General features: G+C 24.9%; 2 protein-coding genes and 1 long non-coding RNA gene across 5 annotated transcripts in view; 1 reads left to right on the top strand and 2 right to left on the bottom strand.

The window, feature by feature from the left end:
* The first annotated feature begins 11,032 nt into the window (after positions 1–11,032).
* LOC145833927 (uncharacterized) lies at positions 11,033–34,864 on the top strand. Of its 3 annotated transcripts, XM_082941203.1 has the most exons (21): positions 11,033–11,154; positions 13,279–13,377; positions 13,848–13,890; positions 14,119–14,284; positions 15,695–15,771; positions 17,574–17,613; positions 17,865–17,973; positions 22,636–22,803; positions 23,005–23,124; positions 23,496–23,659; positions 28,848–28,905; positions 29,208–29,298; positions 29,458–29,553; positions 30,427–30,503; positions 30,665–30,746; positions 30,881–30,999; positions 31,160–31,267; positions 31,481–31,527; positions 31,895–31,958; positions 32,107–32,144; positions 33,275–33,404. In XM_082941203.1, exons 1-20 carry the CDS (start codon positions 11,061–11,063, stop codon positions 32,124–32,126), a joined length of 1,842 nt encoding a protein of 613 aa, XP_082797329.1. In that variant the 5' UTR covers positions 11,033–11,060; the 3' UTR covers positions 32,127–32,144; positions 33,275–33,404. The 3 variants fall into 3 exon arrangements, with proteins under 3 accessions (XP_082797329.1, XP_082797327.1, XP_082797328.1); XM_082941201.1 differs by lacking the exon at positions 32,107–32,144 and having other exon boundaries at positions 33,275–34,864; XM_082941202.1 differs by lacking the exon at positions 32,107–32,144 and having other exon boundaries at positions 23,547–23,659; positions 33,275–34,864.
* A 15,466-nt stretch (positions 34,865–50,330) lies between these two features.
* LOC145833160 (steroid hormone receptor ERR2-like) lies at positions 50,331–57,561 on the bottom strand. Its single transcript, XM_082940361.1, has 7 exons — positions 56,919–57,561; positions 56,376–56,492; positions 56,117–56,221; positions 55,854–56,009; positions 55,519–55,603; positions 54,166–54,350; positions 50,331–51,260 (listed from the first exon to the last, which is right to left on the bottom strand). Exons 1-7 carry the CDS (start codon positions 57,538–57,540, stop codon positions 51,031–51,033), a joined length of 1,500 nt encoding a protein of 499 aa, XP_082796487.1. The 5' UTR covers positions 57,541–57,561; the 3' UTR covers positions 50,331–51,030.
* Positions 57,562–63,599: 6,038 nt separating this feature from the next.
* Positions 63,600–72,089, bottom strand: part of LOC145834814 (uncharacterized) — a 17,996-nt gene continuing 9,506 nt past the window's right edge. The window contains exons 3-4 of the long non-coding RNA XR_014369793.1: positions 69,149–69,237; positions 63,600–64,948 (exon numbers count right to left, since the gene is read on the bottom strand). This is a non-coding gene — a long non-coding RNA (uncharacterized LOC145834814). The remainder of the gene's footprint in view (positions 64,949–69,148; positions 69,238–72,089) is intronic.

Below are 72,089 nucleotides of genomic sequence, written 5' to 3' on the forward strand. Positions count from 1 at the left end.
ATTTAGTGGTTTTAAAAGCTTTTTTTTAAGAGCCTAGTTTCTATTAGTTTAAAAACAATAAAAAATATCTTTAAAATAATTTAAAATGCCTATGATGACACATGATATTTTTAAACTAACTCAGGACAGTTATTTTGACTCAAAGAGTGGCAAGGCAATCCTGATATCTTCAAAGTTGGTTGTTTTTTGAAAATTTGTTTTATAATACTAAATAAAAAGTAAAAATCTGTTTTCATTAATTTTTAGATTATTATTTTAAAAAAATATGCAAAGTAATGTTGCAAATCTAAAAATATGTCAGATAGGAAAATTATCTGAAGTTTAAAAACTTGAATTGAAAAATAGCAGACCAACACCAGATATTGCTATTACTCAAGACTGCAGTTCAAGTGGTATGAAATTTTAATTTTTGTTTATATTTCAGACTTTCTTCATTTGTTAAGATATATTTTTACAGTTTTATATTGTAATATAGCCAAAAATGTAGAAGTTAAAACAAAAAAAAAAACTAGCTCTTTAGATTTTTTCTACAAATAAATTAAAAACTTAAGACTTTTAATTTTAATACTGAAGATTTAACATTTTTATATAAAAGATAGAGATAGTATATTAAAAGCTGCAACAAACTAAAAGTATGAATTATTTTGAGTTTAATACAAGTCTATTTGTTGGTATAAAATAGATATTGAAAATTATCTAGAAAATGCACAGAGAAAATGTTTAGAGGCATTAATTGTTATACTTAGTTGACTATTTATTTGTAGTTCAAGGCCATAGGGGGGGTAAGCCATGTTTTTTAGAAGTTGATCTTATCTTATAAATTTTTTTCTAAGCAATAAGGTGCTTTTTATTGTTATAAAAAACTCGATTTATTTATTGAGATATGACTAGTCAAAGTTGGGCCGCATAATAGGTTCCCTATGGGAAGCGAAAACTAAAACAGCGAGAAAGACTATTTTGTTTAAAATCTATCTCCTCCTACATTTTTCAAGCAATCTTCTTCAAACTTTAACAGTTTAATCTTTTTACAATAATAAAATAACATTACTTGTGAATTTAAAAAAATTGTAGTAACAATGTATTTTTTATGAAAAAAAAAAAAAAATTAAAGTTTTTTTTATAAAATTTTTATTTATTTTAATTATCAAAATTCATAAATTACGTTTTTTTTTTTTGTAAAGTAAGGATCATTTTCTAAAATTTATAAAGATTGCTTGAAAAATGAAGAAGAAGATAGATTTTTAATAATCTTTTAAATTTCCCAGAAAATTGACCTCGAAGTAAGTTTACATTTGTATAAGTATAAGTAGTTCTAATAAAGTTTATACTTTTTTTAATTATTTAATTTTGTAATGAATAATTATTTTTCAAAACAGTTGCTTTGAACTTATTTTACTTAATGAATTTATTTCAATTATATTACTTATAAAAGATCCTTTTATAGCTAATTACAAAAGTTGCAACTTAGGGGATTTTTTGAGAAAAAAAATTGCGCACCCCCTGACCAAAACACCACGCTACGCCACTGTTGGGTACATGCCGTTTTTTTTTAATAAGCTGTAAAAAAAGTTACAGTTTTTACTAATGTATTCCCTGTAATTTAGTTTTATTTATAAATTGAGTAATATTTTCTTACTATCATGGAAACTAGAGTGTATGAAAAAAAGTATAACGATTTTTAGTGCAGGTATTGATGTTTTTTTTTTTCATAAAATGGTCTATGAATCTTGTAAGTGCTATATTAATACGAGTGTTTAGTTTAGAACATTTTAATGTTCATAACTTTTCTTAACAATAACTAAAATATTTGCAAACTCATTACAACAATTGCTTATTCGATACATTTTGGTTGGTTACATGACAGTTCAAATTCGGACAATTCAAATTCCGACAATTCAAACTCTTAAAAAAATTAAAACAGCAACAAATAAAAAAGTAATGTATATTTGCAAAAAATAAAATATACATATGTATATCTTATTTATATCTACAAGCTACTTTTTTCTTTTTACAAAAAATTAAATATTTTTCTAGATATTTTAAAATTACTAAAAATAACTATGTTTTTTATTATATTTAAACCATACCTCAAAAAATATTCAATTTTTTGAAAAAAGAAAAAAATAGCTTGCAGATATTAATATGACCTACATATGCAATTTTTTATTTTGACATATATACATTACTTTTTTAGTTGTGGCCCTTTCAATTTTTTATAAGAATTTGAATTGTCGGAATTTGAATTGTCCGAATTTGAATAGTCGTGCACCCATTTTGGTTTGTTCAACATCATAAGTTAGCGTTAGCACATAGTTTTAAACCGCAAAAATTAATAAGTTTTTTCACTTTTTTTAATGTCATAGCCTAAAACAGATGGTAATAACCAGTGGCGTCGCGTGGTCTTTTTGTCAGGGGGTGCTGCAGATTGACATTGTCAAATTAAAAAATCCCCTAGTAGGATGTTATAACAATAATATAAAAAATAGCATTTTTTTTAGAAACAAAAAAACTTAGAACACACTTGTTCAAATAAATCTTATATAAAATATAAAATCATGCATATATAAAAAAACATATCCTTTGTATATCATCACCCTTTCTTTACAACTATAGTTGCTTTTTAAAAACTCATATCCATGTAAGTTTCTTTATTTGCACAATTATAAATCAAATGCAAAATTAAGACTTGGCTAGCTAGTTATAAAAAAAATGTTATGCAAGTAATTAAAAAAAAAACGAGGGAGCTAAAATCTTTTATTTTAATGGATACAGCTTTATTTAACTGTTTTTTTTTTGAACATTGCAGCTTAATTTTATGTATTTATTGTTTTTTTTTTATGTTATAGCTTTATTTTATTTTTGCTTAACTTTAATAGGTTGAAATAAGTCGATAGTAGAGTCAAAATTCTTAAACATATTAAAAAATAAAAAACTTCAAATTCATTAATTAATTTTTTTATTTTATTTTTCTTCTCTTTTTGAAGTCATATATAAGATTGATTTAGTAGCTAAAATTATTGAACTGATAAATTTCGTAATTAAAAACATTTCAAATAGAAACTTTACCTTTTGACGTAGAGTTCAATATATATTTTATGTGTATATAATGTTAGATATTTATTTAATTATATAAAAACTATAATTTAAACAGCTGTTTCACACATTGAAATGTAAAATTTCATGTGATCGTCAGTAAGTTACAGTTTATTATAATAGTGAACAGAAATTTCGATTTTAGAATTTTTTATAATAATTATGACGTAGTAATGGTACAGTTTATTGTACGATTAGTTGAATTTGAAATACGCTGTGAATATTATTCTATGCTTTTTAGGAAAGTTTAAAAAGGTTATTTTGGAAGAATATTTTAAGCTATTAGAAGAAATTTTTAGGCTGTTGGGGAAAAAAAAATCCCCAATGTTTAGCTTCACTATAATTTCACAGGTTTTGAACATAAAATTTAAATAGAAGTTTAAAGTCTTAATTTTTGTTAGGTTTATGTTTATTTTAATTTGCAGTGGCATGTTAACTTGAAATTAAATAGAACACTTAAACATTTCTGCTTATATACAATATTCAAAAAACATTAATGCATTAAGTCTGTTGATTATGAATAACTTAGTTTTAATTCAAAGAAAACAAACAGTAACTTTTCAAGTTTAGCTTTTAAACAACCTAAAGTTTTGTAAAACTGTAAATACCGGATAAGAATATTTAAAAACTTATTTTTTATAATCGTTTACTATCGATGGCGAAAAAAACCTCAACTTTGTTGATGATGGCCGAAATAAACACTACCTAAAACTGATAAAAACAAGCGTAGAGACTAAAATCTCACATTAAGCTAACAATGTCTTAGACGTTGGGCTGTGAACGATTTGGCTGCGTCAATTTTTCGGTATTTACCCACAAACGGTCGTTTCAGTGCATATGCACTTAATTCCGCTTGGTTAAGACCACAACAGCAGTTTCTTGCTGCCTGATGAGTCCTAAAAAGGACTAAACCGGTCGTAGGTTGTCTCGGATGCTGCTGTTGTTGGTCGTGCGGTGAAGTTCATTGTTTATTATTTCTAATAACTACTTTTTCACTTAAAAAAAAATATTAACTATAAACCACGTTTTAACACGTTTATTATGTTAGTCTCTCTCTGTAATATTTTACACTTTTGTTCTTAATCTTACATTCATAGATTGTAAAATTTTAAAAATTAGTAAAAATTGTCAACTCATAGAACATTTGCTATGTTAGCATATATTTGATGGGGATTGTTCAGTTCCAACCCGTGCACAGTTCCCACGTGATCAGATCCCAGCCAAATAAAATCCCACCCAACCAATACCCACCCTAATCAGTTCCCACTCGAATAAATTCCCACCTAAATCAAATCCAACCAGAATCCGTTCGAACTTGAATCAATTCCTACCCGAATCAAACGAGTTCAGAAAAGTTCAAAATCAAATCACTTTAAACCTTTTTATATGTTATTAGTATACTCAAATTAATAGTTTACGAATTAATTCTAATACGTTTGATATTTTACCTGTAAAGTTTATGAGAAAAATTGATTTTAATTTTAAATCAAGTTCCATATACCAGTAACCTGCAAACTAGGTACGCGCTTCCTAAGTACAAACTGCTACTATGGTATGTCTAAACTTTTTAGTCTAAAAACGCTGTGTTCAACAGGATTATTTTTTTACCTAAAAAAGAATAGTAATACAAAAGTGTAGTCAAATTTTTGTCACACCATTTTTAATACTGTTGGTATTTTAGCTGTTTTAGAAAATCAAAACACATCGTAAATAACACAAGTTTTTTATAAGTTCTTCAGTAGTATATTTATGGTTTAATCAATTTTTAAAGAAATCATTTAAGTCCATAACTTCAACTTATTAGTATCTGTATCAGTTTTAGCTTTTGTTTCTTATTAAATTCGTTTATTTTTGAAATGTTTAATAAATTATATAATTATAAATCTGTGGTGAGTTTATCTTCAAACTACATTATTAATGTAAATAAGTTTATTGAAAATACTTTAAAACAATAATGTTTAGAAGTTCTATGGCCGTAGTTATAAAGTTATATGAATTTTTTGGGAGGCGTCTAAAATTAGTATGAAGGACAACTAAAAAATATGAATTTAAACAAAATTTAAATCTTGAGGTTTTAAGATTTTAAATTATACAGTAAGACACATAAGTAACTGTATAAGTGTAACTGTAAGATTTATTAGTTGTTCAAAATTTATTTTAAGCATTGTCTATTTCGCATAAAATATGAAACATATTGTTTTGAAAAAAAAAAACAAGCTTTATAGTTATAAAAAAATTAATGTTATACTTTGCTAACCATAGTACATATGAAACTTAGTTGGTTTTAAAGCTAAGACTTAAAGAAACGCTCCTCTGAATAACAAAAATGCTTTTATCTTGATCTGGATCAAACTTTAGTAACAAGGGTAGACTTTTAATAGTAAAAGACCAATTTTCCTATAAAAAGCTGATCACGGGCATCAATCATTTAAAATTAATGTTAAAAACAACAAAAGAAGTACTGTTCTAAACGAGAAATATGAAATAATAAGCAGTAATAAAAATTTTAGTTTACAAAACTTCCACTTAAGAAAATCATGCCATACAAAAATAATTTTAATACTTGTTACAAAAATAGATTTATTTTTACAATAAAATTTTCGATGGTATAGATTTGTGTCCGATTAAATCTATTTTTGTTTGGATAATAACAAACTTGAAATTGCTTAAAACTTAATCTGGATTTTATTTAAATAATAATTTTTCTTGAAAAAGCTGCTAGCCGACCGTAATTATTAAAGAAATAATGTAGTAATCAACAAACAAAAGTAATTTTGATCAAGAGTATAACAAAATAAGCATTAGTACCAATTTTAAATTCCTTAACTTTCATTAAAGAAAACTATGTTGTACAGTACTAAAATATTTTATTGTTTCAATGTAAAAATAACAACTCGTACAAAAGTAGATTTAATTAGACATAAATCAGTTATCGTTATAAAAAATAGTTCTGATACTAAAAAACTAAAATTTGCTTTATTAAAAATCTGGATTAAAGTTTACTAACCATAAAAGCCTTTTAAAAGTAACAGGCCAATTTTCTACTGCCCGCAATAACTATTTAAAATTACCGTGTTAGTCATTAAAGAAAATTTACATTTGACTAAAAACACGATAAAACTAAAAACAATAACAATTTATAATTCAAAGACTTTAAATTTAATTTTTTTTTTTATGAAACCAAATTTTTATTTTTAATAGATTTTAAGATGAGTTTCTTTCCTATTAAAATTTTTGACTCGTACAAGAAATAATTTAGTATTCATTCTTTTCGAATAAAATTTTAAACTTATACAAAAATTATTTAAATCTGATTTTATAATTGGTTAGGAACTTATTGTGTGGGATTTGGTCGGGTTGGAAGTAATCGGGTGGGAATTGATCTGGTGAGAATTTATTCGGGTTGGAATTGATCCAGGTAGATGGGAATTGTTAGTATACCATATTTGATAGCTCAATTCATATGTTTGAAAAATTAAAAATAATTGAACATTTTTATCAAAGATTAATCTTTTTTAAGTCATTTACAGTTTAACGTTTTACATCAATCAGCATTGTTGTCCGTTTGTTTTAAGAGTTTTGAAATTTTCTCTAATGAATAAAAATGGTGTGAGTAATATATATTTTCTAAGTTAATTTAATTGACTTTTACTTGTTGCGCTAAATGGTTTTTTAAAGTTTTAATTACTTCGGTTTTTATGTAATAACTGATTGGTATTTTAGCATTACTTTTTAAAAATATTTTAATTTACAACATCAGTAGTTGAAATAAAACATTTTGGTTTATATACAACGATTCATGATGCATAACATGTTGAAAAATTTTAGTTAATAGAAATTTATACACAAAAATAGTTTGTAATCATTTATTCAATCCGTCAACTAAATAATAAGCAACTAAATAGTCTGAATTCAATTGAATCAAATAATTAAAACTACGAGTATTTTTTAGTAGTTCTTTTACATTTAAGATGTTATAACATTAGTAATGGTTATGTGTAAATCAGGGGCAAGTCATAAGTTTTGTGTTTAAACTAGCTTCCAGACCAAAAAGATTAAAAAAAAATATTTAAAACGAGACGGGTCAAATATGCACTAATAAACTAATACACAACGGGACACTTTTGCTCGAATAAAATTCTGCACGAAAACAATTTTGCACAAATGGTCATGATTGTTTAAGAGTAAAAAAAAACCTAATAAGAAAAATCTACCAACCAAGGTTAAGGGTTATGATGGGTAACAGTGATAAAAAAAAACTAAAAAATAACAAATATAATGAAAAAAACAAGAAAAAAAATTACAAACCAAGTGTCAGGAAGGAGTATTAGTGATAGTAAAAATAACTAAAAATAAGAAAAAAAATAGTTTAAAAAAACAAAAAGAAATACTTTCAGCTCATGCAAAAGTGTCTTTATGAAAAAGTGACCATTCGTGCAAAAGTGTCCCTTCGTGCATTATTGGCACCTACCTATTCTGTCCTGGACAAGACTTTAAAAGGTATCCATGGTGTGCGACTCGATGACCGAAAGGTTCTAGGTGCGCCAACCAAGTCCTAAGACAAAATATTTTGAACGCTTTTTTTATCGCACAATAAACTGTATATAAACCCATTTAAAACAGAGTAGTATTATGTTAGATGTAGCTTTCTTAAAAAAATTTCAATTTCGATAAACGACATTTTGTTTAAAAATCGGGCACATTTTCTAGACAGCTCAGATATTTTAAGAGAAAAAACTAAACCAATGCAAAGTATTCATAAGAATGTGAGTAAAGGTTTAGATTGCCCCTATGAAAATACCCTGTTACAGAACAAGTTTAAATATAGTTTAACAAGCTAAGATAAACAATGAAATCATAACTATTGTAGTATTTTCTTATAAAATAATAGTTATCACAAAACCACATTGTACTCATTAAGAGACAATTTAAAGAAAGTTTCATGGAGGCACTTCTTGGTTTTATGTAAATTTTGTCAGTTTTTGAAAGTTTTCTTGATTTTTTTTTAATCAAGAAGTGCCTCCATAAAACTTTCTTTAAATTTTTTAAATGTGCATCATGTGTTTTTGTGATAGTTGTTACATGTAGAACATTTTCCAGGGAAAAACTCTAAGGTCACATTTTTTAGGTCCCATACAGTTTGCAATAGGCTAGTTTTCAGAAAATCAAATGGTGCCTGCATGAAAGTTTGTTCAAATCATCTAACATTTTGCACCTTTGTGGTATTTGCCAAATCTAAAAAAAAAGCTGAAAACTCAAAGTTGCTGTTTTTATAAGCACCCTAAACATTTTAAATAAAAATAATTTCCATGCTATTATGTATTTATTTCTGTCTAAGAAAGTTAAACATTTAAGTAAAACAGGGTTATCTCACATACACAACTCTTTGGAGGACAGTAAACGTGTAATGCTGAATAGTTTTTGACAAAGTTACGTATATATAATAATGAAATCTTGTTAGTGTGCTATTTAAAGTCTTTTTAAAATCCTTAAAGTAATTATGGTGTCACAATAAAACTTGATTTCCACTAAGAGTTCTAATTTTAACAAAATTATTGCAGTTATTGTTATTAAAATTTGTATATGCACTATTTATGACCTATAAAATAAATTTTTAATTTTAGCTTCTTCTATGATTTTTTTAACCTGAGAATTAGTAAAATTTTGTTTTGTTTTAGTTAACATCATTAAAACATAATGAATTGACTAAAAGTTAAAACCTTAAAAATGAAAGTTGTGCTTTTTATACAGAATTGCCTCACACACTAAAGCTACTCAGGCTAACTCACCTGGGTGAAAGTAAAAACCAGAAGAGTTTAAAAGTTCATAAAAATCTAAAGCAATTTATTACATGTCAAAATAAACTTTCTATTTTTCTACTTGTACTAATATTCAAAATCACTTTAAGATAGTTTAAGATTTAAGATACTAATAAAACTTTTCTCAATTAAAAAAATAAAGAGCTGCAAATAAACGATTCAGTGATTTTATATATTTTTTCAAAACTATAATTTGACAGTGGTATTCCTACAATTATTATTAATAATAGTTTTTAATTTGTAATATTAATATAGCCATATGTAATAATAGCAAATTATACTAAATCCATCTTTTATTTCACTGGCATATGTTTCTGTGTGTTAAACGAGTCAACACACTTCAATTGAGCTCTGTAAAAAATAAATACTGTAAGGAAAGGTAAGAAGCTAAAGTAGGTATATACGTGTGTCCATTAAAAATAACAATAATTGTTGTACATTTTTATAGGCCAATAATAGATAAAGTACTTAATGCTAAATCTGACTGTTATAAAACTGTATAATATTTGTAATTATTAAGTCTAAATTAAATAAATTAAAATAAAAATACAAAATGAAATAACAAATCATAATATAAGCTACTTACATGAAAATGAAGGAAGTACTAATTTTAACTATTTACTGGTTATTAATCATTGAAAAAATGTATCTAACAATTACGTCACAATATGTATGAACATTAGGGCTAGCTAGTTTATTTATACTAAAAAGTTGGATAATTCATTCCTTATGTTTGGAAAAAGTAGTAGAGCGCTTTAATTAAAAAAAGTAATATGTAAAATCTTATATTTTGAATAGTTATAGTTATATATGTTTTGAATATGAAGTAAAAGTTTATTGTAACTGACAAGCGCCGGTAGTAATACCTCTGCTAAACTATAGTTAAAAAAAAAAAAACTTAAAATCACTGACAATTTTGTTCTTTTATTTATTAAAATTATCTTCAAAGACTCTTGCTTTGAGTTAGTTACTTTTTCATGATGAAATATTTATTTACAGTAACCTCTCGCTTATTTACGCACATTGTGTCCACAGAAAAAGTGCGTAAAGATATGAGAGATCGTAAAGATAGAGAGGTACCAAATATACTTACTATAATGGCTGTTTTTTGATATTTCTTCTAGTTATTAACAGACTGGAGACTTCTCCACTTTTAAAATTTTGTTTACTTAATTTATAAATATGAAAATAAAAGATAAAACTATACATATACTAAAAAAAAGGACTTAAATTTATATAAAATAAAAATACTTGTTTAAAAATTTTACTAATTTTAATTTTAATAACAACAATAATAATAATAAACAACTGAGATTTTTGTTAATTGTAAGCTCTATATTTATTAAGTATCACTGCTACCTTTTGCTAGGAAGTTTCATTAGATTTCTTTTTTAGATGTTTATTCATATATAGGGCAAAAGTGCTGTATTATTTATTTGTGTTTTAAACTCTCATTATTTCATTATACTTTCATTATTTAACAAAGTCATATTTTTCTAAGAATTTTAATTTAATCTCTTGTTGTCAACAAAATTTCTGATATAATAAATGTTTATTAGTTAGTCAACGAACATAATTTTACAAAGTCTAAAGATATATAGAGGTGAGTTAGCATTTAAAAACATATTTTAAGTTAAAAATATACAATAAACCTAATTTGTGCAATATTTAAGCAAATTAGAATTTTATTTTTAGAATTTTTCTAGAATTCTAAAATGCGTAACTAAACGAGAGTGCATAAGGTCATGAGTGCGTAAAGATGCGAGAGGTTACTGTATATACAAAATTAAAATTTTATTATTTATTTGAAACTTGTCTAAAATTTTAGTTTTCTTGCAATTAGAAAATTAAAAACATAGAATAAAATATAAAACAAGAATTGTTTTAGTTTTTAATACTGGGTTACTGCGTACTCAAGCTAAACAGAATATTTGATGCTAGCTATAACTGTTAATTATTTTTTCTTAGCTCAGACTAGCTAGAATTTTATTAAAAGACTTAAGCTAATTTTGTCACTCATGTACTCTTTTTTGCATCAAATAACGGCAACCCTGTAAATAGAAAATAGTTAAAAGCTATTAAATTAAAATAACATAAAACAAACATAGTTAATTTTTTTTAGTTTTATTATTATAAATTGTTTATTTAATGGATAACCTTCAGTCTAAAGGTGAAAGTGAAGCAAGTGAAAATGATTATTACATTAGCCCATTGAATGATCAGACATCAGTCATTGTTGTTGGTTAGTTACAACTGGTATAATTTTAAAAAACTATCTTGTATAAAACTCTTGTAGTATTTGCATATTTAAAACTATAACTTAGTAAGAAAGCCAAATGTAAAAAAAAATGTATAAAGTTTAGTCTCAGATAGTATATTCAAATCTAATTTAAAATTTAACATTTTATTTACTTGTACATACAAAAGTTAAACTGTGTTATTTACAATAAAACAAAAGCAATATATTTTGTTCCTTACATTAATTTTAAAGTTCAAATGAAGTATGAAATTTTGTTTTAACTTTCTATAAGTTTTGTGTTTTTAGCTACAATTTAAAATGTTAGTTGCAATGCCTAAAATGTCAACAGGCAAAATCTGCAGTTTGCTAATACTAAGGATTACAATACAAAAACAACATATATACAAAAAAAAAAGCAAAGAGATAAAAAGCAGGAGAAAAAAAAATTTTTTTCTTCTTTTTATATTTGGTCATCTTACTTATTAAGAAGTCTCTGACTGAGTAGAAAGTAACTAGAAGCCTTTCCTAAATGTACTTTCTAGATTAGTAAATTAAAGTCATATGGGAGGATCCAACTTATTTTTTACAGAAATTCCCATTAACTTTTATTAGAAAGAAAGAGTGTATACTATAAAGTGTTTACTATGGGCCACTCATTTTCAATCTGCATATAGTTTTCAACCAATCATCTCCCATTTCTTTAATTTGAACTCACATTTCTTATTTTCTTATTCACACCCAATTTTTATTATTTTGTAGTCATTCTTAAGCTTTTTTCAATCCATTCAATTTTTATCCTAGTTGATTTTCATTTGATTATTTTCTATATAAATTATTATTCATCCAATGATTTCCCATAAGATCGATATCCTTCTAAATTCATTGTTTTTAATTCTGCATATAATGAGAATTTCTCTTTGTGTATTTAAAAAACTTTCTTTTAAGATGTATTTGTTATTAGTAGTAACTTTTCATGGAATGTCTGATCTTTGGCTAAAAACTATTGTTTTTTAAGGTTTTTGATAAGATCAACTTCTAGGCATACTAATTGATCAAATTGTTTTGTAAAAAAATTGGTAGTTTTAGCTACAGAAAAATTAATTTTTGCATATTAATATATTTTTCTATTTATTTTACTTTTAGAATTGAGTTGTTGAATAATTATCTATCAGATTTTTAATGCAGCTCAACTCCTGAATTTTCAACAACGTTTTGAATGGATGATTCATAAGTTATAAAACTATTTTTATGGCTGCCTTAGGGTTTGTGAGAAAAAAACTTCACAGCAGTAAAAAGGACTTAAGGGTAGAAAGTATTAAAAAAATGTTTCAAAAACTGGTACCAGGGTTTATTAAGATTGATTTAAGCATATATATTTTTTTATTTCTTGCGCATTAATATCCATGATAAAATATTGTTGGTAGAAAAGTGTTGAGATCTACATTAACACTGCAATTGGGAATATTTACTCTTTTATGTAGTCAAAAGCTTAACCTGATTAACCGAGTAGAGAAATAATTTTGTAGTTAATACAACTAATTTTGGTATCCTCATTCTTAACAAATCTACAGGAAAGGGTAGGGCGGTCTGATTTTTTTTTAATTTAGACTTGATTTTTACATGAAGTACAAAGCTACCAGTTGTATTTTAAAAAGCTACAGTTTACAAAAATAAAAAATTCAAAGTAACTTTTGAGATATAAGCGATCAAAAGTACAGAGTTTGACAGGTTTTTTAAAGGATCAACTTTTAGTCATACTAAAATGTTAAATTATAGGAGGCGCAAACTAAAACAACATAAATAGACTGTTTCACTAAAAATATATCTTCTTCTTCAGTTTTTAAGCAGTTGTATTAAAACTTTCTCTGACTAATCTTTAATAAATTTTAAATAATTTGTAGGAAATAATTTTCATAAAAAAAACAAAGTTTTTAATAATTCAGAAAAAAAAAGGAAAAAAAGTTATTTTTTTTACTTAACTTTGGTGGTATATTTTTTAATTATTTTTTTTACAAAATTCAGCTTCTTATAAGTTGTTTATAGTGTTAAAAAGAACGTTTCCATACAATTTGAAATTAATTGCTATTAAAGAGTTCATATATACCAAAAAAATATTTTTTTATTTAGAAACTATAGAAAATGTAGAACCATCAATTGTAATTTCTGTTGACAAAAGAGGTTCAAAACTACGAAAGAGAAAAAAGTCTAAAAGAAGAAAAAAAAGAAGTAAATACTTATTTAAATTCATATAAAAATGTGTTATTTAAAAATTGTTATAAATAATAAAAAATATTTCCTACATAACAAAAAGTTTGTAGCATAATGCACAAGTATAACTTTGATAATATTTTACCTTTAAAATACTTTTAAATACCAACTTATTAAATTTGCTTGCTAATTTAAATATTTTAACAGGTATTTAGTTCATAACAAAGTAACATTGTATTTAAACAGAAACATTCCTTCATTATATAATATTTTATTAAAACTAAATTTTAGGTCCTAAAAAAAAAGTTTTAACTGCTAATAGTTTTCCAAATTAAGTTTAAAATTCATTATCGTACTAGTAAAATTCTGTACTGGTATTATTTTCGTCTGGTAAAGTTTTATATGTTTGGTGAGTTTCAACTTTTTTAGAAAAAAAATATGTAGTCAGTTTAAGAAGTTAAATCAATAATCTATTTCTTTCTCAACAGACACTCTTGAAGGATTACCATCTAATTCTGACAATGAACTTAAGTTAGTTTTTATCAAGAATTTTTAAAATTAGTAACTAAAAATTTATTATTATCAAGAAGCTCACTATTTAAAGAAATGTAATTAAGTTTTGAAATTTTCTTTGTATTTATAAGTTAAAAAAATTTAGTTTCTAATACATAAAAATACAATAAAAGATGTTTGCATGTTTTTTTGTCATAAATTTTTATGTGTGTGTGTGTGAAGTAAATATTTACTACATTTTTACAGATCACTTTACAATGGAAGGAAGTCAGCACGCAGAGCTGTATCTTTGAATGACAAAGACTTGAAAGTAAATGTTAGCAAGTATAAGTTACAAACAAGTCGTTCACTCAAAGTTATCAAACGTCTTAATTTACTCGAGCTTGAAAACCAAAAAATAACTGAAGAAAAGGTTTGTATACAAAAAAAAATTACTTTGTAAACAGTGTGTTTTTATTTAAGAAATCAATCAGTTTTTAAGATATAAAAAAGGTGTTTAGTTTTTACTTTTAGATATTTGTGATTAATTTTACTTGGAATATTTGACATTGTACTTCAACAATTATAGAAATTTTAATTAGTAGATATTGTGTTCATACTTGTATGTACACTTTTATTATTTTATAATAAACTTTGTTACGATTAATTAAAACATTTACTAGTATAACGAAACCTTGAAGCTAGTTGTGGTTTAAAATTTACACTTAAAAAACGTTTTGTATTTAAAAATGTTATGTAATTAACATAAAAACCACAACATTATTAGTTAAGTAACACTGGTTTAAAATGCGTTGAAATATTGAACTGAATAGATAAATTCAAAACTAATTTAAATGCTTTAAATTCATATGAGTGTAGAAAATATTATTTTGCAATACTTGAAAATAATTTCTGTGATGATACTATGTAATAAAAACAGCTTTTCAAAGCCAACGTTTTCTTCTTATTTTTATTAAGTATACTTTGTATTACTTTTAACTTAAAATTTTATGTGAATACACTATACTTTTTTTTTAAATCATGTTATGTGTTTGAATTCATTAGTTTTAGTTTTCAAAATATCCAATTTTGCTTTAACCTTACAAAACTATTCAATTTAACTACATTGAACTATGCAAACTAAAAGTATAAAAATATATCTAAATCTACAAAATTTTATTTATAGTACTTACAGTTTAAATTAACTGATTTATTTGAACTCTATCTTTAAAAAAATTATAAAACATTTAAAAATAAATATACAAACAAAATTTCGTCAAATGACGTAAGTCTTGTATCCTGTAAAGTTTTAAAAGATTTTGTTTTGATAAATGATATAGTTTCTTTTTTAAAGAAAGAAAATAATTTTTTTCCAGATAACAGTTTTGTGCAATAGTAAGGTAACAAATCTAAAGTTTTGAATTTGAAGTTTACTTTTTTTTTATTGATATAGAAGTTTCAGAATAACCATATACTTATTTTTTGGACGTGTTTAAAGTATCATAATAATAACTAAATTATTCTTTTTACTTCTTGAAAACGTAGGTGAAAATATTCTGCTATAAGAAAACACGTTTTGCTCATGTTGTACCTAAAAATCATTGTACAAAAAAGTAAATTAAATTCTCTCAGACAAAATTTTACATCTTTGAAACACTTTAAAAGTTTTTTCATTTAAACTAGATTTAATAAAATAGTTAATTCTTTGCTTTTTAAGCATTTACCGTCGTACCATATTTAACTGTTTTGCGTAAGTGTATCTATAAAAGTTAATTTATTTTGTACTTTCCGTTTTTATTATCTAATATTGTTTTACAAAACACAATTTAGACTTTTGTTACAGTCTAATGAAGACTTAAGCCTTAAAGAAATAAGCGTGAACATTTCAACAAGAAAGGACAACATTGAAGATAAAGTCAAGTTTGTTTAGAAGTTTTACTTAGTGTATGACATAAATTTATTTGTATCTCTATTTATTTTAAAGATATTTTTTTAATACCCAACCAAATGAAGAGTTTTTACTAGTTGTTTACTAATTAATTTTCAATAATGCTTAACTTATAACTAAGTTTAGTAATAGATCAAAACAAGTGGTAGACAAAGTTATTAGATTTATTGAATAATAAAAAAAGTAAACATTTAGGGTTGCTAAAAAACCTAGAAACCATGAAACATTTGATTTTGACAATTTGGGCAAAAAACAAAAAAACTGGAAAAATTAGGAATTTTGATCAAAACATTTAAAACGTGGAATAAAAAAAAATCTAAATTTATTAAGTTTGGGTTAGGTATGAAATATGTATCAAACATTTTATTTGTATTGTGGGGGTATTTTTTTATTTAAAGAAGCAGTAAAGTATCTTATAAATATTATTGTACCACTTAAGACAAAACCTTTAACAAGTTTAATGTTTTACTAAAAATAAACTAACAAACATGTATTTTGAAAAACCCGGAAGAAATTTAGAAAATCTAGATTTTTTTTAATTCAATGTTTGGCAACCCTGAAACATTAAACTTATAACTCTGATAAGTAAGTATGTTTAAATAGCATGATGTAAAACTAAATTAGCTTTTAAATATTAATTTTAGACTAGTGCACTTCTTTATATTATGTGTTGAGTAAAGAATAACACATGTAAAGTTTTTTATTAAAAATCTTATAGCTTAAACTCATATGTAGCTACATTCTTCTTTCTTTTCTTTTGTTGTTCTATTAATTTTATTAATTCAATTTGTCGCTATGTTTTGTAGCCATAAACTAAAAGTTATAATGTACATCTAAAACTTCTTCAAGTTAAAAAAAATAATTTAAAAACTTATAAAGCTTCAACTTATAAAGCTTGTTAGAATTCATAGATATGATTAATATTTTAAATTTTGTTTTTAAAGTAGGAGTGTTAAGAAATATGATAAAATTTTAGAAGAATTGATATAAAAAGAACTTCACATAAATAGTTTATAAGTTTTGCAAATACCAATTTTAATTTGTTGTATTTTTTCTAGACCAATTTACGTTTAAATTGAAAAGATAAATCATAAAGTTAATGCAGATATTAAAAATCATTAAAAAAACTTAAAACATCGTTTTATATGAACTATTTAAACTTATAATTTTTGACATTTAAATAGCCTTTGTTGTTTTTTCTATAAATACTTGTATATTACTAAAAAAAAATATTTTAACCTTTGCACTTGAGCATATATTATTTATATACTATTTTAAACATGTTTTATAAACACAAACTTAAAATTAAAAAAAGTAATTAGATAAGCCAACTTTTTATCCTTTGTTAAGTCCAAAGGTTTAATAAAGTTGTTTTTGTTGACAGCTGATAAGTATACTTTTTTTTTTTTTTGAGCTATTATAAAATTTGAACTATATTGAAACTATAGCTTAAAACATTTTTAATGCTTAGAGTACTTTTATGTCCATAACCTTGTAATCAAATATAGTTAAAACTTATTAAAAAAAATGGTATAGGTTTTTTATATAATTCCATGAAATGCTACACATAATTTTTCTAATCTCAATGTTAAGCAGTCATGAAGTTAAAAATTTCGAGGGTTTATCTAACCTTTTTAAAAATTTTGCTTATGATGAAGGACTCAGTTCTTAAAAGTAGTTTTTTGGTTAATAAACTGTGATAACCACAACCTTGTATAAAATAAAGTAAATGTAAACTTTTTATGATATTCTAACATTTTATATATTTTTACAGAACAACTGAAAACACCATTAAGATTACAAAAGACAACAAGGTAGTTTTAAAATTAATTAGCTTTCAATGTTTTTTACTATGATGTTGAATATAAAACAATTAAAATTTAAATATTTCAGTCATTTGTATATAAAATTTTCATAAAATAACCTTATAAATATTCTTTTATAACGTATCATTTTAAGTATAATTGTGAAAAAATAATCTGACTTGTTAAAATAATATTTAGTTTAAATAATACCATTTTTTTATTAGTTTTATTAATATTATTTTAACTTATTTAAAATTTAGAAAACTTTTGAAGATGAAAAATTTCAAAACATGTCAAATTCTGAAATTTTGAATGGATATATATCTGAAATAGAAAACAGAATTGGATTTACTTTAAATCAATCCACTGGTTTGTATTTTACATATAAAACATTTAGTGTTACAAAAAACATAATTTACCTAATTTAAAAACCGTATAAATAATTAAGTTAAACTTGCTAGTTTGTACTTTTAAGCTTTGAAAGTTTTGCAACTAACTTCCAAATAACTTGATGTCTCCATATAGAGTTTTAATCTAGATAATTTTTCAAAGAAAAGTTTATAATTTTTTTTTGTCATATAGTATTCTCAAATATATTTTTAGATTTTTTTTGTTGATATTTAGTACTACTTAACTTAAATTATGTATTTTCAAAGGGGTTTTGTCCTGGAACTATTAATATGTTTAATATGAACTATTTAATTTAAAAATTTAAATAGTTTAATTAATTAAACTATTTAATATGAAAATTATACCTAATTCTAGTATCGTGATATTAAAATAGTATACTTGTGTTAATAACTAAGGATAAACTTTATTTTATTACCATCAGTTTTCATAAAAACTCAAAATTGTATTGTATTTTTTATCTTTATTTTTTTTGAAAAATATAAAAACTTTTACGTTAAAAATTTAAATATAATAAAAACTTAAGTTTTTCTAGTTCTTAAGTTTTAGTATTACCTTAAATGTTTTAGAACTAAGTAAAGCTCTATAAATATTTTGATTCAATTTTTTTAATGTTCTGTTTTCTACTACACTTTTTTTTGCTTAAATAATAAACTCTGTAATTGATCCGTATTTTAGTTCCCAAAAAAGACTTGTTTTAAAAATAAAAAAGAAAACATTTTACAAACATGTTTTGTTTGCTTGAGCGCAAAAGTAAAATTAGTTCAAAATGTTTTTTTAAAGAGTTACAGCTAAATTAAATCATAGTTTACGTTTACGGACTTTACTATATGTATTTCAAGAAAAACTATTTTATTACAGTCTTGAAAGTAAATTTTGTTTGATTAATTTTTTTTTTGAAAAGATTATTGTTATTTAAAGTGAAAATACTTATGTAAATTATATCTAATCGTATGTTCGAGGATTGATAACTCCGCCTCATCTGCTTTTATCTAATGAAGTAATCTTAAAAGTAGCTTTTATAAGTAATTAATAAAAAATATGTTAAAAAAAAAATCTTTATTTGTAACATATTTTTTTGTTTTTAAATCTAAACTGTAATCTATGGTTTTAATATTACAATAACTATTAGTAATTTTCTTGGTTTTACATACTTTAAATAACTTTAATTATTAATTTGTGTTGTAGTCACTAGTTGAAGTAAATATTACTGTTTAGATAGTAAAAAATAATTTCTCTCTTGTTTTCGAAGTATATTTTTATTAATAATTTTTGTTAGTTTTACAGTGTTAATTTTAATTTTTACTTAAAATTTTCTTCATTGCTGCTAGCTCTACTAAAATATAACAAAGATATTTTTCATAGGATTTTGTAAACACAAATTGTAAAAGAATATACTTACAGTCTTGCTCTTAGTTATTTAAAAGTAAAGCATAAGTATATACGAGCTAAAGGGAGTGGTTTTTAACATCTGAAAAATTTAAGCACAGTAAATCATTGATAGAAATTTTGTGCACAGTAGATGATTTTATAAATAAAAAGTAATTGTATTTATAATTAAAATCTTGTCAATAATTATGACAAATTTAGTTTATACTAAAACATTTTTTAATAAAACAGTGTTCTGTGAAAACTAAAACATGTTTTATTTTTATGCACACTAGCTGAAAGATCATTTTTTATATACTTTAAAGTAAACCTAGGATAACCCATGCTGTTTTATAGTCATTCAGGCAAATTTTTTGTCTCAAAAAGTTAAAACCTTAAGTACACGACATATTTTATCACTACGTATACAGGTTATTTACCTAGGAGTTCTCTACTCTTGAATTTCGTTAATTAGTTTTATCTCGTTTTATACAGAGAGTTTTCAACGATAATGTTTAAATGAAAATATTATAGAAATTTGTGTTACAGCTCACTAAAAAAATAGCTAAAAAATTAAGTATTAAACTTTCACAATTGTAATTTAAATATACCGTATAAGTTTTTGAATTAAATCAAAGTATGCTTACTATTTTGAACAAAATAATCAAGTTAAATCAGTAAAATAAACATTTAACGAAATCTAGTTTAATAAAAACTGTTAAGTTTAATTAAGAACAGATATTTGTTTTACGAAAATAACTTTTGATAATTTATAGCTATATTTGTTGAATTAGTTGTTATATATACTTTTATCTTTTTTTATTATTTGAAAACTTTTTTTGGTCATTTATTAAAGAATTATAGTTTAAGTAATTGAATTCCGTGTTTATGTACACTGTGTAAGGAAAATTTTCAGAACAAAAAGTAAAATATTGTCTTTTTTTGATGTGTTAAACTATCAAAAGTATTTCTTTAAATTACTCGAGACTATTCATGCATGACAAATACATTCTCTTACATCACAATTAAAACTATTGTCTGTATATAGATACTTTAACTTTTTTATCATAATCCAAACACATAATTTAAAAATACAAATTTATATAAAAAAAAGTTCCAAAATATAAAATGGTTCAAATTTTACAATGAAAATGTAAATTAAACTTTTACTAAACTGTACTAAATGTAGTAAAAACTTTAAAAATGTAGTACTCAGTTTATCATGTATATATCAAAAAATTTAAAAATAAATTAACTTTTTAGATTAAATTTATCTATCTGACCGATTCAGAGCTCATAAAATTAAGATATTTTTGTCATTGAAAACTAACTGAAATTATTAAACATTTACTTTTTTAAAATTGCTGTTGGAAATTTTTCATTTGAATATTATTTTTTTTTGCTTTATGCTTATGTTTTCTTTAATTTGATTTAATTTCCAATAAAATGCTTAACAAAATATAAAATTAATTTATAAAAGAATAAATTCTTAAAAAGTTTATAGTAGTTTAAGATTTGTATTTTGATGTGCTATTTCTATGAAATAATAGACTTAAAAATGTTTAATAAGTTTATTTGTAAGGCTACCAAGCTTTGGAAAAAAAAGTTTTTCAAATTAACTGTAGAAAACATAACAAAAAATCACTTTTATAACGATAATTAAGTATTTAAGTCCAATTAAGTATTTATTTAATAGTAAAACTTACTAATATAAAGGCAAAAAATATCGTTATTTATTAAGGTTTAACAAAAAAATTCTCAAACTGAAATAAAGAATTAGAATTGAATTACTTAAAAACGTTTCCTACCAAAGGATACTACTTAAACAGAATGCCTTGGTAATCTAATCATGAGGATTGAACCTTCACTAAGGAATTCAAATAGCATTTTTATTAGAGTATTTTGCCACCAGCAACAAAAATTCTGTCTTTCCTTGTTACAAAAGGGGTGTGTTGGGTCATAAGTATCTAAAATGCTTTTGTAGACTCGTAGCCTTTTCTATTTTCCATTACATATTTTTGCCGGTAGAGCTCTACACGCAGTAGTAATCATTCATTATTTCTTAGTTGATGTTTTCAATCATTTTTTTTGCCCTAATTTACATATTCAGGGTTGCCACAAAGTCAGGAAAATCAGAAAAAATCAAGAAACACGAAAAAATCAAAAGTCAGGAAAATTTGGTTTTTTCAAAAAGTCAGAAAATTTTATAAAAACATGCTCTTAATAATAAAGTTCATAATCACTAAAATCTGCTTTTTCTGTTGTTATTTTCAAAAAAGATTTGCTTTTGCAATTCATCTCTTTTTCACGGTCTTATTGAATTTTTAGAATGAATTAAAATCTTTCAGGTCTTTGGTTAACTATTTTTGAATCGGTTTTAGTTAAGAAATAGATTTTGAAAAGTAAGGAATTTTTTTTCTACTTAATCTTCTCAATCAAGCTATTCTATATATCCCAAATAACCGTGTTATATATATCTAGCAGTCTCTCAAGTTATCAGAAAACCTCTGTTTGGTAACAAAAAGTAGTCTTATATTTTTCTGTGACTTGGAATTCACTGATTTTTTTTTTCTCTGTGACCTTAAGTAAAATGGAAATCCTTTAAAAACAGTCACTGCTAGTATATATTTTTTACAATTAAGGTCCTTATTTAAAAAAAAATGGGCTAGTAGATACCAAGCCAATCTCAGACCAGTTTAAAGTCTTTTGCAAAACTCAGGCTTAAAACTTGTATATTTTTTCTTCTTAAAATTAAGCTTGATTAATAGTAAATTTTTAGTTTTGTACTGTTAATTTTAAGCAATTTAAGCTGTATTAAGAAAAACTTAAAGCAAATTAAGTATTCTGATAGTTTTGTTTATATAAAAGTATATGTAATGGACTTTTTATTGTTAATAAAGGAACTTAAATGTAACATAATCATAAGTTTGACTTTTTTATTTATAAAACTTTTTAATATTTATGAAGCACTAATGACATAAGTTATAGAAATTAGTAGTTTAGTTTTAAAACTATTTAGCTAAATACTTTCAAATTTTTAATTTCTTTTTGGATCTTAACTAGTGTTCGGCAGTCTTTATATGCCGCTGGCCAAATTTTCTATATTATTTTTTCATTTTTGATTCCAGTACTGAACTTAAAATATTTAAAAATGTCGGTTTTATTTCGAATTTTTTGATACACTTAGTATAATAAACCACTAACAAGAATTATTGTACTTTTATCAGTTTCATTTATAAAGATAATTTTAAACAGCACTGCAAAGATCGTCTCCATGCTTACAAAAAAAGAGGTTGAAGCAAGGCATTGATCAAGTATGTATCAAGTCCAAATCCAAACGCAAGGATTCAGAAGAAAGCGTCACATTGCCGATGGATGGCGTTGTTCAGTTGCAACAAACTTGCAAAATGCTTGAATATATTAGTTAGTTTAAAATAAAAACTGATTATCATACTTTAGGTGTTCCTTTTTAAAAACGAATATGAAGTTATAAAATAACATAATTTGAATATTACTGTTGTTTAAAACTTTATTGGTGTGGTTTAGTTTTAAAAAAGTGATTTAATAAACTTAAGCAGAATGATACCTAATTACTAGTTTTATTTTAAGTTTTAAATAAAACAGGTAAAATGCAACATAGGAACAGAGTTCTTAAAAATAAGATTGTGGTGCTTGAAAAGGAATTAGTTGAAGTAAAACAGCTAATACCTAAATCTCTTCAATCATTAACTCACATTAGTCAACGTTAGTGTTTACTTTGAAATTGCAGTTTTATACTAAATTTAATAATCACTTGTTTAAAGTGGCATGGCTAATCAAAAACTCATACTGATAGTTTTTAAATTAAAATTGTACACTTTTTATAAAACACTTATAAAGTCTGTACTATTCATAGAAAACAAATTTTTCATCGTATCATTTAAATATTTGTTAAGAATATAATCTTTGTTATTATTTAAAATTATAGCAATTATTCAAAACTTTCAAAAAATCAGTATAAAGTCAATATTAGAATGAAAAAACCTACATTAAAAAATTATAACTTTATGACAGCTTTTGGTGCTAACTTTTAAAGATATTATATAATACTTTTTTGTGTAAAAAAATTAACTCAGACCAACTACGCAAGCGAACAAAGAGCAAAAGTATGCTTAATTTGCACATAGAATCGCAAAGTGACAGTGTGGAAACGAAAAGTAATGTGCACAAACTTCTGATTAGCAGCAAAAGTGATGCTGAGAAGAGTGAAATCGTTCCTCCAAGAATTGCTGACCTTAAAGTTTGTCGTAAAATTTCTCATAGTTAACTAAGCTCACACTTTTTTAAACATACTCGTATGTTATCTTATATTTAGGACTTATAAATTGTTATGATAAATAATAACAATAAAAATATTTGTATCTTTACTTTATAATGGATTTATGTTACTTTTTAAAACATACTTTTTTAGTTCTTCTAAACTAGTCATTTTTATATACTGTTGCAACTGTATACGTAAATAATTTAAACACTTTAATCCTCTAAAGACTCCAGTCTTCTGAAAAAAAACTTTTGGTTTTGTAAATTTTAAACTTATACTAGATTTTGGTCAAATGTTAGTTTTAGGTAAATAACACTTATATTCAAGGTTGGCACAAAATCAGAAAAAAATAAATAATGATAAAAAAGTCAGGAAAAGTCCATAATTTGATATAGACATGCTCTTAATAAGAAAGTTTATGATCACTAAAAACTACATGTTGCTAATGTTATTTTCTAAAATGTTTTGTTTCCGCAATTCATCTTTATTTCAGGGTGTCATTGAGTTTTTGGAATAAATTAAAACCTTTCAAGTCTTTGGTTATGTATTTTTGAATCGATTTTAATTAAAAGAGTGGCCACTAAACCTGGAATCCTAGAAAAACCTGGAGATTGAGAGATTTTGAAAAAAAAGCCTGGAAATTACTGGAACTTTGAATAAAAATCAATAAATAACCTGGGATTTAAAAAATTTTTTCATGTTAAGTAGTAAAATTTTGATTGAAACGAAAAATCTATTATATAGATAAAAAATTTTTGTCATCATCAAAAATTTTATTAAAAAAAAACACATTTAAAGTAGCCTTACAATATATTTTTAACTTTGTTATACTATTTAACCTGTTTTTTAATTTAAGCTAAATATAGACCGAAAAACGTATACTTTCAAAAACCTGGAAGAAATTCAGAAACCCTGGAAGAAAAGCTGAAAAACTAGTGGCCACCCTGAATTAAGAATTTGGTTTAGAAAAATTAGGAAATTTTTTCAGCTCGATCTGTGGCAGCCCTGTATAGCTAAACTATAAAGCTAGATAAATTGTTGTAAAAATTTTGGCTGCAAAATGAATAATTTAGATTTACAAAATATCTAGTATTACTTTAGCAATAATTTTAAACAATTAAACTTTATCATGGTTTCAGCTGGTAACATTTCAAAAAATGTTAAGGAAATCAGTAAAAAAAAATCCTTAAAGTTAGTTATAGAATTACTTTCTGCTTCAATGAACAAAAAAAATACTGAATGATTATCTTTACAAAGCTTATAGTACTTATTAGTTTAGATTAATATTATACTACTGTTGGGAGCCGATCATTTCTAATCCGCTATCATTTCTAACCCGATCACTTCTAACCCGATCACTTCTAACCCGATCACTTCTAACCCGATCATTTCTAACCCGATCACTTCTAACCCGATCACTTCTAACCCGATCACTTCTAACCCGATCACTTCTAACCCGATCACTTCTAACCCGATCACTTCTAACCCGATCATTTCTAACCCGATCACTTCTAACCCGATCACTTCTAACCCGATCACTTCTACCCCGATCTCTTCTAACCCGATCACTTCTAACCCGATCACTTCTAACCCGATCACTTCTAACCCGATCACTTCTAACCCGATCACTTCTAACCCGATCATTTCTAACCCGATCACTTCTAACCCGATCACTTCTAACCCGATCACTTCTACCCCGATCTCTTCTAACCCGATCACTTCTAACCCGATCACTTCTAACCCGATCACTTCTAACCCGATCATTTCTAACCCGATCACATCTAACCTGATCACTTCTAACCCAATCACTTCTAACCCGATCACTTCTAACCCGATCATTTCTAACCCGATCATTTCTAACCCGATCACTTCTAACCCGATCACTTCTAACCCGATCATTTCTAACAAGATCATTTCTAACCCAATCACTTCTAACCCAATTAAACCCGATCATTTCTAACCCGATCATTTCTAACCTGATCACTTCTAACCCGATCATTTCTAACCCGATCGTTTCTAACCCATTTACTTATGTTACGTTTTAATTTTTTTATCTGGATTTCATGAATAACAAACTAGTTTTAATGAAGTTATTAAAAAAATAAAAAAAATTAAACTTTTAGTTACTTTAAAACATAATGATTTTAATGTGTTACGTAAATTTAGTATAATTTTTAATTTTAGTATTAACTTAACATATTCTTAATATATTTTTTTTACCTCATTTTTTAATTTTTTTACCTACACATAATTTTAGTTTTTTTCTAAAATTTATTTTGTTTTTTTAATACAATTTAAGAGACGTTTTTCGTTAATCATATATAATTTACTAAATTGTTTACTTTAGAGTATTTTGAACTCTTCTTTGTAGGATTTTAAAATAAGCAGTGATAATTATATTTTAATTGGATCTTATTGTAATTAACGTGACTACATTAGTTTTAACATTAGCAAATCTTAAAAAGTAAACTCTTACAATTGTAATATTCAGATACAAACACTTTTATATTACGGTTTAAAAACTACATTAAAAGTCTGATGTAAATGTTTTATTATTGCTTACTAATGTATTAACCTTTTAAGTAGGATAGTTTTAAGTTTCATCTTAATAAATTATTCAAATTGTTATGCAACTTGCATAGGCCTATTAAGATAATGTAATTCAAACAAACATTAGGAGAAGTAAAAAACTTTTGTTATGTTAAGTGGAAAAGCCTGGTTTTTTAGAAACCAGCTATTAAAACAGTTATGTCATATAATTAAATTGCAAAAGTTGTTATGTCGATTGACCGTCTAGATTTCACATCATTATAAATTCCTACTTAGTTTTAGAGCAAAAAAAAAATTGTTTAACACTAATAGTTAAAAAGACAAGTTTATTTGTATAACAAGTTCGAGGGTGATTAAATCTCGCTTATGTTTTAATTGCGACTTAAATTAGTACTTTAATTGACAAACATTTCTATAAAATTACTTTATTATAAGCAATTGAAATAACGAAAGTAAAAACAAAATAAGTATTAAAAATAAAACATTTTGAAATAGAATAATAAATTAATCATAGTTAAATTAAGTATAATTAGGAGCAGAATTTTATAAAAACTACATTAAGTTCTTTGTTTCTTTTAATCAAATTTTTTTCCAGACGATTATTACGCAAAACATATTTATTTTTTATTCATTACAGTAAAGCCAGCTTGCAGTCTATTGACTTTATTCTCGGTGGTATTTTGCACCTCTAAATTTCTATAAATATGATGAGTTTTTTCTTTATTAAAAATTTAGACCTGTATAATAGGTTTCACAATACAAAATGATTATATTATTTTGTTATAAGTTTTTAAGTTATATAGTTTACTCAAATAATTTATACTTACATTTCATATCAATGATCGCTAAATAATCCAAAGTTTTTGTGTTTTTAAAAACCTGTAAAACAACAATTTTCAATAGATATCAAGAAAATTATTTTAGAAATATCTACTATTAATCGTGAGAATAATCGTGTTTTTGCAATTTTAAAATTTGAAAACTTTTAAATTTTTATGAAAAATGTAAATTTATTTTGCCCTACATAAATTTTATTTTAAAAGAAAAAGAAAAATGCGTAATAATAAGTTTTCGACACTAAACTTTCATAGTTAAGTTTATTATAATTAATTATAACTTAATTACAGTTAATCTTTATATACAATTTACCAGTTGATTTAAGAATTAATATTAAATCAAAGTTCGAGTAAATGACAAGTTCTGAATATTTAAAAACCTTCTACCTCTACTTTTGGCTTTGTATTAAACAGTATACACTTTAGTTCAAAGAACTTAGAATTTAATGATATTAACTTTAAATGAAACCACCATTATAATTACAATTACTAAATTTTATTAACTGTATTACTAAAATTTACATAAACACTGATATTAATATTTTTAAAAAGTTGTATTTCATATAAATTCTCCCTGAATTGACAAAATGGTAATCTTGTTACTACACTTAAAAATATATATTAACCATATAGAATAATTTCAAAAGAAAGTACAGAATAGACTTTAACCGCTGCGATACTCATTATATTTCTTACATTGACGACTATCAAAACTTAATATTTAATCCTTAGAATACAAAAGACTTATACTTTTCCTAATGCTTTTTAAAACTAATTAACTACATTTAATTAATAATCCAATTTTAAATCTTATTGTCAAAACAATAAATTAACCAATTAATATCAACAATTAAATTTAACAAAAGCTATCTGAATATTAGGTTTTATTTTAAACAAAATAAACTAAACTTCACAAAAAAACAATTTTGTTGAGATTAATTTGTTTTTAAAACAAATTCTTATCTTAAAAAAAATAAATTAATATATTAATACAGATCGGCTAAATAAATTTCGGGTTAGATATGATCGGGTTAGAAACGATCGGGTTAGATATGATCGGGTTAGAAATGATCGGGTTAGAAGTGATCGGGTTAGAAATGATCGGGTTTAATTGGGTTAGAAGTGATTGGGTTAGAAATGATCTTGTTAAGATGATCGGGTTAGAAGTGATCGGGTTAGAAATGATCGGGTTAGAAGTGATCGGGTTAGAAATGATCAGGTTAGAAGTGATCGGGTTAGAAGTGATCAGGTTAGAAATGATCGGGTTAGAAGTGATCGGGTTAGAAGTGATCGGGTTAGAAGTGATCGGGTTAGAGGTGATCGGGTTAGAAATGATCGGGTTAGAAGTGATCGGGTTAGAAGTGATCGGGTTAGAAGTGATCGGGTTAGAAATGATCGGGTTAGAAGTGATCGGGTTAGAAATGATCAGGTTAGAAATGATAGCGAGTTAGAAATGATAGTAAACCACTACTGTTTTAGTTATAATATGAATAAGTTTCAGGTAGAAAAAGCAAACAATATAAAAGTATTATAAAAGTCGAAAACACTTTTAATGAAGTTTGACTATTAAGTTGGGCTGTTTAAAGTTTAAGTCTAGTAGCCTTAAGTTTAAGTATATTCATTATAATATTTACTTATTATAGTAAAAACTTAAATATCAACATATTTGTTATTTTTTGTGATTTAAAACAGTTATAGTTTAATCTTTAAATATTAAATAAACCTTCAAAAGTTCAATTAAAATAAAAAGATTCTATAATAAAGTTATTTTTGTTTTACAGAAAGAGTCAACTGTGTTAAAAGAAAACAAAAAGACGAAGCATGGACTTAAAAATATAAGTTAGTTTACATATTTTCGATTTTTACAAATAGAAAGTATAAAGATATATTTCTTGATATATTTATCTTCACTTTAAACATAAAAAATAAAATCGCTTCTTTAGATATATTTAGATATTGGTGTTTTAAGGATTCCTTATGGTTTTTGTTTTTGTTTTATTTGTTTAAAATTGATTTTAGAGAAATTTATAAATGTATGATATATGTAATTTTTTTGAAAAAGTACAGTGTACCTTTACACTTGCAAATAGTACTTTTTAATGTAATATTTAATAGTAATGATGCTATTTATTTTTATGTAGTTTCTGCATCAATTGAAAACTTAACAAAAGAAATTAAGTCAGAAAATACTAGAAAAGAAAAAGTAACAGATCTTATGAAACAGAACACAAGGTTAGAAAATGGTTTTTACTTATGCAATGACTTTAAAAAAATTAAAGATGTCCTTTCGATACTTCAATTATTTTATAATTTATTAAAGTTAATTAATTTAATGTTTTTCATTTCTTCTAGATTATTTTATAGCTTTATTTGTTTTAATTTTGACTTCAGTGAAACCAAATCAAACGAGGTTATAAAGAAATCAAATGAAAAGAAAATTTCAAAGAAAGCTCCATCTAGGTTGTTTAGTTGGGGTGCATCTGAATGGTTTGTTCACAATTTTTACTTAAATTGCTAAAAGTTTTTAAAAGAATCATTTGTTCTTTTATTAATTTATAAAAGGGTTGAAGTTTGATGTTTAGTTTTAATTTTTCGTGTAAAGTTTACAATTTTTAGTAGAAGGTTTTTTAAACACAAATAAGAAAAAACAAAAAATTTCAGATTTATTTTGAATCTCTTACCATACTGACATATAGCCATCAATTGTTTGTAGCATATTTTAGTAATCTAAAGTTTAATGTGAAATATGACTTATTTTATTACGTCAGTAAATCTACCGTATTGTTCATGTAAACGTAGTGTAACATCACGAGTATTCAACCTTTTCTAGTTCTTTACTTTGTTTCCATGATTTATATGATTAAGCATAGTGATTTTTTGAATTTGATTTAGATAATTTGGTTGTCGTAAGTCAATTCGTTTAGTGTTACAAGCTTATGTATAACATTATTTGTAATTTAATTATTGTTTTTTGTTACAAAACATAATGTGCACTACAGCAGTACAAAAGTGTACAATACAAGTTCAAAAAGGAGTTGTTCTATTTATTAAGAGCTTGCTAGAAGTTAATATTTTAGCTTTAACTAATGTTGTTATTGTGGGAAAAGTTAATATTTGGTAAATAGAAAATATTAAAAATATGTTACCATTTTATCGAAAACTGTTTCAAGCTGATAAATATTTTAACTTTTTCTACAACTTATAAATAGTTCTAAGTTAAATTTAGTTACTTTGTGTTATCATACATTATATTTAATTTAATATAGTATATTGTATTTAAAAATATCAATTTTCCATTGTAATATTAATTAAAGATGGTACCTAAGTACTACGGTAATGATAATAATGAATGTTCCACAGGAGAAGCAAATCAGTGGAGAGATTCCAACCTGAATCTAACAAATTTGCTCAAATAAGAACTAGCAGTGATGCTGCAGGTTTTATATAATTGTATAGATATGAATTCTTTTAAAAATGCTTATTATTTTAAATCGTAACATTTTTTAACCTTCACTAACTTTTAAATTTAACTTAATCGTTTTTGAAAAGTGAGTAATGATGCTTTTGTTTCTATAAAACATTTATAATTATCTACTAGAAAAACACAACAAAACAACAGTTGAGTGGAACGCTCTGCAGGAATTGTTTCCCACTCAAAACAACCAGCCCGTTATTAGAAGGTTTTTAGAATTAAACTAAGTTTCTCGAGTCTTGATGAAGTAGTTTGTTTGATCGGAAATTATTACTGTTTAGCCGTATTTAGTATTAAAAATTTTTAATCTTTAACAAACGCCTAATAACAAGTTGAAAACAGCTACAGTCAAGCGAAGCTTCCTTCAACAAATCCCTTCAAAAACAGGAAGTGGCGGTTGAAGAAAAGTAACGTGACATCTAGCAACCAATCACAATCAAAAGTTTTTCTCCCACACGACGGTAAAAAAGCTCTTAGTAACTTAAAAAAACTAGTTTCTCAAATTAAAACGGTTTTAGACTATTATGAATAAACTAGTGTGTTTTACGCTAGCTTCGTTGCTTAGCATATTTTTTATATCATTTTAACATAAATTTGGCATTAGATTACAAAACTATACAGCAAAAGTTTCACTGTCGGATATGGAAGCTGCTTCTAACTTGTCAAGACAGTCAACTTTACAACTAAATAATTCTGAAGTTGAGCAAATAGCCATAACATCATTTACCCGTTGGTGTTTATTAGTTATTTTTTATTATTTTTGGTTTTATTGCTTTTGTTTTAGGTAATAAATCTGTTTTATTTTCTACACTAGGTATTTTATTTTATAATTTTCCAAATATTTTTAATTGTTTTTCATTAATCACTATTTTTAAAGTACTAAAAAAATACCAAATGTAATTTTTTGTTACATATGCAGTTATTATAATTTTATATATACAGACCAAGATTCAGATGACAGAACTTCCTTGAGTTCAAATTGCACAAAAGTTAGTTAGAAAATAAAATTTTACGTTAGGAAATTACTGCTACTTTTCTTTTTAAATACATAATTTTTTTTTTACTTTATTTTACAAAGCACTTAAAGATAATTATTTTTTTATAGTCATAAAATGTTTTATTTACAATATGACATTTTGTTTTACTAAGTTTTGAAGTAGCGAAAATAATAGTTTAAAGAAATTCTACATAATATATCGGCAAATATAAAGTTTTTAAAATGCTTGTTTGTAAAATATATCAATACGTTAGCTTTGTAAAACTTTATTAAATGTAGAGAATACCAACAAATTTTCTTTAAAACATTTTCTTAAACATAAACAGTAAATTTTTCAGTAGTCACTAAATTTTTTGCAGCTTGAGTCCCTTAAAGAAGTTTTTGACGATGAATCTTCTAATAAACCAAATGAAGCTCAGCAAAGTAGCTTTATTTTTATTTAGTGTTTTATTTGTTAGATCTAGTCAAAAAAAAAAAATTCAATTATACTACACAATTTAAAGTCTTTAATTTTTTTTTTGATTAATATAAAATAAATAACTACTTGAAATGCAAAAAGAAAACATTGCAGTTTCATCCAGTGTTCTCTGAAAATTAGAAAAAATACAGGTTTGAAAACGTTAGCTTACTGCACCACTTTATTAACTTTTACTTTGTTAAAGCTTTTTCTAAAGTAAATTTGATGTGTACTAATGTAGCTTGCTTGCTTGCCCTGAAACCAAGCACGTAGAAGACTTTTAAACAATCTTCTTTGTAGTAGTCTTGTATCATAGGTTTTTAACATGTGCTTGTTAGTAATTTTTTCTAAACTTTAACTTTTTTTTACTTAAATAAAGCTCCTTTAGTTTAAAAACATTCGAAAGTGTAGTTTATTTTGTTTAAAAACTGTTAGTAGGTTTAAAAACTTACTTCTTGTTTTGTATGCATATTTTGCTTGTATGTTTAACAATTGCATATGGGGCTGAAGTGCTTCTTCACTTATTTTTAGTAGTAAACTAATCAAAGAATTATCTAACCACAACTAGCTAAAACAAACTTTTGTTATAAATTCATTACCGACTAAACAATTTATTTTATATAAACCAGTGAATTAGGCAAGTATGAGAATAAGTTTTTAAATACAAATAAGTATAAAAAGTCCTGTTTAAAGAAGTTATATTTTTAAGTTATTTAATAAATTTATAGTTTTTAAGCTAATTTGTTCTCCACGATTTTTTATATTTAGTTTGTTTAATACAGGTTTGAAAATAACATTATTTTTTTAAATTTACCCAGATAAATTTTTATTCAAGTAGAATTTTATAGCAGGAAATATTAAAATTTAATTACTTTACTAAAAGTTGTAAGTTGTTGTAGGTTTCCAAGAAAAAAAGTTTTATTCGTATAAACACATTTTAAAAACTAAAGGTATATTTTATAGTTATAAAACGATTTATTAAAATAAGAAAATGTAATAGAATGTTTTAATTTTCTTTGATACTGCTACAATATTGTATACAGTGTTATAAATATTATTTTTTTCATAACGTAATAAAGTTGTATAAAAACCGTTTTAACCAAATATCAGGAACTTTTACTCATAAAATACATTTTTTGAACTTTTAGAAGGCATAACTTTTTAGAAGTTATTATTGTATTTTAAATGTATAGTTTTTTTATCGTCTGTAAATTATCGTTGAGTTTTTATAAAACTCAATTTACAATAAATGTTTGAAATTATTTTATTCTTTTTATGGCAGAAGTTCCCATTTTCATCCGTAAGGTTTCCCGCCACCGAAACTCGATGCAGAAGATGTTATGGCGCCGAAGTCGCTCATTGGACAACAACCTCAACCAATCCCCGCTTGCTCGCCAATCAGAACCGACTCAAGTTGGCTCGCTCATTTCCCAACGAATAAAACCGAAGCTTTCGAAAAAATTTTCCACTCTGAGGCGGGCGAACGCAGTTGAAGTAGTTGAAATGAAGCCGAACCTCAGGAGGAGAAATTCTAAACTGTACCGATTATTTTCAACCAATAGAAAGAAAGAGTTGCTGAAATCGCGCAGTGAGGAAGTGTCATCTTCAAAAGTAAACACCTTGCAAGTAGATTGCGAAGCGCGAACTAAGGTAAAGCACGGCCTAGTGCATCGCCTCAGCAAGCAGTTCAGCAACTTTAAAAAGTCGAAAAGTTCAGAGGAAAAACCATCGGTTGTTATGGACACCCAACTTGAAGTCGAGGTTGCGAATAAGCGAAAGTTTTTTGAGAGTTACTCGAAAAATTCCAACCAATCCAACAACTTAAAGTTTGTTAATGTTAATTTTCTGCGAAACATTATGTGCAAAAGCCCTATTGACTATGATCCACCGTTTTTTGAAGTTTGCCACAGAACTAGACTTTTATCAATTACAAGAAAATCCAGCAAAGTTTATAGGAAGGCTTTCTCTATTTAATAATTTTTTAGAAGTATATGTGTACTTAATTATTATTTTATAAATTAAAAGTTGCTCATATATTATTTCTCGGTTAGTTAAAATATTTTTTCATACAATAACTTTTTTAACAATGTGGTAGTTTTTTACTTTTTTAATCGAGTTATACTATATGTTTTTTAAATTGATAGTTTGTACAAGAAAACTACCAATTAATCTAGCATAACAAAAATTATTGTAATTTAGATGTTTGTTTTTTATTTTGTTTAACTGTTTAAGTATAAGTTATTGACAAAAGCAAGCCATTAAAATGTTTTTGTTTGAAATTATCATATGTAATGTTTTATAAATCTTTGTATTATTTTTTTATGCAATTCTACATTCACCTGCTAGAAAATTTAAAAATATTATTTTTAATTTTAAACATTATTTAAAATAGTTATTGTATTTCAAATCGTTAATTTAAATGATTACGACACAACAAGTCATTTTTGCTGCACTATCTGCTTACTATATATAGTTTGTGCCTTATTTTCTTTTTATATTCAAACATTTTTATTGCATCCAAATTTTTTTCAAGCGTTACTTCGTCGTATTTCGTTCATTTTTGTTAATTGTGAGTTAATAACACATTTTTTTGAAGCTAAATTGTCTTAATATATGTTCACATGTTTTAAAAGTATTTTTAAAGTACCAAAAAATTAGTAGTTTGTTGTGCAGTTGCAAAATTCTTGCCGAACTTGTTCTAAATGATGTAATACAACAAAATTGAATGCACTTTAGTTTTTGTTATAAAAGCTGTTTTATTTTCTTACTTTTGCCGTGAACTTCGTGTTTTAAACTTAAAAAAATATGATTTGTATTTTTTCTCATTATTTTTTATTGATCAGAAGCGTTATTGTAATTTTTTTTTGTCGCTTTTTCTTGCTTCTTCTATTATTTTTGACTGAGATTTATCTATGAAGTCAATTATAAAATAGGGTATCAAATAAATCATTATGACCTTTTTGAATTCGTTGTTAAGTCCTTATAGTTTACCCATTAAAAAAATAAAACAAAGTATATAATGATTAATTGAATAATTGCATTTTCTGTAAATATTAAACTTAAAATTAACTAAAACTTAAAAAATATGAATTTATCCTTTTAAGAATTTATTTTTCAAACTTTCGATTTATTTTTCAAAGTTTCGGTCAAAGACCTGGTCAAAGCTTAAATAAATCTTATTCAAATAGAATACTTAAAAAAGATTAAGTTAAACTATTTCTCAAAACTAAAATATTTTTGTTGAAATTTAATTACGAAAAAGCTTAATAAGGGATTTTTTTATTTACAAAGAAAAACAAATTACAAAGTGTGCAGAAATTTCTGAGACTGTTTCGTAAGTTGTTTATTAATAAGAAACAGAAAAATAAGTAGAAAATGGATGTAGTATAAAATTTAGATAAATAAAGTATTTTTATATTTCCAATGTTATTTTATTCCGTTTAAATTAGTCGAGCTATATTACGTTTGTAGAGATAAGTTGTTCCATTCTTTCAAAATATAAACTCTTAGTGAGCAACATTTGCTTTCAGCTAAGAATAATTCATTAAAATCCAAACAGGCGATGTAGGAGTTCAGATACCATTTCTCCTCAAACAAAACCTGCATCTGTCTAAAGTTTTTTTTGGACTTGGGTGGTGAATGGTGATCAGTCTTGTTGGAAACTAAAATGCTGGTCTTTTAACTGTACTTTATTCAAGTTATGAGTTACTTTAAACAGTTATTTCATAATAATCCTGTTCTTTAATATTTGAAGAATCAAAGTTAGAAAATGCAATTGGTTTTATAGGAAGAAGCAAATTTAAGAGCAAACAACTTTTTTTTATTCTTCCTAGAAGATATAGGATATGTTTTTTTTGATAATTAAATTAGTTTTTACTTTTTAGTGCTGTGTAAGTGTTTTTATTTTAGTTGAATTGAAAAAAATGGACCATCTAAAAATTAATTAATTCTAAATTACTAAAAGCAACTCAAATCAGCAGCACAGTTGTTTTTAGTCTAAATAATTTAGTTATGTTGGCAGTTGTTTTGTAAAGTCTTTCTGTGGTTTAATCTTTTATTCAAAACTTTGTAGATTTTTATTATTTAAAACTAACTAATTAATTTAAATTTTAGTTTACTTGATATTTTACATATAATTTTTATAGGATAATGATAGTTTATGGTTATTATATGTGAGTTTCACATACATACTTACGGTAGGTGTCAAATATGCACAGGTTGAAAAATTTATTTTATTAACAATCAATAAAAATATCGACGTAAGTCTGCAGAGTAGAAGCCTAGACTTTTGTATGCCGTGAGACAAGCTCAAGTTTAACAAAATGGTTGATCATACCAATTCGATCATCAGACCACAAGCTTTGGTAGACTGAGACTAGAAATATTATTTATATTTAAAAGATAAAAACTAAAAAAATAAAAATTATTATAAAAGTTTGTTAGTATTACACTAAGCTCAAAAATAAAATTTGAATTAACGTTTTACCTTACCTCTAGTTTGTAAAAAAAGATAACAATAATGATAAAATCAACTCTCTTGAATCTAACACAGTAACAAAAGGATAATAGTTTAATAACCTAACAATATGTTTAATTAATTTCAATAATTTATAACAATCACTCTTTCATTAACCATACTATCATAAAATAAAAATAACCGTCACAATCTGCTGTACATATAACATGCATCGAATTTCAATACAAGTGAAACATATAAGAAACATACAAATAATTGTAAGACACAATTAGAGTAGCACTACTGTATTTTTTCATACCATTTAAGACCTACATTTAACTTCATACTAGAATAGAATGAAAAACTCGTTTTTTGACAATCTGGAAAATATTTTCAAAAATTTTTTTTTGCAATTATGTGGTTGTGTTTAAAGTAACATCCCACGAAGTTTAGATCTGCCCTGTTATGAATAACTTTTTTTGAGTTTTGACCAGCGTTTTCCTGATCTGAATGTATTTTTGAGTTTGAGTTCAGTCAAATCTGGTTCCACTCCATTTTTAAGATTAGGATTGATCTCGACCACATTTCTAAATCAAGATCCTGCCAGTTACTTAGTTTTTTTGAATATCTAGTGTAAGTTTCAAAACTCAAGCAAAAACTAAAAGTTTTTTTCTCTTCACAAGGTTGCCAAAAAACTTAGAGTACTAGAAAAATCTGGAGTTTGATAAATTTTGAAAAAAAAAACCTTGAACTATTTTTTTTTACATGTATACATTTTATAGCAAATAGGTTTTTTATCTTTTTTCTATTATTAAAAAACAAATTTTAAGTATATTTACAAGTTCTTTTTAATGTTGCTGTACTGTTCAAGACAGCTTTTTAATATAAAACTAATTTTACAATAAAAGTTAACCAAAAATTTTGTTCATTACAAAACCTGGAAGAATTTTAGAAAACCTGAAAAAAAAATCTTTGGTAGCCCTGTCTTCAACACAAACTCCAGAATATATATTGTTAATTTTAAAAATATGCTGGAGTGTCTATTTTAGGTATTAAAGTTCTCCCAAAAAATGCCTAAGATCTTGTTTTACCTTTTCATTAAAACCTCCAAATTATATAAAGTAAATTTATATTTCAATATTGATTTATTTGCCAAAATAAATGATCTACCAGATCCACATAACGAGGCTCTGGCTGGTTTCAGATCTACTTTTGAAATTAAAAGATTAAAGAATGCTGGACCTGTATCCTAGAATTGGTAGATCACTACAAGGTTACCACAAACTCAAGTCCTGTACAAGACGTTAAAAGGTATCTGTGGTGTGCAACTCGATAGTCGAAAGGTTTTTCAAATTTTGAAAATATCTGGATGACTCAGGACAGCTTAGGGTTAGGATGTTTCGATTTTGTTTAAAACTTAAGCTTACTCATAACAGTTTTTTATATATAAAACACTTAATATAGTTTTAAGATTTTTTAAAAATATCAGGAAAGATTTTGTTTTAGATATGAACGAGATTTAGTTGACTTAGTTTCACTACTTTGTTCATTTATAACCAATTTTGTTGAAGAACAAAATCAGTTTTATTAAGTTAATTTTTTTTTCCAAGGGTTTGAAAAAAATCAGTATGACTCAAGATTGTTTAAAATTACTAACGACAGTCTTTTTACTAAAAGAATGACAACCCTGTCACTAGTTTTAAGTCAAATGTTGTGTTGTAACTACGTATAATTTAAGAAAAGTTTTATAACTCAATGTTACTACTGATTTACTGCATCCAGAAGTTTTTAATTTAAGTTTCAATAATAAGATTTTACGACTCACAGAGCAAAATGCGGAAGAAATCTGCAACTTGACAGTTTGAGAGGAGCTGTCTACAACTTCGATATTTTCTGAAAAACGCATTGAAAACTTTTATATTTTAGTAATGTAATTGATCTGTATTTAGCTGGCTGTAAAATGTTTGAATAAAAACTATTTTGTTTTTCTGAGCATTGTTATATATGCATTTTAGTTTTTAATGTAATTAGTGTTAATTTTTAGCTTAGTTTTACATACACTTCTTTTCATTTTGAAGGTAAGGATTTATACAATGATTAGATGGTTATCGATACAGGTAATACTTCTTTTATTTATCATATTTTTGTCCGTTTTGCTAAGGGAAGTTAAACGAATCAAGTGTCGTTTTTATAAGATGATTGTTTGTATTATTTCTTGTTTTTATTGGAGGATGAAGTTCTTGTTGTGGTTACATGGTACTCAAAACTTAAAATACTAAAAAAAAGCTTTTAATTTTCAAGTTTTATTTAATTTGAATTAAGCCTTGCAATACTTTATACACTCATAAGTGACAGATACTAACATTTTATTAACCATTTGCAGCTTAAAATAATTAAAAAAACTACTTATTTCAAGTAATTTTGGTTTTACTTTAACCTTTTCGATATAGATTTTATTCCCTTACCAAAAAATAGATAAAATAAAATTACTTTGTTACTCTAGGACTCACTAATTGGCTAAAGATGTTTTGAAGTCGTTAATTATAAAATTAAAACAAATATCAGATTTCATAAAGAAAATTTATTTCATAGCAAAAGTAAATTAACTTTAAACAAACTTTTATTTTTATTTAACACTTAATCAGAGTATGAAGTTCACTTTAAAAAGATTCGTGAAAGACAAAAACTATTCAAAAATAGTCAGTTTTCTTACAAAATTTTAAGAAGTTTCACAAAGTATTTAGTTGATTTATCGTTGAGGCGTGTAATTCTAATTATGTTTAATAAAAATTCTATGTATATTTCTAATGCGTCGTTTAAGCTACAAGTCTTTTAACTAGCGGACAATATTTAAATGCTCGCGGCCAATTTGAAATAAAAACATTGTCTAAAATTAAGGCCGCAGTTTTTCGACCGTTAGGGATTAAAGCTAAGGTTTAAATTAAAAAGTTTTACAGTTTAGATAAAAACTCTGTGGTTGGAAAGACTAAAAGTTGCTATATTCTATTTTAGAGATTTTGATTTTAAGTTGAAAAAAATTACTGATTAAATACAAAGCTTGCAAAAATTTTGAAGAGTTTTTGTGTAGGATTGGCGTCATAATAATTTGTCTCTGAGGTTCCAATCTTAATATTTTATATTTATATCCGTTTTAAAATACTTTGTTAAGAAATAAGTTCAGTAATTTATTTTACACTAGTCTTAGAAAATAAAAGTTACAACAATTTTGTTTATAAAGTTAAATGTTACAGCTCAAATAAATTGTTAAACGTCATATAAGCTTCATGTTAAATACTATAACAAGCCTTTAAATTTTATAGTGTAGTGTTTTTACGATAGTTTGCAAAGAACTTTTTTCCTTTTATACAAAATGTAGCATTAGAATAAGAATATACTCAAAATACAATAATTTCTTAGAAATGTTGAGTCTTTTAAATTTATTGTACTGAGACTGCTCGAGTTAAAAAAAAAAACATTTATCACTTGTTTAGAGCTCAAAAATTATTTAGGGTTAAAAAAACTTCAACAGGTATGAGTATGGTTTTAAAGTAAGATATATTCCCTCAACTTATATTTTTAAAAGCAGTTTAGAAAAGTCTTTTACAAATTAGAGTTTTTTAAACTTAATCAAAACAATAGCAATAGTTAGTGTAATTTTTGAATAAAATAAATTACTTATCTATTATTTTCATCCATCGAAAAAAACATCGGCATAAGTCTGTCAGAGTCAAAGCCAAAAGTTGATTAAGAGGTATGATTGAAACTCCATTTTGTATAATTTTTATCTATAAGTAAATTACGCAGTGGTTAAAAGACAGTAAGAATCGATGTAATAAGACATGTTTTTAAATTAGGGTTTCCTAAAAAGGGTCATATGGCCCCCTTGGCCGCTATTTCATAATTTAGAGGGCCATAAGCTGCAAAAGGAGAGCATGAATAGTAAAGGGGCCATAAAATCATAGTTTGAAACTTACACTAAACATTCTAAAGTTGATAATGAAAAGCAAAAAAAAAGTCTTAGGCGTATTTAAGGGAGGTTTTAAAACGTATACTAGATATTACGGTAGAAATTTGAACCTATAAAATTACTAAATATCCTGAAGTTCATGATCAATAGCAAAAAAATGTCTTAGAGTATTTTTTGAAAAAATCGTATTCAAGGGGGCCATTGCTTATTTAATTTCTTCAATTGGTAAGAGTAAAATAGTCCTTTTATGTTCATTTACCTCAAAAAATTAATATTTTTACGCTAAGTAGTAACACATCAACTTATATGCACAGTGTTTAAAATTAATTTTGTTTTCAGGAAATAAAAGAAACAAAGTTGCTAACAGATAATAATAAGATTGTATTTAGATCGCACAACTTAATTCAAAGAAGAAACTAACTTTAATCACCGGTTTTTAAAAAGAAATATTCTTTTAGTTTAACTATTTTTTCAGAGAGTATCATTTATTTAGCTTAATCTTAATCAAATTAAGCATCTAGTGTATATAACATTCTATAACAAAAGTAAAAGCAGACAAATATGGCTAGTCTGAATCTAAGTTATGTTTACATTTTTTTATTTTTTGCTAAATATTACTTACTAATGCATGACTGTTCATTGAAACATTATTATAGTTTTAACCTTTATTTACCTTAAAAGTTTTATTACTTTTTAATTTACATATTCGCAGTTTTTTTTTTTTTCTAAAAAGTTTTTTTTTAAACATTTAAATAGAAGTTTTTCATAACCAAAAACATTCCGTGCGGAAACAACACCCTTACAATAGAAACGCTAAAAACACTTTACAGAGCTTATGAATAAAATAAGTTTAAAACAAGAAAATAAATAAGTAATCAATTGTACAGTTATATTAATTTAGCTTTGAGTTTAATTTATCAAGATTAATTAAAACTATTTTTTAATTAATTTTTTCTTCTAAACTTCCTAGTTAAAAAATATACAGACAACATTTAATTAAACGTCAATACTAGTTTAACCAAAACTAATGTTTTTAAACCTTAATATTTTTTCTTATAATCGTATGATTCTTGAGTTAACTGAATCTAGATATGGTTAGTTATACATAGGTATTGTAAATAGATTACTGACAACAATTTAAAGTTTTTATATTTATATTTTAATATAAACGTGTGTTGTTAAGTAACTATGATTTTTTTAATTTAAATCTTAGTTTGAGTAAAACTAAGATTTAGTATGTACGTAACTTATTTGTTTGTTCTGCGTTTATTAAGTCGATTGATATAATACTTTCTATTTTGGCATCGATTTTATCAGATTTTTTGTCTACTTGGAATAAAAGTTCTAAGATCTATACTTTTGAAATAACTCGCTCTAAATGGGAACGGGTCAAAACTGCACGAGGGGACTAAATTGCACGAAGACAATTTTGCACCAAGGGTCAAATTTGCATGAGTTACAATTTTTGCACGAGCTTAAAAAAACAGAAAAAAAACTTACTGACTGAGGCTAAGGGATATACTGAGACTGAGGCTGAATAACTAATAAAAATTGCTATTATAATAAAATAATAACAAATAAAAACAAATAAATTAAAAAGAAAAAAAAAATCTACCGACCGAGGGTAAGGGTTAAGGGTAACAGTGATAGTAAAAAATAGTTAAAAAAATTAAGTATAGATTTACTAAAAAAAAAAGTTACCGACTGAGGGTAAGGGTTAGGGGTAAGAGTGATAGTAAAAAAAAAACAAATAAAAATTCAACCCGTACAAAATTGTCTGCTCGTGAAAATTTGTCCCCTCGTGCAAATTTGAGAGCTGCCCCTCAAAATAGTTGGTCCTAAGACTTGGTGTACAAAAAAGCTTTCGGTTATCAAGTCGTACATCACTTGGATACAGTTTAAAATCGTTTACTTGACGTTAAAGTATTAGTATTTTATTTACGGTTTCTTGACTTCTACGATTTGTTGTATCAAGTGGAAATTTAAAGTTTTAATATATACTTGTCTTAATTAGATTGTTATAAACAGATTGTTATAAAAATCAGTTGTACAAGTATTTGATTATTTTGATATGAAAACTTTTTTTGAGACAACAAATAATTAAAAATAAAATTCAAATAAAAAGGTCAAAGTTAATAAACCCTTGGATATTAGTACAAAAAACTTGATAAAATACCATACACACAATTATAAACAATTAGAACTGTATTACTTATTAAAAAATATTTACAAGCTCTTTTAATTCATTTTTTTTGAATTTAAACAAAAAATTGGTAAGAAAAATTGTGCAGATAAACATTTGAAAATATACTTCAAGTTTCTTAAATTGGTTTGCCGATAAAAAAAATTGTGTTTTTGTTTTAGCAAAGAGTTCAAAAATGAAATGAAAAACTGTTGAAAATAAATAAAAAAATCAAAAATTTATAAAAAGAATTATAAAATTTACTAGTCTAAAACTATTACTAAAAAAAAGTATAGTAAAGGATAAAATAATTTAATCATAAGCGTCATCAAATTTTATTAACAAACTTTTTTCTGTGGTTTAAGTATAAAAACAGACATAGATTGTTAAATTCTAAAACATGATATTTTTATGATAAATTTAAGCAGGAAATCTAAATATTTTAACAAAGCTATTCAAAAGTGCTCTTTCATTTAAAATTAAAACTATAACTTTAGAACTTTTCAAAAACAGTCATGTAAGTATTCAAATATACACTGATGAAACAAAAAAATTGTACAAAACAAAAATAAACTATAGTTTTATTTTGTACAACTTTTATATTTTATGAGTGTATATTTGAATTTTAACATGAACGTCTTTGAAAAATATAAAAATAGCTAACTATTACTAAATTTTAAATGTACTTAGAAAAGTCTTTTTTAATAAAATATTAGTTTTTAAACTATATTTTAATTATATTTACTTATAAAGATAATTTTTGTTTAAACCATATTTTATTTCAAAATTAAATCAAATAAATGTAAGCGAGCTTTAAATAAATTTCATTGATTTTTTTTTGTATTAATACAAAAGATAGAGTTTAATAAAATGTCCTTGTATTAAATTCTTTTGTCTTATATAATCACGAAAAGAAGCAAATCTATTTGTAAGAGTGTTATTTTGCCCGGGCCAAATAGTAACTGATTTTAATAATCTGCCGCATACTTTATACGCTTTTATTGTGTTCACAAACAGTTTTTTAAATTCAAAGTTAGCTCTTAGCAACAAGGAACACCCAAACATTTCAAGATACTTTATCAACTTTTAGTTAATGTTATTAATACATTTTAAACGTTTTAACAAAGTAAGAAGTATAAGTAAATTAAAAATTAAGTTAAAAAAATTTTGTAAACCAAATTAGTTGGATTTCTTTGTGTAAATATTTGTTTCAAGAAAGCATATATGCACAAAAATTCCAATAAAAATATTACTAATTAATTACTGAACTTATTTCATTTTATTTTTTAGGTAGTTTTAGAGGAGTAAAAGTTTTATTTAACTTGATCAAAAAACTGTAGTAACTGCTATAATATATTAAAAAGTTTTTCAACATAATAGAGACAACTTGTAGTTGCGGATTTCATTTTATTATCCGTATAATTTAAATAACGCTTAATAAATACTTTATTACTATACAGTTTTATTATTGAAAAGTGAAGAATTTTAAAAATTAAGTTCAATACAACTGAAAAACATCGATTTAAAAATTGTTTTTAATGAAATTACACATCTACTAAACTAAATAATTGAAAAATTTTGAATATCTACCACAATCTTTTTTGTGGCCAATTTTAAGAAGTAGCTGGACTGTTTGCTTGAGTAATTTTTTTAATTAATTAGAAAAATTTTATTAAACCGTTTGTAGATTGACGGCTGCAGGTTTTTCGGTTGTGGCTGACTGCCGAGTTTGAATAAAATTAAAACCCGGGTCTACCGAAATACTGGTCTGATGATCGAATTGATATTTTTAAACCTTATACTAACTTGAGCTTGTCTCACAGCATAAGAAGTTCAAACGCAGGCTCTGTAGACTTTTGCCGATGTTTCCTTTGAGTTTTTTTGTATCTAATTTATATGTTAAACCTAAAACTACCGTTACTTATTTTTAAGGAGTATGGGAAATTCAGATAAAGGCTTAAGTAAAAACTTTTATATTTAATATAAATCATAATTTATATTAAAAAAAAAAGTGTTGCTTAACAAAAAAAAAATGTTTATTATTTAAAAATAAATTAAAGATAACCTTTCTGAGTTAAAGACTATCTTCTAAAAGTAGAGCATACAGCATACGATATCATAAGTAAATAAAGACCGAATGTAAAAAGTTATAACTATTTTCTAAAAGCTCCGAATATTTTTCTTATTTAAGATCCGATCTAAACTTGATCTTTTTTCAATCAAGTTATTTCGATTCCGATTGCAGGTAATAAAAAAAACTATTAATGCTAAATTACACTTTAAGTGTAGCTATTTTATTCGTTTATTACCTATATTCAGAATTTAACTTTTTCTATAGTCGACGGACTATTAATATCAGTTAAATCTTTCGCGGACTGGACATATAAAAATTAATCTTTACAAATTAAAAAGATCATACTAAAGTGATTTTTTTAAATAAAACGAAACATTTCATCGAATTAACGATATAATAGGCAATAATGTGTACAAAAAATATGACTAATAGGATATTAGAAAAAATACATGTTACAAAAAGACTGAGTTTTAGTATTTGTTCACGAGTTGTCTTCAAGCTAATAAGTACTTCGCTTTAGAGAGGTTTAGTGGGCTGGGTCTGGCCTGCTCGCCTTGCGTGCCAATTCCTATTTTGTGTATATGGTCGAGCTATAACCAACACTGACTGTGGGTTTTTATGTTATTATGAAACAAAGACGTTCATACTTTTATATTAATAAACATATATGGTTGGTTATAATTTACGCCTACACAATTAACCATAATTAAATTAAGTTAATTAACATTAACCTAACTGTATGGTACCTAAACCTACTATATATGCTACTTTTTAAAACGAGGCTCAACTAATAAGTGGTTTGGCTACATAAAAACTTCCATTTAAAACAACACGGTATATCAAGTGTAATTTGATATGCCATTACAGAGCAAATAATTAAATGAAATCAGACAAAAAAATCTGGATTATTTGTTTTAATTTTGTTTAATTTTTTACTGAATAGAGGTGGACAACATGCAACTTGCTGAAAAGATCCGGCCCTAAGTTAATTTTTAATGATAAAGTTTTTGCTAAGTAAAAATATTTGAAGTTAAGTTTAAATAAATGTTAAGTGTATGGACATAAATAATATTGAGAGTAAACTGTATTGCTAACTTTCAAAGTCATACGGTTATAATTTGGTGCAAAGATAAATTGAAATCTTATGTTTAGTGTAACTGTCAAAACTAAAGCGGCTCTAAAAAGTCTATGTCAAACAAATCCGACCCGTTTTGCACAAAATGATCTTACATCTGGTCAACCGACCTAAGAAGTCACCCAAAAAGTTTCATTATAAAACTTTAGAAAATAAATTAATTATTAAAGCATAACAAACGAATTAAACTTCAATCGCTAACTTCAAAGTATGTTTTCATTTTCAAGATTTTTGCATCCAGTATATTTTATCAGTAAGTTTCGTTTTTAAACAAATAAGCAATAATTTATAAGTTTGGCAATATTTACTATTACTTTAAAAATTTAAAGTAAAAAAAAATCAATTATAAATTTCATACCTTTATATGTTTAGACACTTTTTTTTTACGATGTGCAATTCAGTTTTTAGCATAACTCTTTTTGATTAAATTTACTTATAAAGTTTAAGATTGTAGTAGTTAAATACTACTTTTTATGACATTAGTTTATTCTTTATAAGACGTAAAAAACAGTATATATGTGAATATTTTACTTTTAAATTTTTTTTTGTAATAAACCTAAACCTGTTGCGATCGCATGGTTGCCACTGATCAAGCTGAGAAAAATTTCCTGACTTTTCCTGACTTTTTACCAAAATTTTCCTGACTTTTCTAAATTAAACTCTTAAATTAAACTTATTCTAAAATACATAATCTATCACTTAAAACTATATAAAGCTTTCAATCTAATTTTAATACAGGTTAAAAACAACAGTTTTTTGCTGAATTCTATCATCAAACTTCCAGTACATCACTTAAACTATCTGTGTATGATTGATGTTTGTAAACAGCTCTATCAGCATTATACTTGTATTATTACCTTATAAACATAGCTTGTCTGAAAAAAGACACACTTTTTTAGCATTTCCTAGCATAAATGTATCTAGATAAACAAACGACATATAAGGAACTTTTACAATTAAAACCTTAAATTAATAACAAACTTTCACAACTAAAATTCTAAAACAATAACAAATTTTTACAATCGAAACCTTAAAACAATAAAGAACACAATTTTTTAGAATTTCCTAGCATAAATGTATCTAAATAAACAAAACGACATATAAGGAACTTTGACAATTAAAACCTTAAATCAATAAGAAGCTTTCACAACTCAAACCTTAAAACAATAACGAACTTTTACAGTTAAAACATTAAAACAATAAAAAACTTAACCAAATACTGTTTTTTTAAATGTATGTACTAAAATTTATTTTCTCCGTTTTTTTATTAGCACTTCAACCCCTTCATCTAATGAAGATATGGTTTCCTTCATCTGAACTGCATTCCGCTTCATTTTTATGGCAGTTAAAATTATTTGACTCATTTTATTTAAATTACTCTCATCTGCTGCCCCTACACTTGTTGAAAAGAATCTTTTCTCTAAATCAAGCCACAACTTGTAGGCTTCATTTTTTTTGACACTCAGTTATTTTTACTTTTATTTATAAAATATTTCCTCTTATCATTTAGTATAAAATTTGTAACAAATAAATATACTCTTATCTATTTAAAAAACTTAAGTTACTCTACAAAAAAGACAAATAATAAGTAAACTTAATCTTGGCATATACCTCTCTTATAACATATTTTATAAATTTAAACAACTTTGAAAAAATTATAAAGAGGTAAAGTATAGACATTTACTTGTTACATAAAATACTAAACTAACTTCTTAGTTATAAACAACTTAATTATTTACTTAAACAAAAAACACTTTGATTCTAAAATTATGATAGATAAACTTTTGTGTATATATCACAGTTTCACTATGGAAGTGTCCTTTCTACAGATCATCAATACTAAAAAGCTTACAAAATCTGCTTGTTCAAGTAGGGTACTTGTTCAATATTTTAATAGAAAATTTTTGCAGTTTTGTAAAGGGTGCTTTACTAATTTATACCAAATGAAGGCATTGGAAATAAAATTTAATATTTTAGTAAATTTCTAGGAAAGTTTTGGAATTTTTTTCTGACTTTAAAGGATTTTTAATTAATTTCTACCATTTGAAGGCTTTGGAAAACAAGAAATTTTGTAAATTTAAACTGACAAAATCTGACTTTTTTTAAAATTTTATCAAATTTCCTGACTTTTCCTGACTTTTGTCATTTTTTTAAATTTTTCCTGACTTTTCCTGATTTCCTGACTTTTCCTGACCGAGTGGCAACCCTGTTACACTGACATACGCAACGTATATTCAATGTGTTGTTAATTTTGTGGTATTCAAAGCTTGATTGAGTTATTAATTTTAGTAGTTTCAATTCTAACACCTTTTAATCAGTTAATTAAATTTTATGTCAATTATCTTTTTATAATAGAATTAGTATCTAACTTCAAAATTACACGCTTTAATAATAAATTAGATACCTAATAAACATAAACAGAGGTAAAACAAAATTTTGAACTAACACTTTTATGTTAACATTCCTAATTTCTTTACAATTACAACTATTAAAAAACTAGTTCAATAAAGTTTAAAAATATTAATAAATTAGTACATGGCTCGACAGTCGATACTATTTACAATACACAAATACATTCTAAGCGATTGTTCTTACTCGCTAAACTACCTGTGCAATGAGTAGTGCATAGAAAAATCATAAAAGACATGGTTCCTACTCAGGTACATATTTTCAAACTTAAAAAAAGGTGGCTTAAAGCGGGTTTTTTATAAAGTGAATACATTTCACCTTTGCATAGAAATTTGGAAAATTAAAACAAGTTTTTTATTAATATGTCTGTAATATAAACTTTTTTTCGTATATCAGATAGTTAATAACCAACTTTAACATGTTTTGATATGATATTTACAAATAAAATTTAAAATACTGTTTTAAAATTAACTTTAATAAAAAAATTGGTATAAACTAAATAAAAGTTAAGGTTTTTTAATACTTACTAAAGCTTAAGGCTTACGTGGAACCTCTACTTTTATTATCTCAATAATTTAAGTAGTTCCAATCGTATTTGATATTTAAAATCAATTTGTACAGGTTAAAACGTGTGTACTTTAATACGTTACTTAGAAAATTACTAAATATTAATAGTGTTGATTAACTAGAAATATAAAAAACTAAAAAAAAAATCGTTTTTATATTTGGTTTTTGTTTATCAACGTTTATCGTTGTAGAATGTAGAGGGAAGATTTTCTACCATAAAAATATAGTTTATACATTTATTTTAGTTTTTATAAAATGTTCTCTTGTCTTTACATTTATAATTAAGTTATCATTTTAATTGCTTAAAATACTCTGCATATAAACTAATCATTTTATTACATAACAAATAACGAAAAACTATTAGATATTTTAAAAAAATAAAACATTCTTATTTTTTGTTTATTACAACGCAAAGCTAACAAAGTTGTACGGATAATTGATATTAAGTAAAAACAAAGCATTGCAAAAGATAAAAACATAATCAAAGTTTTTACATTGAGAAGAACACCCTTGGTTTGTTTATATTAAAAAAAAATGTTTATCAAAGCAAAATAAGTTCTAAACTAGTAAAATTAAAAGTATATGTAAAAGTATTTAACCAGTAATTTTATTTTAAGATCGAACTTGTATTTAAATTAAAGCAAATTGATAACAATTAAATTTTGTTATTTAAAAAATATCTTATATAAAATAAATTTGTAAAACTAGAATTAAACTAATAAAAATGTTCAAATATAGTGTTAAAACTTTTTGTTAAAGTTCTTATAATTAATCAAGTTTTAAGGTATTTTTCTCAGTCTACAATTGTACAGACATAAGAGCCAATTTAGATTTAAAAGCACACCTAATTAATACTTATTTCATTACAAAAAAATAAATACCTTAAATTCAAAGTTATAACAAATTTAGAAATTATATGTAATTTAGATAAAAAAAAAATTTACCTGAAAATTTAAGTAAAAAATGTTAACAACCCGATTTAATATTTTTAACAGTTATGAAATAATAGTAATAATTAAAATATAGGGGCAGTCAGAAATTTTCACCCAACAACTTTTAAATTTATCGTACTCGAATAATGATTTTTTACTTCTAAAAGAAAATTATTATACAGGCAGGTATAAAAAAGGTAACACTGTTTTAATATTGTTATTTATCAAAAACTAAAAAATTTAAATACAAACTAAATTTAATTAAAAATATAAAGATTTTAAGTACGAAGCAAGTTTTATATGTTTTTATTGAAAATAGTTTTTTATAAGTTTGAAATTTGTGACTTTAAGTGTTTACAAGAGCAGCTAATTAGATGGACCCATAAAAAACATATTTTGTAATTTAAACAACATTCAATAGTATGCATAAAAATAAAATTGCAACATTTTGCAATTTTAAATATATAGATAGAGCAAGATAACACAAATTTTCTCCATATCAAAAAAATTGAAAACAGAATACATTTACATCTTTTAAATGTTGAAAAAAAGTGTTGTATAACAACAAAATAGGTCTACAAACTTTCTGTAAAATTATGAATGTGAAGTTTTAAGAAAAATATAAACAACTATTTTAAGCTTTCTACAATTTAAAAAATAGTTAGGATTTTTTATGTATTTTATAACTGCCTCATTCACTTTGTTTAGTAAATAATTACTTAAATATTAAAACTTTCAATAAAAAATGTACTAAAGTTAAGTACAACGTAAGCTTAGAAAAAAAAAAAATTTTGAATACTAAAAAAAAATATATATAAAATTTGAAGTATATATAAAAGCTCAGAGTGGTTCTATTATAGCTACCGAAATTCACAGTGGTTTTAACACAACAATTACAACTCTTCATATAATATGGCATAAATAAAAATAAAAAACAATTAGTCATTACCAAAAATTCTCAAACATGCATTTGCTTGTTTTAATACTGCCTACAAACAAATTTATAGGTAGGGGTTAATATTTTAAGTATAAACAAACATTAAAAACATTTAAGTATATATAAATTTTAGTTTTCTAAATACGTTAAATATCATTCGTAAGAAACTAAATTTTCAATTTTCAACTTTTTAAGCTTTTTTGCACGTAGAGTCCAAAAAGATACATATTGTAGATTGAAACTTTTGCGATTAAATTTTTATTTGTATAACTTTAACTCCAGGCAGGAATTACTACGTACTTATAGATTTTTTCGGCAAAAATTTAGAACTCAAAAAAAATTCAAGCAAAAGCTGCAGAGTGTATTTGTAGAATTTGTCTCACAGCTGGTGGTCCAGCATTTCGTGGAAAAGCTTCTGCATTGGTACCCTTCCCTGCCTTCTCACTTCGTTGAAGAAACTAACAGCTTTCAGAGAGATCGTTCTGACATCAGGAAGAAGCATGAGAAGATCGAAACCTCTAGCGGTGGTTCTTTCTGTTGTGCTGAGCGCTTGTTTGAGGCTGTTTTGGAGACGCGTCACTCCGCTATGGTTGCTCGCTCGCTTTGCTCCTGAGTATAAAAAGCAATTTTGAGTGTTGGTCTTAAAACAAAAAAAAATAAAAGAAAATTAATAAGCTTGTCAATAGAATTTTTTTTTTCAAATGATGATGCGTCCTTTAAAGTTTTGACTGAAAAATAATTTTAAGTTATCTTTGGTATTTTATTAAATTGAGTATAATTAAACAAGTTGTTATAACAATATAAGCTTTAATAAATATTGGTTAAACAATGTATAAGGTACCGTACACTTTTAAATAATTTATAACTAAAGTTAAATAAAAGTTTTATTGAGCTTTTTGCGCTAGATAAGCAAAGACTTAAAAGTTTAATTTTTAATTAAGAATTGTTTTGTTCGACATATCAAAAAAAATCTTGTTTTAAAACAGAAGAAATTTAAATATTCTTTTAGATAGTATGACGCAGTAAAAAAACTCACACAATTAAGTACCTTGGTTTAGTTCAGACAATTTCCGTACTTATGATAATTGATTTAAAATTTTAAAATAGACTGTTTGCTAGTCTATAAACGTAGTAATTAATATAAAGCTTTCAAACAGTGTTGAAAATTAGAAAGCTGTTAAAAGTGTTATTTTTTAATTAATCTGATACATATCTGTATTATTCAACTTTTAAATTTTTTAATTACAATTTCCTAAATTTGAAGTAGTTGTTGGTTTTTTAACAACTTTTTACATCTCATGTAACAACGCCATGTAACGGATAATTAGTGTTTAGATAAAAATAACAAAATCCAAACGACGAGCCCTTGCCACACCACTTTTACTATGTGACGTCATGGAATTGTTCGGGAAAATTCTTGCGTCAGAAGGTAAACAGAAGCAGTATTGTATAGTGTATTTAAACAGTTTTAAGTTTAATGTACACAAAAATTTTATAAAAGGTTTTTTTTTTGATTTATGTATCGTTTGAATTTATGGTATTCCTTTTAAAAATATTAAATGCATTTAAAAGTTCAGTCTAAAGTGTTGCCTTTTTTAAACATAACGACAAAAAATATTTTTTTCTATTTTAAGACACAATTTGAAAACTAAAGTTTTTACTAAAATAAAACATTTTATATTGATAACAATGTATTGAAATCGAACAAATTATAAAAGTTTTTGTTAAGAAATATTTATTAATATTGACCATATCCATCTATAAAACTAAATAACACGTTCTGTATAGCCCTTAAGCTAAAATAGCCAGAGTATTTGTTTTTAGTAAGCATTAACAAATGTTTCATAATCATTTTTTTCTTTATTTATCAAAAACTTATTAACACTTTAGCCTTGTAAAAAGTTACAATGTTTTGTACATTTTTAATTAAGTTTTCATTTTAATATTCATAACTTCTAGCCGTTATGATTTCCTTAGAATTTCAAAACTTTACTATAATTTAAGTTTTTAGTATAATACAAACTATCTTTAAAATATTTTTAAACATGAAAAACTTTTTTTTTGTTTTATTTAACGGTGTTTTAAATTTAAGTTTATATAGACTAACTTAGCTTAAATAGTTTCACTCGGCTAATCATTTTACTCAATAGACAAATAATTTTTGTAACTTTAAATTATTTATAGCAAATTTTGTCGTTAACATTATGCCAATACAAAGCTAAATTATTTATTCTTTTGCTTATTCATTCAGTTCCTTTGTTTAATAGAGAGATTACAAAAATGAACTAATATTGTTTAAGTTTGCAAAACTGATAATACGAGGTCTTACTGAAATTTATTTTTCCTTTAAGCCGCGGATTACTTGCAGAAACTTTCTGGAAAGATCACTACAAAAAAGCGCCAACTTTGCGAAAATTTACAGCATCCTTTTTGTGTTGCATCCTCGTTTTATTTTATTTTAGATCGATTCGCCATCGGAAAAAAAATTACATGAAAATTCGAACGCTACTACGATTGCAAATCTTAAAGTTTTGTTTCGTTCAGTTAGTTATCGAATTCTTTTTTGACATATTTTTGAACAGACAAATGCATTAATTTAAAAAAGTTATTTTTCAAAAATTATATTTTAAAGCTGTAGATATTAATCTGGTATAACTTATTCTAAAAATGTTAATTTTTTTGAAAAAACGTTAAAATAGTATACGATCGTAAAATTTAAAACTATATACCTTGTTAACTTAAAAAAACTTCTTACTCAATTAAAAGAAGTTTTCAAAAATATTTAACTTATTTTGATTATCCATTCTAACTACTATAAAAGCTATAATGAAAGCTATTTAGTGAAACAATACTTATACGAAAAATTTTAACAAACAACTTAAAAAAGTTTAAACGCCAAAACTGTTAGTCATGAAATGTTATTTTAAAAGCTGGTAAAATATTTTAACTTAAGTTTTAAACGCTGTGAACTAGAGTTTAACTTAGCTTAAAAGTTTTGAATTAAACTTTAAGACAAACCAGTTAAACTAGTTTAAACTTGCTATCTATTAAATCAAAATTAAACATGTAAAAACAATTAATATGTAGTTTTCAGCTGTTTCAATTAATAACTTTTTACAGTATAAATTATAAAATTTTACACTAATTATTTGCATATAGCTTAACTTCAAACTTTAAAAAAAAGTATTTTTTTGTTTGTCTAATTATATAACTGTTGTCCTTTAAAAATTTAACATTCAAAATAAATTTATACTTAAACAGACTAATTATATTTTTTTGATGACATAAACAAATAGAATGACTAATTCACAAGTGTAACCTAAAACATTAGTAAATGTTTAAATGACCCCTTAGAAATATCTCATTATAGACTATAAAGCCTAATACAGTTTTACATTAAACAAATACTTATCTTAAAATTTGCCTTTTGTTAAAACTCTACATGTAATACTTCAAACGATCAAGTTTTTATTTACTTTAGGTTTTTTGTGACAGATGAAAACAAGCAACTAACCGGAGTTTAGCAGAGAAATAGCTTTAAGAAGGACATACTCCTCGTTGTTGATACTCATCTGCTTCATCGTTCTCTTCAGCTGTTCGGCTGCTTGCAGAAGCTCCACCATGCCCAGCTCCTGAGCCATTTCAGCATCAACTGAAAAGTTGACTGCAAACTTTAGTTCTCCTTCTACATCCATCGATCTGTTTATCATTAAGCGATGAATTTTAAACACAGTGTTCAAGTTTTTTTTCCTTACTATGAACATTTTACGCGTTTCTAGTAATAACCTTTTTATTTGTGAGGTTTTATATGCTTTTGATTGTTTTATTGTTAAATTGATTATTAAAGATTAACATTTCCTGATAATTATTGAGTTGTTTAATATTACTGTAAAATTTTTAATATATTTAAAATGTTGTTATGAGAAGTTGGGTAAAAGGTTCAACTCAACGAAAAAAAATTAAATTAAACAATGTAAACACTCGCAGTTGAAAAAATAAGCAACTACTTTACAATCATGCAACAGTTCTTTTTAAGTTGTAGTGGATAAATTTTACTTAAGTAAAAACCTACTGTGCGTAATAACTTGTCATATTATTATATTAAAGTCTTTTGCAAATCCAAGGATTAATTATTGTACCATGATCAGTCAAGGCAATTAAAGGGTAATTTAGTACGTGAAGTCATCAGTGACGCGATGCCTAATACGTCGTATTGCTATCGGTGATGTCATCAAGCAAAGCATATATGAAACAGATCCACATGCATTTAGTTGATAAACAAATGTACGAAATTGTTTTTTAATTTTAACTTTTTGTGATAAAAATTTTAATAACTTTATACTGATGAATTTTATAACTTTGCTGTTATTTACGTTTGCAATTACTAGTTTAACAAATTTTGGTTTTTTACTGATAAAATCAAATATCAGATGTAGTTTTGTTTTTTGACTACTTGATAAAAGTCCAATTTACTTTTTATTTTTTTGTAATATAGTTCCAGAGCATACCACAAATCATTAAAAAAATATTTTAACCTTACAAAGATATTAAAGTTGATTGATGCCTTATTTTAACAAAAAAAAAATTATTAACGCAAAAGTTGTTGTTATTATAATGTTAAAGTATTCATTAAGATAAATAAAATAAATATTTTTAAATTTCGATAATCGAGAATTGCAAAAGGCCGGCCGCTTTACTGTTAATACAAGAGAACAAAAGTCGAGCATTTTATGTGTGAGCATTTTATGGGCGTTTAGTGGGTGGGTGAAACCTCATTAAACATTCGGGCTTTAAACCATAGCGATCTTTAACGCAGATTTTGTAATATTTGGTATATTCTACTGCTTCAATTCAGACAAATACTAACCGGTAAACAACGGTGATCATGAGAACTTCGATCCAAGCGGACTGCAAGAGAGCCATTTGATCAGTGAGCTCCAACGCTTCGAACCCTGCAGGCATTTTTCTTGTTTGCAATCATAACAAATTTGCCTTTTTACACTCTAATTATTATAAGCGAATATTGCAACTTGATAAAATAAACAGCTAAAAACGAATTAACTTCTAGCGTGAGCATAAAAAACTGCTACTACGTAGCTAAACTGTTTTACTTAGTTTAAATCAACGAAATATTTTAACGTTAAAATACTTCACATTTAATAAAGTTAAACAACTGCATAAAATAGTTTCATTTATTTTTACCTTGAATTAGTTTTGCCCAGTCGATGACGCAAACAAGTTGCCTGTGAACAAGATCAAACAACGTCATAAGATGCGACATTCCACTTTCATCTGACAGCGTCATAGCTGATAGTTTTTCAGGTTCACTTTGTACCAGGGTGTTCAAAATTTTGTCAGCTGTCATATAGATTATAATAACTCAATTTAATTTTTTTTGCCCGTAGTTTTTGTGAGAAATAATCTTAAGTTGTTTAAGTTTATAACCAAAGTGCAGAAAAAGCAACCTCTCATCCGTTTAGAATTCGCAGAGTTGTATGTGACATCAGTAGTGGAGTCAATTTTCCTCTTGTACTTTTGCCTACCACCCCTCACACGATCTAAGCGAACTCCTGTTTTTTTAATTACTGTAACGATTATCTATATTTTTAAAAGAAAACTTAAAACTACAACAAGTATTATAAGTTTCAAGTTTTTTGTTTACATCGAAATTTCTAAAAAAAGATTTTTTTATGTTACTGATTAAGGTGGATTTTTTTTGCAAACCTTCTCGTAGCATACCAACTTTGAGACACTTGGAAAACCTGCACGCCTGGCATGATTTGCGTCTCCTCTTTGTTATTTCGCAATCATTTGATGCAGGACAGGTGTATTCAATGTTCCCTACAAGTTAAGTTAAGCATTGCGTTAAAGCTGTAAAGTTTAAATGTAAAACTATATACTGATATGTTTACTATGTACAAACTTTTTTAGAGAAAAAAAACTAGCAGTTAATTAACTAGACGTAAATACAGTCTTAAGACTAGTATTAGGATAAGTAATGTTTCAAATGAAATCAATATAATTTAATCTTAATAAGAAACATAGTTTGAGTTTTCATTCATAATAAATTTAATGAAAATGCAATTAAAAGTGATTTAAAACTAAAAGAAAGTATTTTTGACAATTAATAAAAAATAAAACCTTTTTATTCACTACTTTTATATTTAAGAAAAACTTAAACTGCTGTAATAGTTTTAGTTAAAAACTTTTTACTGGTTGATTATTGTATATATTAAAGTTTATATGAATTTTAAATATGTTAATCACCTTGTATGGTCCTTTTGAAAAATGCCTTGCAAGCTTCACACGATGCTACGCCATAATGAAAACCTGACGCCACATCCCCGCAAACAAGACACAATCGCTTCGGAGTAGTTTTCAGTGGTTTACCTTTGATATCCAATGCTCCACTTCCTGCAACTATCTTAGCCTGTTTGATCACAATGGGCTTTGTAACGTCGCAGTTACGAGGTACTTGAATAAACATAGGATCTTGCTTGATGTCACAGTGAAATCGAGTGGCCCATGGCTGGAAATCATTAGTTGAGTTTGCCATGGAAACGGCAAGGTTGTTAAGGTTCGGGTCGGTATCGTGGTAACCAAGCTCGTCATCAGTTGACCCAGAACGAACACCATGGTTGCTATGGTAACTGATTACGTCTGAGTTTGAATCAAACAAAGACAAGTTGTCAACCATAGTGGGGGGAGAGGACTCCTCAGAGGCGAAAAAAGAGCCGGGAGATGACTGGTGTGAAGAAAAATGTGAGGAAAAATCAGACTGGAAGTCGAAGGGAGACATTTGACTATCTAGAGGCGAAGTGTGGTTCAGCATATCGTGGTGGTCTAATCCAGGCTCTTGCTTGATGGAAAGCATCTCATTTACCATCATTTAAAATGTTAATAAAACTAAGCTTCTAACAGATTTTTACAAGTATTAACACAAGCTTTTTCAGTAAGTTAATTTTAAACATTATGGTCATATATTATTCCATATACCTACTTAAAACAAAAAACAACTTTAAATAAATGTTGATCTAGCTTTAAAGTACGATAATAAATTGCTACTCTTTATATAAACAATGAATAAATTTATATATTGTATGAAAGAGATAACGTATTAAGGTGCTAATTCCTAAATATCCAGACAATCTAGGCCCCATAGAAAACAAGAAAAATGTTATTCAAATTCTTAATTAAACTAATGCTGTTTCCCTCTACCGGAGTCTCAAGATTACTATTTGGAGTTGACTCATCTTAAATTTTATATAACAATTGATTAATATCTCTATCAATTCCGTTTACTAACAAAAAATTGTTTAATAAGATAACTTTCAAAATATAAAGGTTTCATAAAGAACTTACTTATGTTAAAACTAGGAGTTAAAAAATAGTATATTAATTAAAATTAGCAATTATTATTCGTTTTAGTTGAGCTGTTTATGAAGACTAGTCTGTTCAAAACGTTTTCAAAAAATAATTGCACAGTAACTAAAAAAAATAAGCAAATTAAATATAAATTAAGTAATTTAACTAAATAAATAATAAAAATATAACATGAGTGTATTAAACTTTATATATGTAATTAACTAGCTTATATCTTGATGTAAACAGTATAAAATTAAAGTTTACAAATAGTTTTAAGTATATTCTTTCATTATTTATTAATCTACTTACACTCTATTTGTAAAATTTATAACGATATATAGTTAGTTTAATTTGTTTTTAAGAATTAAATTTATTATAAATGAAATATATATACTTACTTATACAAATATTATAAAGTTATAAACTAGCTTAAGTAACTTTTAACTAAAGGAAAAAAAACAGTATTTTTTCATTTAACATAAAACACTATATAAGTAAGACATAGTGATAAATGTTTAACTTAGAATCTGTTTTCGTTTTTAATAACATTTAGGAGGAAAAAATACAAAAACCCACGTTAAAATGTTATTTTCTCAATATAATAAAAAAGAATGAAAAAAAGCTAATGTTAGCAACTTTTATGAAAGGAAATCACAAGCCCTAACTGTACTGATTTTTCTCATTAGTTTTAATAAACTTAATTTAAACTTACTATCATAGTTTGTAAACTGTAAACATTTGTTTTTACAGATTTTATTTTTTTCAACTTGTGTTAAATATAAATTATAAACTACCTGTTGCAATAATAAGTTAATTCAAATATAAAGAAGAAAAAAGAAAGAGCTTGCGCGCGGCAAATTATAAAACGCGCTTATAGTGTTATCATAGACTTTATACTAATTAAACAATTGGTAATATTAACTAATTTAAAATTGTAAGTAGAATCAATTATATAAGACAACAAACAAATTTATTTTAATTATAATTATAGATTATCCTTGTTGTTTGAAATGAATAGTTAAAAAGAAAACTTTTTTAAGTTATAACTAGTTTTTATAAGTATATTTTTATGTACTATGATTTTTCTATTATATAAATTGTCTAGTTCAAAATGAGATTTTTTATGTACCTAGGATATTGCAAAACTAAACTAAATTTTGTATCTAAACACTACTATATTTTAAAATCTATCAACTAAATGTTATCAATTTTTATCATGCTGCAATCAGTATACAAAATTACTACTTTGACTTGCTTATTGAATTTTTGTAAACAGTATATTAAATGGTTTAAAAGCTTCTAACTAAACATCCTCGATTAAACAAAGCCTCACTCAGCTAACTTTAGCGACTTAATGAACAATATCATTACAGACCATAAAGGCTTAAGTGCATGTGCTATGCAAGCACTTGCTAAATGACAGTCTCCCACTCTTAAACGTCAGCTATGAAGCTCTACTCGACGTAACACTCTTCTCTCAAACTGTCTCTCTCAAAAATCTTGTTGATTAAAAACTTACGATCAAAAAATGCCAACTAAGCTTCTAAGTCTAAACAGTAAAAATAAATGAGCTTTTGACTGCTAACAACTTATGTCATGTTATATACCGCACAATTTAAATTTCAATAATAAAGTTAGCAAATACTATTTACACACTAAGAATTAAGTACAACAGTCGATAATTGTAAGTTTTATTTTGAAACTTAAATCAATAAAAAATATAAGATTATTTTATAACTAATCCAGTTTTAATAAGCTTATTACTTTCCATAATAATTAAAACTAAAGCTGTTTTTTTTCTGATTTATTTTATGAGATTTTTTTCTAAATATTAATATTTTTAGCTAAAACTTTTATCATAAACTTGCCGTTAAAGCTTTAACACTACTAGGCTACATAATACCCGCTGTTTTATACATGAGTTTTCTATAAATATACACTTTTTTTTTTAATTTAAGTTTATTAAACGATTAATTATAAAAACTAAAAATAAACTGTTATAAAATATTTTATAACACTTTAAAAAAATAATTAATCTATACAAATCTTAAGTGGAAAAAAGTAATACAAACTTATAAATGCAAGGTTTTTTTTGTTATCTGTAAATAACAATTTTGAATATCAATTGAATTTTTCACATTTCAACAGTAAATTAGAACTGTAAAAGTTATTTTTTAGTACATATTACAACTAAATTTAAATTATTTTAACTCAAAGCATCTCCAAAGAAGAAAATGTTTAAAATAGCGTCCAAATTAAAAGTTTTATAAGAAATTCTGATTGCCCTAATAGCTATGATTCTACGGAAAATATTTTAGCCCGTTTAAAAATTAAGTAAACTTTTAATCGATTGAAATGAAAAGAAAGAGAGAACCAATGAATTATTTAATTTCCTCTATAAAGAAAAAACAAATCGATGTAAAGCTAAATGATCGCAGCAAATTAAAACTTTTAACAACCTAATTTATCTTGCTAATTAGTCCAAAGATTTTATAATCTAAACTAAATTTTTTTTTATAACAGTTTCTACTTCTTATTGCTAAAAAAATTCTTCAAAATAAGTATTAAGTAAATGTGAATGTATTATTATATTTTATTTAAAGAATACTATATGTGTATATTTATTTTAATTATTTCTAAACAAAATAACGAATGGCATTTAAAAAAATAATAATTTACTTTCTATTATTGTTACTAAAAAATACAAGTTTCTTTAAATTTTAATTTAACGATGAACTAACTAAGTAAATAAAAGTTTGCTTCTAATTCTTAAACAAAAAGTTATAATGAATCATGCAACTTTTCTTAAAAATTAATTACTAAAGATATTATCTTATATTAATCCAATTAGTAAACTAATGTTTGTATTAATAACACAATAGTGACATGCTTACAATATCACTTTTTTACTTTAAAAATAACTCAAATGTTACAATTAAAATAAAGTAATTACTTACTAGTATGCGCATTAATAGCATTTAAAAAAGTCACTGAAAAGTAAATACAGAACTACTGTTCACTTTTTATACTAGTATATGTAAAGGCTGGAAGAGCTTAAGTTCGTAAATGTAACTAAGATTTTACTTATGTTGTACAAAAAAGACCACAAAACTCAAAGTATATACTTATTTGTTAGCGTTAAAAATTAATAACTCAAAATTTAATTAAGTTATGTTAACATAGACTTTGTACTTTATAGGAAAACAAACAAAAGTTGAAAAGTTACAGGCGGATTTTATATGGTATATCAATATGTAAACCTAACCAGGATTTTAGTTAACCGAGTTAAAAATTTTACATCAAAAAATAAAGCCTTTAAATTAGTAAATGTTTTAGATAACAGCGTAACTTATTTGTTAAAAGAAGCTATATAACATGTAAAATAATTAAAATAGTGAGGTGAGCGTTTATTAACAACTTCCACAAAGTTATATGCAATGTTTCTGTTAGGCATTGTTGAAATTGCTACACAACTGCTTTTAGCGTCCCTACCTTTTTGTGTGGCAGAATTAAGAAAACAAACTAAGAAGCTTAAGGAACTGAATTAATTTTTCGCTTATTGTCAAGTTTTTTCGTAATTGGGATTAGATTCGCTACAAAAAGTCTATAACTAAATTTAAAAATTAAACTTTATCCTGACAGTTTTTATTAATAAACAGTTTTATATTTTTGTGTTATTGATAATACAATACAATGTTTTGCTTTACTTAAACTGTTTTTTAATATAATATAGTTTATAGTTTTTGTACAACTAAAAGTTTTCAATGAGAATGTAAAACTAACTTTTGGAAACTTTTAGGAGCACTGTTGTTCGATTTCGTCGTTTAAAATTCAACATTTTTTCAACTGTTTATAAAACCTTAGTAAAAAAACATTTCAAGTATCTAAATATTTCTATTAAATTATAAAAAGAGACAAAAACTTTATTAGGATCGTACTTTCAAAAAAACTGTAGAAAATACTCACAAACTATTTTGTATGCTATAGTTCTTAATAATTGACAATTAGCAGTCCTTAACTCGACCTAATTAAAAAAAAACTGTTTTTAACATTTTAAATCAATAAACTTTTAATTTTTTCAATGGAATTTATTGAAACAGTTACTCTAAAAAATAGCTTTTAGATTATATACATGTCGACATACAGTATTTTAAACGTTCTGACTCAAACTTGCTTTAAATTTTTTATCCATTTGTTTTTAATAAAAAAGTTGACGTTATTTTTTATAGTTTTCATTATCACAAAATTTTTACGATTAACGAACACTTGTTGTTGTCACTCCTGTTACTAGTTAGATATCAACTAAACCCATTAAAAACGGTTTAAAACAAGCAGTTTCATAATTTTAGTAGGAATTGTTGACCTTAGTTTTTCTACCTAAAATTATCAGTTATACAAACTGCAAATGTAATTTAAGCGACATTGATCATCGATATGCTTATTTATTCGTTTTCTCTTGGATAAAGCATAAAAATGTTCCAAAGATATGTTTTAGGTTTATCTCATTTAAAATATAGTCGATTGAATGTTTATTACGTAAGAATAAGTAGCTCAATTCCGGTTTACTAACACAAATTGTAAATTTAAAATTTATCTATACTCGTTAGATGTAAAACTTTACTAAAAATAATTGATCATAAACTGTTGACAACCTTACAAACAAGACTAAAAAAGAATTTAATATATACTACACTTCTATATCTAAAATTATTAAAAAACTTGCAAAACTTAGAAGAATGGCTTATAGCATAAATATTTTAGCTAGTGGTGTTTTTCAGTGTTTTAACCATCTGTTTCGTTTTATACTTTTTTTTTAACTTCCAAATATTTTTAAAATTGAATTTATATTATTCTGTTTTCTTTATAAGCACTTTTTTAGAATAATTGACCAGTTGTCATTTCATCAAATATTTTTGATTTTTAACATAAGAAATTATTTAATTATAAAAACTAGAGTTATTCACTCCTATATAAAATAAAACTTTTTATAAAACAAAACACAACATAAAACATTTACGCAGATTTTTGAAAAAAACAATGTTCTTAAATTTTTTATTAGAAGTTAATAAACAAGTTTTACAGTAATGAGTAACATGAAAATATATACATATAAAATGCAACTACAACACTTTTAGTATGCATATTTGATATCACAGAACTATTGCATAAAAATTCTAAAAAATAAACAACTGTGCCGTAAATATTATCGTTCTTCTAAAGGTAAAATATAAAGGTTTTCAAATTTTATAAAGTTTCATGGACTATTTTTAAACAACACTTTCATGCAAACAAATAATATTTATGTAATATTTGTATGCATTTTATATTAGAGATAAGTATATGTAAATAAACTAACAAACTTTTATTTAGGTCCTTTAACACAAAAGTATTAGCATCTAACAAAAAGTTTAAGTAAAAAATGTACTTAAAAATATTCAACATAACAGTATAAAAACTTTGTTTGACAGTATTAGCTACTATTGAAGAGTAAGTTATGATTCCAAATATGTTTTATAATGCAAATGATTAGATTCGAGTTATTTTTAAAATATTTAATTGATAAAATTACAAAAAAATGTCTTAACAACTTATATATATTAAAAAAACCTTAGCATGTGAAATAACAATTTAAAAATACAATATTTTATCATAATAATAAAAATGCATTAAATTCTATTAATATGAAAAGACGACAGGCTAAAAGCATTATAATAAAATATAACTTATCAGTTAAGAGAGCTGGAGTTTGTTTAAAAACTCTGTTGAAAAGTAAACACAGCCGGACACTTTTAGTTAAAAAGACAAAAACTGTACAACAGAAAGAAAATTGTTAAGAGAAATTAATAACATTTAAACGTGCTTCACTATGCAATTTTATGGCATATTAAAACTAATGATTTTGCAGAACTTTTTTTTAATATCCTTTTTATGTATACAAAAAGCATTTTTGTTAAGAGGTAAATCATTTTCAAGTTCAATTGTAACTTATTGAAAGTAAAAAATTACACCGTTTAAAGACTATCTTATTTTTCACTTATTGTCTGAAATAAAAGAAAACTCACCATGTATCTGAAAGTTAAATAAACAAACACAAGCAATCAACATTCAACTTATATAAGACGACAAACTTAAACAATAAAACAAAACCTCTAAGGAAAATTTTTGTTTGATGTTTTCTGACAGAATATTTTTGATTCGAACCAAGCGTTCATTTATTACGTCACAGTAAAAACACATAAAGCGTGTCTGCGGCTTTCCAAAATTGTGTCCAATTTGATGTTTACTCGTCAACTTTTAAAATTCAAATCCCAACGCGGCTCGCTTGTTGTGCTACTAAAATGTTCGAAAATAAAAACAAAATGTTCGAATTTCAAACACAAATTCTGTTTATGTGCTTATTTTTTAAACAAGAATGTGCTCTAACCGAATAACAAAAAACTTGTTTGCGTCAATTTAGGGAATCACAACTTTAAATTTTACAGCAATTTAGTAGAGATTAAAACAGCTTTTATCTTTTAAAACTTTGTTAAATCATAAAAAAGTAGTACTTTACATTAGTTTATTCAGTTTTTATTGGTTAAAAAGAATTAAAGTTGTCATGGTATAAGTTAAAACAAAATTTTAACAAAGCATACTTATACATATTGTATAAATAATATTTATTACTAATAATTACTTTACTTCTCACTGAAGTAACCAAGAGTTTTTTTAAATAACAACACATCCAAAAAAGAACAAGAACAACTAGTAAGAAATAAGTATAAATAATCATACTTAAAAATTTCACGATCAGTAGAAACATAGTTTTTATAATAATTATATAGCAGTACAAAAATAAAACGCCTCGCGTCCACCCATCAAGCTTATCCGTTGGAGATAAAACATCTTCTTGTTCTTACAACCATACGTAATTTTTCGATGACGTCACACATCTGTTTATAGAAAAGTTTTTAAGTTTGTTGTAAAGTTTTTGTAGAACACATAACATCGTAAAACTAAAGCAGCATCGTATTAGCAATAAAAGTAAGCAATGTGATTTATTCCTTTATTGTAAGTAAAAAAAAAATCAGTTTGCTAGAATAAATTTCAAAACAAAGAGTTCTTTTTGATTATCTTTTGTACATTTCAATGAAAAATATCGAAGACAGAAAAAAGTCATTTAATTTGTAGAATAATAAGGTAAATTTCAAATGACTTCAGTGTTATAGAAACACACACTAGTACTAAATAAAAAAAGTTATGAAAACGTGTACATGTAAAAACTTTATATTAAGCTAATGAACACTTAAACATCAGAAATGGTTGATAAGTGTATTTCAATAGTCTAAATATTTAGGAAATAAAAATAATACATAGAAACTTAAGATAATGTACTAGAAAATCTAGTGCTAAAGACTATGTGTACGTTTGAATGTCCGAATTGATTATTCGATTGTTTTCAAGTGAACACCCTAGCTATAAACACAGATACACTCAACTTGAAACTATTCCAAATGCAGCACTTTAAACAAATAAATACTGTTTAATTACGACTGGCCGTAGCAGTTGTCCACTTTATAATGATGTATTAATTCGCAACATCTCTAGAGACCACTTGTTAAACACAAACGCTCCACCTCCTGCAGCTAGCTTTTTTGATCAGTGGCCAGCCGCTAATCGATTTAGTACACCTACATTTACGCGCAGAGCTGATAGCTATATAAGTGGTCTATATATGGAAAACTTTCACTACTCTCGCGCCAGCAAGCTTCCGAGTTTAATTTGATTTCGCTTTTATTTTTTATACTTAAAGTGTTTTTCTAGTTTCTAATGTTTTTTTAACTTATTTAATTTTAGTACTATGTACACGCATGTGTGAACCTAGTAATAAAATGGTTTTTAAACTTATATTTTCAAATTTGGACTATTTTTTCTTTATATATAGTTTTAAGTAAAATTTCCAAGGTAAAAAGTAACTGTTGCTTCAGTTTAATATAAACTTCCAATACTATATATTATTAAAGCTTATGACTTATCAAAATAAAATTAAAACTCTAACAGATTTTTTGGTTTCACACTTATAGTTATATTAAATTCTACTTTTATAATCTTTTACATTAAAAAAATCAATTAACGTATAAGGAGGTAAAGACTTTTTTTTACAAAAATTGGCATTAAATCTCTTACGAAAGCTCAAAGTATAAACTACATGTCTGTTTTTTAGGTTTTAAATTTTTTCCTATTTTTTAAGATATGGTCTTTTTTTTTAACTTTTTGTAACAAACATGTGGACCGCAATTTTTTCATGGTTAATTATCTAAGAAATTTAACAGTTCACTAAAAATATATATTATTTTTTATTTTTGAACTAGAAACCTCAAATTTTAAGGAAACATTTCTTAAATAATTTAAATTAATGACAAGTTAGACTATTTTATACATAAAACATAATTTAAAAAGGTTGTTTTTTAAATTTTAATTTACAAATTTTTTTATAGGTAAATTGTTTAAATATTAGTAATGGAGTAAATTTGAAATTTAATAAAGCTCAGTTAAAAATAAATAAAAACAAATATTTGTAGGGAAATAGTCTCTTTTTGTCATTTTGGTTTACATCTTCCATTAAGAACCGATTAAACTTCACCGAATTTGATCACTTATTTCCTAAACATTGGTTTAAGTTTTGTTAGGTGTTCAAAAGTATCATAAAAAGTGCGAGATAAAACTGTACTAAAATGCACGAAGGGACACTTTTGCACGAAGAATATTTTTGCACAGCGACACTTTTGCACGGCATCAATTTTGCACGAGGGGTCACTTTTGCACGAAGACACTTTTGAACATGTTGAAAAATTTTTTAATTATTATATTATTAATTTTAATTAATTATGTTTTTTTTTACTATCACTATTACCCCTAACCTCGGTAATTTTTTTTTCTTTTTTGTTTATTATAATTTATTTTTTATTAATTAATTTATTATTTTGTTTATTTTCTAGTAATTTTTTTAGGTATTTCTTTTATTATTGTTACCCCTAACCCTTACCCTCGGTCGGTAACTTTTTTTTTAATTAATTTCTTTTATTTTATTTTTTTTTTTTTTTACTCTGGTGCAAAAATGACCCTTCGTGCAAAATTGTTTTCGTGCAAAAAAGTCTTCGTGCAAAAATGTCTTCGTGCATACTTGACCCGTTCCCGCCCCTTTGCCCTGGTTCTTATTTTTTACAAAGATTGTACTTAAATTATAAATTGTTAGAATCAATACATAGTAAGAAAGTATATTAAAAGTTTTTTTTATACCTTTTTTGTAAACTGTCTAACTATTGATTTTGTTAAAACTAAATAAATGTTATAAATAAGGTTCTATCAGAATTTATAAATTTAAATGCTACAGTAGTTGTATTTTATTTTAATTAGCAACTTATATCAATCGACTTTTTCGAATCCGTTACATTAGAACAGTTGAATAAGATTATCTAAAAATCTTAATTTAAAACACTATTTTATTTTGGTCAGATGAACAACTAGTTACACATATAAATTAAAAGGGGCAAATAAACAATTAAATACTAAGAACATGATACAATATAAAAAAAAGCTTAAGTATAACTTAGATAGACGATCAGAGTATTAATTTTAGCTGACCGTATAAAAATTAGTAAAAAGCTGATTAATGAATAATATGAAAGCAAAGTGGGTGGTTTCATACAACTAGTTTAAAGTTCATTTGTGTAGTTTTTAACAACGTGTAATATAAAAATTTGAACATTTTTTTAAGGTGTGAAAGCTTACGAAAATTTTGGAAAAAAAATATTGGCATTAATATGAAAATTTCTACGTGTGATTATTTTAAATTCAATCTATAAGGTTCTTTTTTATTTTTTATATCCTGTCAAATTTTAAAGGGAGTAAAATACTGAAAAAAATTTTCATTTCAAAAATTCTTAAAACTAATGTCGATTCAAAGAAAAAAACAACCTTAAGCTAAATAGCAGAAATCAACTTCAATTAAAGAATTTAAAGCGTTGAAAGTAACTCATATCAATGTTGATGCAGGCTGGAGATAGAAAAACACAGCTATAAATAAAATACTTGCAGTATAACTATAACATCTTATACATCATACAATAAATGAAGCGTTGTAGTAATGACGAAAGGAGTGAAACTGATAAGGTGATAAAATGTGACAATTAGCAGAATCTGCTTTAATTGCTGCTTGTTATATCACGTATCAACGCTTTTAAACTGCTTATTTATTTAATTTAAAGTGTTTATATACTTAAAATAAAATACTAAACTTTCAACACATTTTCAATATAACATTATCACTTATAAAAAATAGTTATATTGTAACTTCATTACAAGCTTTAAGCTTATTCTATATAAATAACTGAATACAGCTAGGAAAATGTTTTTATATTATTGCGCAGCTATTCTTCTGTGTTTAATTCAAAAAATCTACTTTTTTATAACAACTTGTAATTAAAATATAGAAGCTTAATTTATTTCAACTAAACAGTTGGTTATAAAAAGTATATAAAAAATACTTAAAAAACATACCAATACTGAATTTATTGTATTATCGAACTTTAAGAAATACCTAAGTAGGTTGTTTTATATCTTAAAAACTTTTTAAATATTATATTGTAAAAAAGAAAGCTTATAAAACCAAAAATATCAATGATACTTTTTTATGAGTAAGTTAGAAAAAAGTAACTTAATTAAACAATATGTACATTTACAAATACTATAAAATTTGTAGAAATTTGACAACATTTTAAATAACAATTACTTTAAATTAGCCTCATTATCATTTAGATCAAAGCTGATTTGCTTTTTTATAATGTTGAAAATAATAGTATGTGATTAAAAACAGTCTAAAAAAAGAAATTATACACATTAATGAAAAACAAGGGCGTTTTAAGAGTAAAGTTTTCTGAATTTTTCTAAAATACTTCGTTTGGTTAATAAAATTTTAGCTAAAGTAAACGTTTAAATTTTTTAAGCTCTTTATCAAATAAATTTACAAGTAAAAAATTTGGTTTTGCCAGACAGCTGTTTCACCAAATTTTTATCTTTTTTTAATGTAGTTATACAGCTGTTTCATAACAAGCTAAACACTACATTTATCTTTTATAACATAGTAAAATAACCTTAATGTTTTGCATCAAGTAAGAATGGAAACAGTAAGTCAATATCAGATCAGCTTGAAATTTAGACAAGTTTGAAACACTAAGAAAATCTGAAAAATATTGAATTAGTTAAATTTAATAAAATTTTATAAAATTTAATTTTAATCACAAAGCTGTATAATTGCTACAATGGTTTTTATATAATAGGTACTAAAAACATTTTTTTATGATGCTTCATAAAAAAATATGTATTAGCTTATAACGTAAAAACCATACAGCTTATTTAACATGCACAAGTTTTTAAAAGCGGAAAATTAACTTTTTAGGTATAAAATGCTTAAAAAGTTATTGTAAAGTAAGAACAAACTAGATAGATAATGACTATATACATTTGACTACATTTTCACTCTTTCTAGAACTTTTAACTAATACTAGTGCATTATGTAAAATAAAATGTAAATTATGAACTCAAGTTAATCGTACTTCTGATACAATTAGTAAAAAAATCTCAGTTTTTCAAAAATATGTAAAAATAGCTTGTTAGAGTAAATATTCAATTTAAAGTATGAAATACAAAAGTTAAATCCATAACATAATACTTTAAAACCTTTGAATGTCTGCAAAAATAAAACAAGGTTATGCGAAGCAACAAGTTTTAGAAAGATCCATAGATGAGCCGAAATCGAGCAAAATTAGCAGTAAATTAAATTAATTGAAAAACAAACAAGATTGATCAAACAAGATTCGAAAAAAAGCAGGTTATCTTGATCGAGAGCAAAACAAATGTGATATAGTCAGAATTAATTTTCTTGCTTGTTATGAAATAAAACTTGTGGTTACTTTAAAACTCCGCACTTTCTATTTTGACGTATGGAAAATTTCTTTAACATTGAGAATATAATCTATTTTAGACTTAACTTTTATTATTTATACTCTATACACAAAAAATCTTATAATTTTTTAATTGATTTAAATTCTGTAGAAGTAAAACTTTAATATAATTTATGATTTTTTACACAAAAATACTTTTTACAAGAACATTATCTTTTATAAGTATTTTTTTAAGTCAACAAAACAAAAATCTTCTTTAAAAAAGCTTATAACTTTTTGTATTTTTAGTGTTAGACCTTGTATATTTTAACAAAAATTATAATGGATAAAAAAATTGTGTAAAATATTATTAATTAATTATTTTATAGTTTCTTATTTGGAACAATTTTTTTCTTTTTTTAACAAAATTATTAAGATAAGCCAAAGATAATGTGCTATTTATAATTGTAGTATAAACTTTTAAAAAGTCATAAGTTAAGAGGAAACACAAGTCTCAAAAAGTATACCTAAAATTGCATTCTACACTACAGATGCTTTTATGCTTTTAAATGTAGTATTTATATATATAGTACTAATTTTTTTTTAACAGTAGTTAGTGAAGTTTACACTAGAGAAGCTTTGTATAGAAATGCAAAATAATATTAAACTTTAAATTAAACCGGGTTATAATGGAAAAACAGTGTAGAGATAAATGAATAATACTAGAGGAATTGAACTCTTGGCATTAATGAAAAATAAATGAAGTTTTCCCAGCAGTAGCTAATAACCAGTAATTCAACATAATAGAATGATTACCCGAAAGAAGAAATTGCTAAGTATTAAGTTGCTATGCTAAACTAGTTTAAAAATAACAAGTAAGAACAAGTATACAGTATCATGTTATAAATCGATTTGTAAATTGCAAGAGTTACAATTGCAATACTTTACAAAATCAATATATTCTAAGTTTTAAATCCAATAAAGTTTGCAAGGAATCACATTTGTATTTAAAAGACTTTTTTATAAGCGTTTATTTATTTTACAGTTGTTGCTAATAAAACACAATTTCAAAGTTTTAAAATATAAAAACTTATAACTATCAGAATGTAACTCACTATATTTATAATTTTTATTTTAAACCAGTAATTCATTATTGGAAAAAGTAAAATAGCTGTCTGTTATACAAAATACAAGTTTTAATTAAACAAAAAAACAAAACAACTTTTAAGAAATTATACACATTAATTAACTTGATTTTTCATAAATAGCGAATACAAAGAAATATCTAAAAAAATTATTTGTATAACTAATTTATAATACTTTCGGTTAAAAAAAAAGTGTCATATTTAATTCATAAAAAACAGAAAGAAAATTTGTATTTAGAGATCTACATAAACTTACAGCTTTTTTGTTAGAGTTTTAGGTTTAAAATATAATATTAAACATTACTGAGCAGATGAGTTATTATTAACTTTTACAATTTTTTAAAACAACAGACTGATAAATCGTATACAAATTTGCTCTGAACAAACAAATGTGCTTGATTTCTGTTGATCGGCAAACAAGACGCCTAAATTTGCTTACTCACGTTTTGGTTGAAACAGGCAAATATGTAGTTAATTATTAGCAATCATCAAAAATAAAACATAGAGTGCCGAACGCAGACTTTTAGTTCAACAAACCTATATCAAAATGCGGTAATATTTTGATCGAATGTTTGGAACATTTGTTTACACAAACATTAAAAAGTAGTAGTTATATATAAATAACAAACACGAAGTATTTATTAAAATATTGAACTTAGACTGTTTACACTTTAAATGTTTTTATTTCCACAAACTGTTGCATAATATTCTATAACTTCAATATTTAAAAAAAAAATCAAATACAAATAAATACAACAGCAAAAGACTAAAAGGTTCTGATTAATTATTCAAAAATATTGTAATACATTTAGACTGATTCAAATAAACAATTCTTCCCAACTTATAAAAAATCAGTGAATTTAAATATCTTTGGGGAGTAAATCAAAAATAAAACTATTATTAAAAAAGATAGATATAAAACAAAGTATTTCGTATCTTTTATTACAAAATTAAATATATGACTTACTCATGTTTTGTAGTTTAAGATATATAATTAGCAAAAAATT

The sequence above is a fragment of the Thalia democratica genome, chromosome 4 (assembly GCF_965202585.1).
Source record: "Thalia democratica chromosome 4, ktThaDemo2.hap1.1, whole genome shotgun sequence".
In the NCBI taxonomy this organism is placed as follows: domain Eukaryota; kingdom Metazoa; phylum Chordata; class Thaliacea; order Salpida; family Salpidae; genus Thalia; species Thalia democratica.

Coding starts and splice junctions, on each gene's coding strand:
- LOC145833160 (XM_082940361.1), bottom strand. CDS start 57,540: ATGATGGTAAATGAGATGCTTTCCATCAAGCAAGAGCCTGGATTAGAC. Junction 56,010..56,116: donor GAATTCTAAACGGATGAGAG/GTTGCTTTTTCT, acceptor TCTATATGACAG/CTGACAAAATTTTGAACACC. Junction 51,261..54,165: donor TATTTCTCTGCTAAACTCCG/GTTAGTTGCTTG, acceptor TTTTATACTCAG/GAGCAAAGCGAGCGAGCAAC.
- LOC145833927 (XM_082941201.1), top strand. CDS start 11,061: ATGGATAACCTTCAGTCTAAAGGTGAAAGTGAAGCAAGTGAAAATGAT. Junction 11,155..13,278: donor GACATCAGTCATTGTTGTTG/GTTAGTTACAAC, acceptor TTTTTTATTTAG/AAACTATAGAAAATGTAGAA. Junction 29,299..29,457: donor CTTATGAAACAGAACACAAG/GTTAGAAAATGG, acceptor TTTTGACTTCAG/TGAAACCAAATCAAACGAGG.